Source organism: Ictidomys tridecemlineatus, chromosome 16 (assembly GCF_052094955.1).
Source record: "Ictidomys tridecemlineatus isolate mIctTri1 chromosome 16, mIctTri1.hap1, whole genome shotgun sequence".
Lineage (NCBI taxonomy): Eukaryota > Metazoa > Chordata > Mammalia > Rodentia > Sciuridae > Ictidomys > Ictidomys tridecemlineatus.
Genome location: NC_135492.1, coordinates 17501779 through 17573867, shown reverse-complemented (window position 1 = coordinate 17573867; position 72089 = coordinate 17501779). Strand labels below are relative to the sequence as shown.

At 37.2% G+C, this 72089-nt stretch overlaps 2 protein-coding genes across 2 annotated transcripts; both read right to left on the bottom strand.

Moving 5' to 3' along the window:
* Positions 1-13711: 13711 nt before the first annotated feature.
* LOC144371223 (uncharacterized) lies at positions 13712-46987 on the bottom strand. The gene is made up of 2 exons (XM_078033645.1): positions 46764-46987; positions 13712-14957 (listed from the first exon to the last, which is right to left on the bottom strand). Exons 1-2 carry the CDS (start codon positions 46985-46987, stop codon positions 13952-13954), a joined length of 1230 nt encoding a protein of 409 aa, XP_077889771.1. The 3' UTR covers positions 13712-13951.
* Positions 46988-63013: 16026 nt separating this feature from the next.
* On the bottom strand, positions 63014-69576 carry LOC144371481 (uncharacterized). Its single transcript, XM_078033785.1, has 3 exons — positions 69198-69576; positions 68957-69017; positions 63014-68385 (listed from the first exon to the last, which is right to left on the bottom strand). Exons 1-3 carry the CDS (start codon positions 69232-69234, stop codon positions 66492-66494), a joined length of 1992 nt encoding a protein of 663 aa, XP_077889911.1. The 5' UTR covers positions 69235-69576; the 3' UTR covers positions 63014-66491.
* Between the last annotated feature and the right edge of the window lie 2513 nt (positions 69577-72089).

Sequence of the window (72089 nt, the reverse complement as noted above, 5' to 3'; positions counted from 1 at the left end):
GGACTAATGTTTGTTTCATTCTCTTTCTTATTCGCACACCCCCTGCCTTCCCCTCCTTTCACTTTGCTCTACCTAATAGAAGTTAATGCTGTTTTTTTCTTTTGCATTACAATTCTTAATACACATATAAATCACAATTTTGTATCTTTTTTATGTAACATATGTTGACACCCAATTCAAGTCTTCATACATTTACTTTGGATGATGTTGTCCATTACATTCTACCATCCTTGCTAATCCCTGTCCCCTTCCCTTTTCCTCCCACCCCTCTGCCTTATCTAGAATTCATCTATTCCTCCTATGCTCCCCCTGCATACTCCACTATGAGTAAACCCCCTTATGTCAGGGAAATATTCAGCATTTGTTTTTAGAGGGGGGGCATTGGTAACTTCACTAATCATTATCTTCTCCAACTTCATTCATTTACATGCAAATGCCACATTTTATTCTTTTATTGCTGAGTAAAATTTCATTGTGTATATATATGCAACAATTTTTATCTATTCATCCACTGAAGGGATTCTGTGTTGGATCCATAGTTTAGCTATTCTGAGTTGTGGTGCCATAAACATTGATCTGGCTGTGTCCCTGTAGTATGTTGTTTTTAAACCTTTGTGCTTAGACTGAGGAGAGGGATAGGTGGGTCAAATTGAGGTTCCATTCCTATATCTCCAAGGATTCTCCATTCTACTTTTCAAATTGGCTGCACCAATTTGCAGTCCCACCAGTAATGTATGAGTGTACCTTTTCTCCACATCCTCACCAACACTTATTGTTGTTTCTTTTCATAATTGCTGCCATTCTGATGGAGTTAGATGAAATCTTAGAGTAGTTTTGATTTGCATTTCTCTAATTCCTAGAGATGATGAGCATTTTTCATATATTTATTGATTGTATATTCTCTCCTGAGAAGTATCTGTTCAGGTCCTTAGCCCCCACTTGTTGACCAGGTTATTTGTTTTTTCATCTACCAGGATCATTTAAGTCCTCTATCCACGACCACAGCTGCTTCATTTGCTTCCTTATATTGTGAAGCTTCCAGCTCCTTGGACTGACCTGTTACCAGTTTCCCAGTGTTGCCATCCTGTAGGCAAACATTTGGTGATTATTCCTCTCATGATTATGTGAGTAAATTTAATAAGCTTCCATCTGTATACACATGTACATTTTGTGTGTATTCTATTTTTCTGAAGAATCCTAAATATACAGGAATATTCTCAAGGTCTAGGTCATATTGCATCTCTAGTTATAATTTTTTTTAAAAAACCCCTTATAGTTTTTGAATGTCTATTCAAATTTATATTCCTGGCAAGGATTTCCAAATGTTTCCTTTTCTGCATATCCACTGCAGTATGTGTTACCTACCAACATTTTGAGGATTTAGTCCACAAGTGTGTGGTTATATCTAATTGTGATATAACCTAACCTGAAAGCATAAAAATTCCAGAAAAAAAAGAGAAAATTTTTTTTGCCATTGGCGTTGGCAATGGTTTAGATAGAATATGCTGAGACTGGGCAAGGAATAACAGCTGAGACTATATAAAGCTAAAAATGCTTCTATACAGCAATGGAATCAATCAATGAAATGTAAAAGTAGACTGGGTTAAAGAAAACCGATTCTAGCCCCATGTCTAAAAAAGTTCAACATCCAAAATATAAAAAACTTACACAACTCACCAAAATTTAATATAAACCCCTCATAACCTATTTAAATATGGTGAACTACTTAGATTCTGCCCTGAAAATTAAACAAGAGTGTAAAGACATATGAAAGTTACTCAAGATTACGTATTAGGCTACATAAAATGATAATTTAGCTTTTCTGCTTTCTTTGTCTCACAGGATTATGGGTGCACACTCTTCATCATTCACGGAGCATCTTGAGATCAATTAGCAAAATGCCAGGTTCTCATTTACCCACATTATGCTTCCTAATTATTCCATCTTAATTGACAAGAAAATCTCGAGCTGGAAAACAACAAAATATAGATAAATTGCTAGATAATCATCAACTTTGAAAATTACTTCAGAAATCAATACATTAGTAGATCCAGATGTGAAGAAATATAAAATAGACCTACAAATCAACATTTAACTTTACAACTGCTGAAAAAATACTTGAAGTTATGCTGATATGGGAGCACATGCCACTAGTCTTCACTACCTCAATGCCACGGCAGGAGAAAGATTTAGGCTAAGGAATTTGAGGCCAACCTGGCAAAAACTCAGCTCTAAAACCTGACCAACCAAAAAAACAAACAGTAATCACATTTTTAAAAAGGAGCCTTCACGGGTGATTTCTATGAAACATGTAATAAGGATCAGTAACAATAATTCATGATCACGTCTAAATGTAGAAGAAGAAAATTGACTAATTCTTTCTGTAAGGCCAGAAATATTCACTAACACAGCATAAGTATGGAAATTGCAGACCATGTATATGTATTCTATATATGTCAGTTAAGTTATTTATTGTGTTATTGAGCTCTATACTTTTTTTACTCAACTTTTGTTTGGAAGATCTCTCCAGTGGTGAGATTTGTGTTAAAGTCATCCCAGATCATGTTGTGGTCAATTTCACTCTTGAACTTGAGAAGAGTTTGTTTGAAAATAGGTGTGCCATTGTTTGGGGCATATATAATTATTATTGTTATGCCTTGTTGGCGTATGGTTCCCTTGAGCAGTATGAGATGTTCTTCTTTATCTATTTTGATTAACTTTGGCTTGAAGTCTACTTTATTTAATATAAGTATGGAGACCCCTGCTTGCTTTCAAAGTTTATGTCAGTGGTATCTTTTTTTCCAATCTTTCACCTTCAGTCTGTCTTTTCCTGAGTCTCCTGGAGGCAGAATATTGTTGGATTTTTTTAAATCCAGGCTACTAGCCTATGTCTTTTTCTGGTGTGTTAAGCCACTAACATTTAAGGTTACTATTGAGACATGGTTTGTATTACCAGCCTCCTTGTTTATTTTTGCTACTTGACTTGAAGTGTTAATTATTGTTTAATTTTTAATTGGTATCTACATATAAAATTCAACATTTTAATTGAATATATGTAGTGTTCAAATTAGTGCAATTTCTACCTTCTAAAATATCATTTTGATGTTTGAAATGTGTGAACTCTTTTTAGAATGTTCACAGTCTAATAATTACTTATACAGTTCAAACTAAGTGCTATAAAACCTAAGAGTTACTTTTCCCTCTAAACTGCTTTTTGGTACTCCTTGCCAACTGTTCTCTTATAACAGATATAAAAAACTGTTCTCTTTTGTGGTTTTTTGTGATCAACTTTCTCAGCTTCAACATATGAGTGCAAACATACAGGATTTGTGAAATATGAAAATCACTAGAAAAAGACAGTCTCCCATGGTAAATCCAGAAAAAAGAATATAAATTTAAAAATTGTAGACTATAATCCCAGTGCTTTGTAAGGCTAAGACAGGAGGATACTGAGTTCAAATCCAGCAACAGCAAGGCCCTGAGCAACTTAGTGAGATGCTTTCTCTAAATAAAATACAAAATAGGAGTGAGGATGTGGCTCAATGGTTGAGTGCCCATGAGTTTAATCCCTGGTACTCCCCAAATATTTTAGGGTTCACATTTAATCACTAGCCCTTAGTTATTTTTGGTGAGATCTATATATAAATGTCATATGCCAATTCTTATGAATTTATTTTTTATGTTAAATATTATATAAATATTTTTACAGTATAGGCTTAAATTGATCTATATTAGCATGTAAAAATAACTTAAAAATTGTTTTAGATGTAGCTGAATGCCTGCAATCCCATTGGCTCAGGAGTCAGAGGATTGCAAGGCCAAAGTTCAGTAACTTAGCAATATTTTTCCCCAATATACAAATGGCTGGTGATATAGTTTAATGACTAAGTGCCCTGGGTTCAATCTGTGGTACAAATAAGAGGAGGTAGGTTTTAAAATTGCCTTGTCTCAACAACAAATGTGAAATTTAAAACCAAAAACTGCATTCTATCACTTATCTGTGACAAACAGAATTTGCTTTAATTTAAACATTTGAATCCTACACCATCCAAGTTTTCTAACTCTCAATAAATGACATGTTTTAATTACGTGTGTCTCCAGGCCATTAGATGAATTTAAGGTCAGTGTAGCTGAGGAAAATGCAGTCATAAAAACTGGAGTGTGCAGGTGCCATGAATTTGCAGTAATAGTCAAGAACTCATGGATGGGTTGTTCATTGCCTTGAAACTGTTGGAAAATTGTTTTCTGATGGTAAATTTCTGTATCAGACCCTTTTCTGATAGTATGCTTCAAAGAAAGGGACACAATTTCATGCAATAATGAGAAGAACTAATCTTCAAACAGATAGTGGCCAGGAGAAATCACAGTCTGGTCATTCTGCTAGCTCCAGTCTTGAACCACAATCATCACTAAATGATGTTCATCAAGTATATATGGTTAAAATTGTGTAAATGTACCATGGTAGTGTTGTGAAGAAATATCTATAGTAATGTCCATCCTGAGCTATGTACCTTTTCAGCTGTGCACATTATGCCTGGCACAACATAGTCTAGGAGATCATGAGACATAACACAAGCTTTCTAACATCAGGGAGGTAATCTGAGAAACACCCCTCAAACTAGGGTCTACGGAGTGATGCTTTGAGCTTGGTCCAGGAATGCACTATTGTACTGTGCACTCGTGTCCTTTATGCACTCGAGAAATCAAGCTGCTCCCTAGAGTGGGCATTCTGTGTGGAAGGATATGTAAATCACAAGGAATTAAACATAGATTATTGAAATAGGTTACATTTGAGACATTCACATATGGTAAGAAGAAGAAAAGGCCAAGTGAGGAGATGAGGAAAAAACAGATCACACATGAGAAAGAAATTTTCAAAAAAAAAAATCAGAAGTTTTGTTGGTTAGAGCTGATAGTAAAGACTCCCTCTAGTATCTGGACCCAGGAAGGAGCCATGTTAGATATGGTGCTGTCACTAAAGTCAAGGGTGGCTGTATGATACATGCACCATCATCTGTGTTGCAAACATCTAGTGAGGACTGCTCAGGCAGTGGAAACAGGCTGGTGGTCCAGACAGAAGTAGAGAGAATTACAGGAGAAGAATACCCCACTGCAAGTTAGGGTTATCTGGACCCCCTGGGTGGGCACATTCCAGGGTGAAAGTGAGAGGAAGAAGCATCTCTTCTCCCATATGCAGTGTGAGCACCATCCTGCTCATAACGGGAGAGGAAATAGGATCTGTCACCCCTAACAACACATGTGCAGACTTACACCTTGGGGTTGTCCTCATCACAGAGCTCAGCTTCATCACTACGGCCAACCCTCCCATGTCCTCTTTGAATAAACTAAGAGACAAAAGGGAGATAGAGATTTGATACTGGTCTTGCTTCAAGCAAGTGGGCTTGTGACTGATGTCAGCCTAAGCAGAAACCTCTTACATGTGGCTCTTAGTGTGCTGGGAATCTATGAAAAGCACTAGAAAGAAATAACTGACACCTCAGAGAGGGCGACACCATCACCCAGCCCCTCTGCTGCAAAACACACCCTCCAGTAACATGATGAGCAAACTCTTGGCAAGACTTGACTGAATTAATGGCAGCTCTTTGTGAGAAGTAGATATGAGAACCATTTCTTGCTTTTGTAAATTGTCAGGGTTTTAAAATACAGCTCAGGGTTAACACTTACAGCTATGATATTTGTATTACTATCATTTTAAAATTTTCCTGAGAAAAGCCACTAGAAGAGAAATTGTTCTTTAAAGTCAAGAAAGAAGAAGCCCCAGAGGTGCTGCTCTGTGGGCACAAGTGCATGGAGTAGGCATACAGGACATAGGTTAATGGTGTCTGTGTGGCAGGCCACTCCCCATGCTAGGCGTGTGAGTTGCAAACTGCTTACCCCATTGGCACAGCTCTGGGCACGAGGCCATGTGTTGCACACCCACTCTTTGTTCACAACAAGGACAGTTAGCACACATTGCATTGGTGGCTGTCTATATTTTTCTTAGGCACTGCCTGAGTACATATACATTGTAACTGCACAATAAAATCGGGCCTGCTTCCTGATTGGTCTCTGGAGGACTTGATTAGAGACCCCACAGCCACACTCTCCTCTACTCTGTTCTGTGGACCAACTCAGGGATGAGAGAGCCCATGCACTTTTCTGCAGACCCCAAGCTCTGATTCTGGGAAACCTTCACGATCCTGCAGGAGAGTCATTTTCCCCTGACTGATGTTGCGATGGAAGAGTCAAGTTCAGCTTTCAGCTTTCCTGCTTTATCTTGCTTTGTGTGCCTTAGGGTCACATTTATCTGTGCATGCTAATGACATGAAAAATTGAATTTTGAAAAAAAATCTGAAAGTGACCAGGGCAGGATGGGTTTCAAGTGTCTTGAATGTTCCTCTAAGCAAAATTGAATTTACACATTTCCATTATTAGATATTTCAAAAGGTTTTTAGTGATTAAAACAGAATGGACTAATACATAAAAATATTTTTCCGAATTCTTGTGAATTATATTCACAAGCCTATAATTTGCCACCATGAATTGGAACTTACCAGCAAATTTATTTGATTTTCTAAAAGACTTAATGTACTTCCTTTTGATCACGGTCTCTTGTTTGACATTTACCAATTGAAAGTTCTTAACCATGTGAGATTCCATTTTATAAAATGAGGTTTTGAACATAGAACCTCATTTCCATCTAAAGATTTCAAAATGTACAATTACTGAAACAATAATTGTTCTATGAGTTATGAAGATGACCAAAGAAAGATGATCAATCAAAATATTATGACTTATTAATTCCCTTGTATAAGTATACAAATTAGTAGTGTTTAAAATCTCTACATGACATAACATATGTAAGTTATGTCCCATTAAGTTATTAAATTGAAAAATGGAGAAGTAAACCTGACATTCCCTATAAGAAAAATTGACTCATTTAAGCAGGATCTCAAAGAAGCAAACATTTTTAGAAGACAATATCCTCATTACTCCATACAGGACATGTTCCTCTGGGCTCCAACAGTCCTAATGAGCTCAGAGGACCATGTTCTGTATGGTGCAATGAGGATATTGTCTTCTAAAATGTTTGCTTCTTTGAGAAGCAAAGAAGCTACTGGGAAACCTCACTAGTAGATTGAATTACTTCCTTCAATACCCTTTTTAGAATCCACACTAACTCTGCTTCTGACAACACAGAGGTATTTTGTCACCTGAAAAAGCTGAGCAGAGCACAAACACTTATAAGTTTTATGAAAAGGATGTTTTTAAGTTCTGTCTCTGCAGATTTGTAATTTTAATGTCTGTAGAAAGGCAAGAAGTTCCCACTGGAGAACACAGAACTGTGGCTTCCCCAGTGGGACATGTCATCTCTCTTAATTTTATTGTCTTCTCTGATGAATAACAGCAATCCAAGAGATCTGGTCTTCAAACCCTTAAAGTTTCCTGGACACATCTGAAAAAGGATCTTGACTGAGATAATTTTCTTATGTTGATAAGAAAACTTAAATTACTCTAATTCTGGTCCTAAAATCAAATTAGTCCAAACCTGTCCCACAACTCATAATGCCTCTATTTTGATGTGAGGGACTCCTGGCACCCCCATAATTTTCCTGAAGCCCTGAAGTGTGTGATGGGCCTCTCTGTTCCTAGTTTGCACATGGAGCACACCTTCTTAGAGGTAGTGATGGTTTTGTAAGTCATCCTTTTGAAAGTGACAGTCCTGTGGCTCAAGCTCTAAGTGAAAAATTAAAATTAAGAAGAGGAAGAGCTGTAGGTCACATGTTGTAGAAATCACAGGCAGATGGAATCTAGTCAGAGCCGAGGCAGAGTCTGAGCTGGAGTCCACTCTAAAAAACCTACATGATCAACTCCACCTTCTCTGAGAGAAAACCATGTAAAACAGGCTCAGTCTCCTGGGTACTGTATATAAGTATGCATAAAAACATTAAAATGCTATATTAAAAAGGATCCCCATTATCTGGAGTCAAAAGAAAGGACAGATATTTCAAGCAGACCCACTTATATTCCAGTTGTAGAAATCAGAAGATAGTTCTTGAACACTGCCATTATCAACATGTGAAGGTTAAGTACAAGCATGATAATGAATTAAACATTTGTTTTTTTCTAGAGGTAATGAAAACTTTGACTAAATGGAAATATATAAAATGAAAACTAATATTCACAGAAATTTCACATGGATGGGATAGGGAGGTTGGAAAACTGAAGAAGAAAATCACAATAATTGCCAAACATGAGACCTCCAAAGCTACATGAGAGCGAAACATAAAACAGGAAAAGGCTGCAAGTCATTGAACAAGTATTTCAGCACACGCACAGTTAGGAAAGAGACTTCAAGGGCAGAGAAAAAGTATCCTCTCATGCAGCTCCCATCCTGGACCAGCCTCATGAAAGTTTTATGTCTTTGGTGAATTAAACTCCACCTTACTCCCTGGCATAGCCCATTAATTACCAAGATGCCACCTACAATAGTGTCCCTCATATACACTAATCTCCTGGGAGGCTTCTGAATGAGCCATGGCACAGGGTTGGCCAGTACTCCCTACTGTGTGGAGCCAAGAAGAGCTCTTTAGAGAGGTGGAGAATTGCAGACCACACCTTTGTTGTAATGTGGAAATGCTGTTAATTAGGTGTTGTTGACTCCAATCTCTTTGTAGCCATGATTTTTCATAGAGAGAAAAATAATTTCATTGCTATTTGTGATGATTAGGCCAAAAATACTGAACAAGTGGGTTCCAACCAGTTCAAGAAGGCTCTCTGGGGAGCTGGGCATGGTGGTATTTGCCTGTAATCTCAGCAGCTTGCAAGGCTGAGGAAGGAGGGTCATGAGCCAGCCTCAGTGAAAAAAATTTACTAAGCAGATCAGTGATATCTTGTCTCTATATAAAATAGGGATCGGGATGTGGTTCAGGGGTTGAGTGCCCCTGAGTTCAATCTTTGTCATCATACCCCCCCAAAAAAGAAGAATGTCTGGGGAGCGAGTCTCAGGCTTTGGATTTATAACAGCCTTTATGGAGGTTCTAGAGTGTAGAACTAGTATAGGGTAAGTGTTATGAACCAAGCTCTGGGGTGGATGTGCATGCATTTGAATCCAGGCTTTTATATATATATTTATATATATTATAAATTTGATGTTGATCTACTGATGGAATATTTCCTGCACAAGGCATGTATGTGCTTTATTTAAAGTCTGAAAGAGTAGATATATATTTTAAATAAGCTGAAGCTACATATTGAAAAATAATAGTCATCAGAAAATCATGTATGTGAAGCTAGATCATTTCATGAGTCTTTAGAACATGTAGTTCTAAAAGAAACAATAAAACTGAAACATTCATGAACTTGGGATACCATTTAAAAATCTGAGGTGAATGTTGGTCCACAATCTGACTTCCATAACAAGACCCCTACAGCACAAGTATTAAAAATCAAGAGTAAGTAAAGGGGATAGATTCAAACTAAAAGCTGCTTTTCAGGAAAAGAAACAATAATGTGAAAAAAGAAGCTACAGATTTTATACAAATCTTTACCACACGTAATTCAGAAATAGCACTAATGTTTAGGGTATATAAAGAACTCAAAATTAACACAAACAACAACAACAATAACCAATTAACAAATGGACTCAGTAACTGAACAGACAATTTCACAAAAGAAATATAAGCCATTAGCAAATATATGAAAAAACATTCCACCTATCTAGCAAGTAGGAAAATGTAAATCGAAATTACTTTAAGATTTTATCTCACATCAGTCAGAATGGCAATCATTAATAATACAGGCAACAATAAATGTTGGTGAGGTTGTGGGGAAAAAGGACCACTCACACATTGCTCATGAGATTGACTCCAAATTGGTGCAACCACCATGGAAAGCAGTATGGAGACGCCTTGAAAATCCAGAATGGAACCATCATTTGACCCAGCTATCCCTCTCTTTTGACTATACCCAAAGGACTTAAAAGCAGCATACTAGAGGGAAACAGCTGCACCAATGTTAACAGCAGCACAATTCACAATAGATAAACCATAGAACCAACCTATGTTTCCTTCAACAGATAAATGGATCAATAAAATGTGATATATATATATATATAATTTTCCGTACCAATGGAATATTACTTAGCTTTAAAGATGAATGAAACTATGCCATTTGGTGGTAAAAGGAGAGAGTTGAAGAATATCATGCTAAGTGAAATAAGCCCCAGCCCGACCTCCCCCCCCCTCCAGACACACAGAAACACAAAGGCCAAATGTTCTCTCCAATAAGTGTATACTAATTCACAATGGGGGTGGGGAAAAATAGTTATTTAGATTAAGTAGAGATGATTGCAGAGAGGGCAGGGATTATGGGGATAGAAATGATAGTAGAATGAAACAGACATTACATATAATACATAATATATAGAGATGCTAAAGCACTCAACTAGGGAGGGGGAGAGAATAGAAATTCAGTGGATTAGACAAAGTTGGATTGAAGAAAAGAAAAGGGAAATAGGAGTACAAATGACAGTAGAATGAATCAGACACAACTTTTCAATGTTTATATATTAATACACCACCAGGGAAGGTCCATACCATGTACACCTCAAGAATGAAATGCTAACTAAAATGAGTTTTACTCCATGTATAATATGTCAAAATTTGCTCTACTATCATATATACCTAAAAAGAGTAAGAAATTTAAAAAATGACAAGGGAAAATTTGTATACCGAGAAGATTTGTGAGTTAAAAACTTTTCAATGAATGGTAATGTCATTAAGGTTCAGTAAAAGTATAAAAGAGTAACTTGAGCCCCTACAAAACAACAATGTAAATAGAATTGCCCAAGTCAGTCTGCGCAACTATCATTTATCACAAAATTTTTGGTTTACAACTCTTTTCTATTTGTTTTACAAAGCAGCACAAAAACAATACCTACAAGTTGAGCAGAGAGAAAACATTACATAGCAGTGTTATGAATACTATGAATAGTGCTGTGGGCACTCAAAGAAAGCATTCTCAATTTCCTCCCCCATGCAATAAAAAATTATGCAGTTGAAAGATATGCTAGTTACTGATTAGATAACACATACATGTGTTTGTGACATTCAGTATGTGGGCAGCTGGTCAACTTGGCAGGTCAGATTCAATAGATTAGAAAGACACACTCATCACACAAGACAGTGTTTCCTTGAGTAATACTATGAAAGCAAGAGAGAAAGAAAAAGTGAAAGACAAAGGCAACTGTATTCCCAGACTAGGAAAACCCCAACACTGAACCTATGTACTGGGGAATCCCAAAGAGCTTTTCAGGGTCCTGACTGGGAAGTGCTGGGCAGAGCATCCTCTCCACAGGTCAGAGTCTGAAGTCTTGTTCTAACTTGTATTGAAAGTGAGGCCAAATAAATACAAGTTAGAACAAAGAAAACTTCATTCCATCATCTTGCATGACCTGGTGATCCCCTGAAGAACACTAAGTCCTCCCAAGAACAGGTCAGATCCTAGAGGATCGAGTGATAGCCTTGAGATGACTAAATAAATTAGGATTCCAATGAGTGAGCCACCTAGCCAGATGCATTGAGAAATCAGCATTCTTTATCTGTTTCATCAAGGACTTCAGACATTATTCAAATAAGAAAAGGGAAGATATTTAGTATTTTCCTTTGACCTCTAGGACTGAATCTTCCCTCCTGGCCTTATAAAGAGTTTAAACTCTTATATGTAAAATAAAGCCAGTTTTCTGCATAAAATAATGTGGAGATAAGCATGAAACCTAGAGATTTACCCTTTGGAATAAAGAATGTTGTGAATATTATTCTCCTAGAACTTATCATTATATTTCAATAGTTATTTTTCCAAATAAAGTTAAATGAAATGTTGGTGGGTGGTGTTTTTTTGACCCAAAAGGCTCACATATGAAGAGAATATTGTGTTTTTACTTTTTGAACAGGACTTGTAGATGAGAGTCTAAGGTTTATTTCAATCAAAATTGTGTTTCTCTCTCTGTGGTGTCATGGGCTCTTGGAGCTACAATATCTGAGGAGGGACATCGTTAGTTTATAGTATCTTATAATTACTGGGTTGCAGAGGGTTCTGGGAGACCATGACAAATGCTATCTATCATATAATTCAATAAGTATAACAAACATTATATTCTGAATTATTAAGTAGAACCAAAGGGTCTACAAAATCGAAATACATAATGAAATAAAGAATGTGCAGTCACAAATGCTCCTACAGTATGTCTTTCTTTTTACAGTCATTGTTTTACATGTTTCTAGTTTTGGATACCCAGTAGAAAATTTAACTAAAGAAGTGGTCCCAAATTGTGATATTTTTCCTACACTAGAGGTGAGCATAGTCACCTCAGTGATGAACGTCATAGAATTCATGAGGAACTGCATTGTTTCTTCAGTCCAAGAGTCAGGATGGGCCTATGGACCATGTGGATTCCCCTGGAAACAGTAAGACTATTTCCCCCTTCAGCAATCCTCCTTTATTGCCTGAATATGCACTACGCACATTGGCTCTTAGTCTCTTGGGTCTTTCTCCTCTCCCTGATTGGGAGCTTGTATAACTCTCTGGAGTTATAGATCCCTTAGGGTGTACTGCTACTCTATAAGGTGAAATGTTAAACTCATAATTCAAACTAGGGATATCTGGGCATTATTTTAGTATCCCTAGGTCTTTACTATAACTCTCTTAATTTTCCCATAATTACAAACAAGAGAGTATATAATTTACATGAATAATATTCTCCAAATAATACTTGATTAAACATATGAAATAATTAATGGAGACGTTATAGCATTATTTACCCAATAGAATGTTTTACTATTGCATCGATCCATTAGCAAAGTGAATCGTGGGAGATGTGTGACCTAATAACATCATTAAATGCATGACAAGGTTAACATTAAGAAATTCACAGTTTATTTAGCAACAAATTGCATCTGTAATGAAATATAAGTAAAAACGCTCTGTAAAACTGGCATGGTGGACCATGCTGCGACCCTAGGGATGTGAGAAGTTTGCAAGTTCAAAGTCAGGCTCCATAATTAGTGAGGACTTATGCAACTTAGCAAACCCTATCTCTAAATAAAAAAGAAAAAAATTAGAGGATGTGGTTTTCTGATTAAGTGCCCCTAAGTTTAAGGGGCTCTGAAAATTTTAAATTTTAAATTTCATATAAATCTTAAGAAACTTCTGAAATAATCAACTCTGAGAATTATTATTTCTCCAGTTGTGAAAAATGAGACTCTTTACTAATTGTTGATTTATACTAAAATTATATCCTTTTAGGGATGCACAATTCTATACTTGTATTTCCTTATTTCTACAATATCAGCTAAAGATGCTAGAAAATTTTCAGCAAATGTCAAAAGCAATTACCCATTTTCTACATTTAAATGATTCTTCTTTCCACCTAGGTCCCAAATACTTCAAGGGATGGGCTATAGATATGAAACTTACTACAATCTTTATATTTGTCAAGCTGTTTTTGTAAATATTTTGCTCTTATCTAAGGTACACACTTTGGAAAAATGCTACTCCACATTTGCTACAGATATGAGGACAAAAATTTAAAAATGTTGGAAATTTGAATACAGTCTTGGACACATTCTTTGGGTTTCCATATGCTATAAATCCTCCAGTGTTTTAAAAATGTTTGATCAATGGCCAAAAGCTTTGCAAAAATTTTTCCTCATGTTCTCTCACTCATATGAATGCTGAGTTGCTGAGTAGAATGTGAACAACTTTTGGAGACTCTGTCACCTATTTTACATTTATATCATTTCTGTGCTATCATGTCTCTGGTGTGAAATAGTGTTGAACTACTATGAAATAAGGGTTGACTCATCCTCAAAGACACTGATGCAATGTTTTCATTGTAAAACTTCTCTCCAGTATAAAATCTATAATGTTTAGTAAGATGTGATCTTCAATATTAAAAGCTTTGCCATTCTTCACATTTATAGGATTTCTCTCTAGTATGGGTTCTCTGGTGTCGAGTAAGTGATGATTGTTGATTAAAATCTTTGCCACATTCTCTACATTTGTAGGGCTTCTCTCCAGTGTGGATTCTCAGGTGCCGAGTAAGTACTATTTTTTTATTAAAACTTTTGCCACATTTTTTACATTTGTAGGGCTTCTCTCCAGTGTGGATTCGCTGGTGCTGAGTAAGTGATGATATGTGATTAAAATTCTTGCCACACTCTTTACACTTGTAGGGCTTCTCTCCAGTGTGGATTCGCTGGTGCTGAGTAAGTGATGATTTTTGACTGAAACTCTTGCCACACACTGTACATTTGTAGGGCTTCTCTCCAGTATGAATTGTGTTGTGGTAATGGAGATGTGATTTTGTACTAAAACTTTTTCCACACACTTTACATTTGTAGGGCTTCTCTCCAGTGTGGATTCGCTGGTGCTGAGTAAGTGATGATTTTTGACTGAAACTCTTGCCACACACTGTACATTTGTAGGGCTTCTCTCCAGTATGAATTGTGTTGTGGTAATGGAGATGTGATTTTGTACTAAAACTTTTTCCACACACTTTACATTTGTAGGGCTTCTCTCCAGTGTGGATTCGCTGGTGCTGAGTAAGTGATGATTTTTGACTGAAACTCTTGCCACACACTGTACATTTGTAGGGCTTCTCTCCAGTATGAATCCTGTTGTGGCAATAGAGATGTGAGTTTGTATTAAAAGTTTTGCCACACACTTTACATTTGTAGGGCTTCTCTCCAGTGTGAATTCGCTCGTGCTGAGTAAGTGATGATATGTGACTGAACCTCTTGCTACATATTTTACATTTGTAGGGCTTCTCTCCAGTATGAATCCTGTTGTGGCAATAGAGATGTGAGTTTCTATTAAAAGCTTTGCCACACTCTATACACTTGTAGGGCTTCTCTCCAGTGTGGATTCGCTGGTGATGTGTAAGTGATGATTTTTGACTGAAATTTTGCCACACAATTTACATTTGTAGGGCTTCTCTCCAGTATGAATCCTGTTGTGGCGATCAAGATGCGAGATTATATTAAAACTTTTGCCACACATTTTACATTTGAAGGGCTTCTCTCCAGTATGAATTCTCTGGTAATTTTTAAGGCTTTGTTTTTGGCTGAAACCTTTGCAAAATTGTTTACATATGTAGGGCATAACTCCAGGGTGTGTCCACTGGTGACAAATAAGATTGGAGCTTTTATTAGAAGTTTTGTCACATTCTTTGCATTTGCATGGCATATATCCTGTATAAACACTGTGATTTTGAGTAAGGTTTTTGCATGCGTTGCATTCTTCACATTGGTAGGTATTCTCTGCAGAATAAATATTTTGGTGTTGAGTAAGGGTTGAAAACCTTTTTAAGTCTTTCCCACACTTTTTACATTTACAGTATAAATCATCTGATACTTAACAAGTTGTAACTTTTCACTAAAAGTTTTTTCACATTCTTTAAATTTGTAGAATTTATCACTGTCATACTATCTGCTGTGTTTAAAAAATATATCAAAGCATTTGCCTGCTCAATATCTTCTATAATTATCGGGCTCTCTTTCTCTATAAATTCTCTTATATTAAGCAAGCTCTGCACTGTGGTTAAGAGCCCTTTCACATATCTTACACTTGCAGGTTTTGTCTTGGCTAAGAATATTTTAGTGAATACTAGTTTTTGATCGCTGAAGCAAAACTTTCCTACATTTTTTCATCATGTTAAATTTTCTTTAGAAAAGAACTAGGATTTCTCTATATTCATAATTTTTATCACCAATGTAAATATACTGGTAATTACTCAGGGTAGATACATGGCTTATTGTGTTACTTCTACCATTATCTATATAGGGCACTTTCCAGAAATCTGTATCAGAATTGTCATTAAGCAATAGTGGGGAATTAGAAATTTTTCTACAATTTTTAATATTTTGTCCATTTGGGCACAAAGAGAAATTCATTTTTTGTTTCAGAAAAATGAACATTTTATAAAGAAACTCCCAAAAGGTTCACATTTAGAAGTATCTTTTCTGTGCAAATGTTTGACTGGAATTTTAACTCAGTGCTACTTTTATAATTGGCCAAGTTAAAAACTGATGCATGGACTAGATTTCAAATTTTCCACATTGCCTTTCAGTTCAAAAATGGCTATGGATTTATTCTTAAAATACATATAAAACTCCTCAAAATAATTGGAATGCATTGAATTTTTGTTTCAGATATTAATTTTCTCTGGTGTCTTTTGACCATAAAATTTTTATCATAAATAGGGACTACTGATTGATTTTCTCTATTATAATACAATTTTTGAACTTTACTCTCACCTATATTTTCCCATTCTTTTCGTGGTTGTATATAGTCAAAGTCACACTTTCCATATCTTCCCTCTCTCTCTTTTATTCCCTGCTCTGGTAAAATTTGTCGAGGATGATGAGAAGTCATGGCTGTAATAAATAAAAATAATAAACATGTTTACTTAGTGTACTGGGCTGACTATATTTTTCAAACCTAAGAAATCACAGCTAAAAATAACATAAGCAAGGGAGTGTATTATTAAATTCAAGTCCATCATTACTGTAGAAATATATAAATCAAATAAAAATACACACAGAAAATTACTTTGAAGATTTTCCTAATCATCTTTGTGTTCACAGTATCCAAGATGAGTACATTATTATGGAGAGTAATATAGCAGAGAAAAATACATTGTGTTACACAAAGATTTTTTTTCCTTTAGAATATATTTTAAAAATCTACCAACTTACTTCTGTTTCATTAGAGATAAAAATATGAAACGTGAATATTTGGTGACTGTTCAAAAAGGGGTTCCTGCTTACCAACAGAAAAAAAATCATGGCTAAATTAACTGTAAGCAAAGTTATGAATCACTCAAAGGAAATAGTTAATTATTATTTAAAAGAAGTTTACTGAACTAAACCAACACACATACAAAAAAAAGAATAAAAATTAGTCAAGAATTGTTAATAGTAATAAGCAGAAAATGTATGTTGAAAGACTTTTTTTAGAAAAGGTCTGAAAGAGTCAGGGGTGGTTGTAAATAGCAACATAGGAGGTTGAGCTAGAGCATCAAAATTTGAAGGCCAAAGTAAAAAATGCAAAGTGCTAAATCGCCCTTTATTTCTCTTTCCAGTACTAATAAACACATCTCAGAAAATAGAAAATATGAAACATCCAAGCAGCTCAGTTTTCTCCAAGTTGTAAAGACTCAAAGTAGGTTTTAATCCAAGTTTAAAACTCAGAATACTGAGAGCATCCAATAGAAAAAGATGGGTCACCTAGAAATGTGTAACCATATAATTGTGAAATCCTTAGTTGAATCCTCACAACACAGGAAAAAATTCTAGTCTATCTATATGCAAGGGATAAAAGAATAAAATTATCAACAAGAAATTATATTTACAGCTACTACCTTTCCAAAGAGAAAGAAAATGAAGACTTTAAACATATAAAAATACACACACTATTAATCAACACTGGATCTGTTCTCCAAAATGTACTAAAGGTAATCCTTCATAATAAAATGTAAGTGCACAGCATCATAAGTCATATGAAATTTTAAAGATTTCTTGGCAAAAACAATTCTATTTTATTGTAATGACAGGTCTCCAAACATTTAATTTTGCAATAGAATTTGAAAGAAAAACGCATAATAACAATACTGTTAATAGGCATATATAACTGTGACAATAATAACATTTTAAAAAGACCCATAAATATATTCAGTTTTTTAATAAAGTGAAGTCAAGTTGATACTCAGACAAAGTATGAGTAGGAGATTCTTCATTTTTAGAGATTTTTATTGGCAAATGCAAGATTACAAAATTCTGATCAAAACAAAACTTGTATATCTGAATTAACTTTAAATATTGCAATTGTAGGTAGTCCACAGGATACTCTCAATCTCAGAACACACACATACTGAAAGCAAAAGGATATACTAATAACACATACAAAAGTGATCAAACAAAACCTGGGTCTTCTAAATTATATTACACAAAACATAATTTAAGACAGTTATAGGACATAGAAGACGGTTTAAATTAAAAAAAAAAAACTTTGAAAAGAGGCAAAAGAGAGAAAAGGACCCTTTCCCTAGGTTCTGAATTAAGAGTAAATACATTCTCTACATTCTTCATACTTCCCAAACACACAAAGAAAACACTGAGAGGGTTGAATGAAAACAAAGAATCACCGTCATACTAAGAGACATAAATCCCCACTTATGGAAAAGGAAAATACAGTGAAGTAAAATGGTAATTGCAAAGCATAAGACTTTGAAAATATTTTGAAACTACTATAGACTTATAGAATCCCTGTTCTTAATCACAAGTGGGATATTATGCTGGTTAGATCAATTTTATATATTAAAACAAAGGTTAATAAATATTTAAGTGATAGTTATTTTGTAACCAACATGGAATAAATATTTGAAGTCAAAAGTAGTAGGGATTTTCAAAAATCCCTAAATATGTGTCACTTGATGGAACACCCTTTTGCATGCTGTTGTTCAAAATTGAAAGATTAAATTTAAAGATGTTTATACTACTTAAAGTTAACTAGAGGCTCCATGTAGTATTCATCAACCTCCCATAGATAATTTTTTTTTGCAGAAAAATCAATCCTTTAAATTGTATGAATATCCCCCAAAATTCAAATAAGACTATTTCAGTGCTAAAAAAATATATTAAAATTACAGCATTCAATTGTAAAGGCAAACATAGAGTCAGGTAGACGGAGTTCTCAGTGAGTGTGGCAATAAGCCCTCATATCAATAGCAAATTAAAAACATTGCACACCAGTGTTGTTACATTGTTATTCAACAGAGCCATCATGGTGAACGCAAACCAAATATCCCTTGAAAAGAAGGATGAGCCATATTGGAATATAGAAACTACAGAACTTTGAAGTCAAAGAATTTATTCTAATTATATATTTTACAAAATGTTTGTACACTAGGTTAACTGAAATGTCACAGAAAGAATACTTCAGAATTTTATGAACATGACATCTCTAAACTAAAAAAGAAGCTTTCTGAACAAAAGAGAATAGTTATGTGATGAGGAGACAGAAATGAGTCCTTGCTTTCTAGGCATTCTTTTTTTTTTTTTGAGATGTAAACTTTGTAGAGATATATTGCATAACAATTTGAATTAATGTTACTGAACCCTATATTTACAATTTTGAGACAGTAAGTTTTACTTTGTGGTTTTGATTACACTGAAAATTAATAGATAAAGAGAATTGCAACATTTCTCAAAGCTACATTTAAAATAATGTGGTCTTTATCCTATAAATAAGAACAAGCTCATCAATATACAAATGATGAGCATGCATGTAATCTCAGCTACTAGGAAGTCTGAGGCAGGCGAATTGCAAATTAAAGACATCCTCAATAACTTAAAGAGAACCTCTCTCCAAATATGAGTGAAAAGGAGCTCGGGGTATAATCCGCATGAGAGTATCACAGCCATCAATCCCCAATAGAATTACACATAGAAAATTTCAATTTCTACGTACATGGGCAGAATGAAAAGCCAATCAAGATAAAATACAAAAGTCATGGACAAAAGAGGCTTAATATTTATACAAGCAAAAGCACATATAATATTTTTGGCAATACAAACAAGAATCAGAGATATCTTAGTTTGTGAAGCAATTAACTGATATGAGGAAAGCCAGTCTATAACATGGAACCTACTGTACACAATTTAAAAAAAGAGAAAAAAACAACTAAATTGTACATATCCACAGATGTATTATTTTACAAATCCTCTCACTCAAATTAAACTTACACCATCTCTCAAAACAGCAGTCTTTGTCCAACTTGACATTCATTCCATGGAAGATATTTCACAGAAAATCCATTACACATATCAGAAAGAACACTGATAAGGAAATTTTAATGAGAAAATGTATTAATAAGATAAGAGAAACTGACTTATGATAGTAATGTATTACAATGTGTGGACCTAGATGTCTCCAGAAATGTGCAAAACTTTTCTGAAAATAATGAAAGAAGGGCTGGAGTTTTAGTGTTAGAGAGTTTGCCTAGCATGTGTGAGGCCCTGGGTTCAATTCTCAGCACCATATATGGATAAATAGGAAATTCACTAACAACTAAAAATATTTTTTAAATTATGGAAGAGCTGTCAGATAATATTGACACAAGGCAAGGGGGTGTTTTGTTGTTAATTTGAATGTATGGAGGAAAAGCAGGATACTACATAATTTTAAAGCACAAAACACAGGACACTTTTTTTTATAATAACAAGAGAAAGAATTCAAAGCTTCTCAAAAATATTTTCTGCTGAATAATGTCTCAATGAACCTTTTCAAATTTAGGCTTCCTCTTTTACCTCAACTATGTCCTGTGCAATATGTGGGCCACAGTATTTGACATCAGTGCATTCCTCTAAGTCAACCATATGTCAAGTGAAAAATATATATCATGCCACCAAAGGAAATCATTAAGGGTGAAAATAAACATCATTAACATTATCTTGTCAGTACCAAGAACTACCCCATCTTCTTTATTGAAAGCATAAATCTGCCACACATTCTTGTGGAGAAGGTCCCAAAGATATACTTCAAGGGAAGAAAACTAAATAGTGATAATTAGGAATTTTGAAGGAAAGTTATGCTCACCCACGAAGACTAGGTTGCTGTAGTTCTCCAACATCACTTCTCTATATAAATTCTGCTGAGCAGGATCCAGGCATTCCCATTCCTCCTTAGAGAAATCAATAGACACATCCCCGAATGTCAATGGCTCCTGAAATAAAAATTGTTAGATCAATAGAACATGGACCAAACCATTATTCAGTTTTTAATATGAATTAAGAGTTAGTAGAACTGACTGTGATTTAGGAGAGTGAATTTAATTATGTAATAAGATACTTTCCATTATCTAATTCAGAGGAAAATACATAAGTCCAAAAAAAGTATATATATATATATATTTTATATCAGAGTGAAGTTAAGGATATATACCATAATGTAAGCAATGAATAAAAACCCAACTCCTAACTCTTCTGCCATCAGTGAATGTGAAATTTGGCAGAAATTCCAGATGCAGATTAGACTTGTAAGAGATATTCTCATAAGGTGATTGTGCACAAGGTAGACATTTCTAATGAGTTCAGAGGACCATGTTATGTATGGTGTAATGAGGATATTGTCTTCTAAAGATGTTTGTTTCTTTGAGAAGCAAAGAAGCTATTGGAAAAGCTCACTAGTAGATTGAATTCCCTCCTCCAATGCCCTTTTTAGAATCCACACTAACTCTGCATCTGAGGACACAGAGGTACTTTGTCACCTGAATAAGCTGAGCAGAGCACAAACACTTGTAAGTTTTTTGGAAAAGATATGTTTAAGTTCTGTCTCTGCAGATTTGTAATTTTAATGACTGTAGAAAGGCAAGAAGTTCTCACTGGAGAACACAGAACTGTGGCTTCCCCAGTAGGACATGTCATCTCGCTTAACTTTATTGTGTAGTCTGATGGATAACAGCAATCCAAGATCTGATAGAAGAAAAAGTTGGCTACGTCCTACATACTGTGGGGTCGGGCTCCAAATTCCTCAATAGAACACCCATAGCACAAGAGTTAACATCTAGAACCAACAAATGGGACTCAAACTAAAAAGTTTTTTTCTCAGCAAGAGAAACAATAAGAGAGGTAAATACGGAGCTTACATCATGGGAACAAATCTTTACTCCTCACACTTCAGATAGAGCCCTAATATGGAGAGTATATAAAGAACTCAAAAAATTAGACAATAAGATAACAAATAACCCAATCAACAAATGGGCCAAGGACCTGAACAGACACTTCTCAGAGGAGGACACACAATCAATCAACAAGTACATGGAAAAATGCTCACCATCGCTAGAAGTCAGAGAAATGCAAATCAAAACCACCCTAAGATACCATCTCACTCCAGTAAGATTGGCAGCCATTATGAAGACAAACAACAACAAGTGCTGGCCAGGATGTGGGGAAAAGGGTACACTTGTACATTGTTGGTGGGACTGCAAATTGGTGCAGCCAATTTAAAAAGCAGTATGGAGATTTCTTGGAAAGCTGAAAATGGAACCACCATTTGACCCAGCTATTCCCCTTCTCGGTCTATTCCCTAAAGACCTAAAAAGAGCATGCTACAGGGACACTGCTACATCAATGTTCATAGCAGCACAATTCACAATAGCAAGACTGTGGAACCAACCTTGATGCCCTTCAATAGACGAATGGATAAAAAAATGTGGCATTTATACACAATGGAGTATTACTCTGCATTAAAAATAGACAAAATCATAGAATTTGGAGGGAAATTGATGGCATTAGAGCAGATTATGCTAAGTGAAGCTAGCCAAGCCCTAAAAAACAAATGACAAATGTCTTCTTTGATATAAGGAGAGTAACTAAGAACAGACTAGGGAAGAAGAGCACGAGAAGAAGACCAACATTAAACAAGGATGAGAGGTGGGAGGGAAAGGGAGAGAGAAGGGAAATTTAATGGAAATGGAAGGATACCCTCAGGGTTATACAAAATTACATACAAGAGGAAGTGAGGGGAAAGGGAAAAATAATACAAGGGGGAGGAATTAATTATAGTAGAGGAAGTAGAGAGAGAAGAGGGGAGGGGAGGGGAGGGGAGGGAAGATAGTAGAGGATAGAAAAGGCAGCAGAATACAACAGACATTTATGTCAATATGTAAATCAATGGAAGTGTAACTGATATGATTCTGCAATCTGTACACCGGGTAAAAATAGGAGTTCATAACCCACTTGAATCAAAGTGTAAAATAGGATATATCAAGAACTATGTACTGTTTTGAATAACCAACAATAAAAAAAAAAAACCATTTCACCCAGCTATTCCTCTTCTCGCACTATTCACAAAGGACTTGAAAACAGCATACTGTAGGGTCATAGCCATGTCAATGTTTATAGCAGCACAATTCAGAATAGCAAACTGTGGAGCCAACCCAGATGCCCTTCAGTGGATGAATGGATAAAAATATGGGGCATATATATACAATGCAATTTTACTCAGCAGTAATAAAATCACAGCAATTGCAAGTAAATGGATGGTATTGGAGAAGTGAAGTTAGGCAAACCCAAAAAATAAATGTTCAATGGTTTCTCTGATATAAGGAGGCTGACTATAGTGGGGTAGGGAGGGGGAGCATAGGAGAAATAGATGAATTCTACATAGGGCAGTGAGGTTTGAGGGGAGGGGATGAGGCAGGGGATTAGCAGTGATTGTGGAATGTGATGACACCGTTATCCAAAGTACATGTATGAAGACCCAAATTGGTGCCAATATACCTTATATAGAACCAGAGATTTAAAAAATTGTGATATATATGGGTATTAAGATTGTATTGCAGAAAGAAATGAGTACATATATAATGGCATAAATTGGCATGAATATACTTTCTGTACAGAGATACGAAAAATTGAGCTCTATGTATGTAATAAGAATTTTAATGCATTCCACTGTTGTCATGTATTTAAAAAAATAAATTTTTAAAAAAGAAAGGTATTGAAACCCATTGGGGGAAACGATAAGCCTACATGGCTATATATCTTAAAAACACAGAGCTGGAAGGGAAGATGCATGAACAACATGAGAAACCAAAAAAGAATGTACCCCAAACAAAGATGCTACATTATTAGAATCCATGGTCAGAATAGCAGGATAAATGGGAGAAGGTACATAATTTTCTGTGAATTAAAAGATGATATGAGAGAAAATACAGGCAGCAAAGTATCATTTTGATAAAGAGCTACATAAGGAAATACAGAAAGAAAAAGATTTCTTCAATAAAGAGATAGAGATTTTGAAAAAAAAAAACACCACAAAAAAGAGATCCTTGAAATGAAAGAAACAGTAAACCAAATTAAGAACTCAATAGGAAGCATCTCCAACAGAATAGATCACATGGAAGATAAAACCTCTTACATTGAAGGCAAAATATATAATCTTGAAAAAATAAAGTTGACCTCAGTGAAGATGGTAAGAAACCATGAGCACAAGATTCAAGAATTGTGAGATAATATGAAAAGACCAAATTTAACAACTATTGGCATAGATGAAGGCATAGAGGTCTAAACTACAGAAATGGACAATCTATTCAATGAAATAATACCAGAAAAATTTTCAAACATGTAGAGTGAATTGGGAAATCAAATACAAGGATCATATAGGACACCAAATGAACAAGATCACTACAGGTCTACACCAACGCAAATGATAATGAAAACACCTAACATAGAGGAGAAGCAGAGCATTTCAAAAGCCACAAGAGAAAAAAAATCAATATACATATGGGGAAAACCAATTAGGATCTCTGATTTCTGAACTGAGACCATGAAATCTACAAGATCCTGCAACAATATAAACCAAGCTCTGAAAGAAATGGATGCCAACCAAGAATCATACCCAGCAAAATTAAATTTTGATTAGCAATTAGATTTTGATTCAGATGTTATTTTATGACAAAATAAAATCCTTCCATCATACACAAAATTAAAAGAATTTACAACCAGAAACCTGCACTACAGAACACCCTTGGCAAACATTCCATGAGGAAGAAATGAACAACAATAAAAAAATCAGAAAAGGGTAGTTTTACTTTAAAGGAAAAACCTATCAAAGAGAAACTGACTTAGTTAAATACCAAAAATAAACAAAAATAACTGGGAATTTAAATCTTGTCTCCATAATAACCCTGAAAGTTTAGTTCCAACTCAGCAATCAAAAGACAGGCAGATTGGATAAAAAAGACCAACAATATGCTGCCTCTAAGAGACTCATCTCATAGGAAAAGACACCCACAGACTGAAGGTGACAGGTTAAAAATAAAATATATCACTCAGGCTGGGGCTAGGACTGGGGCTCAGTGGTAGAGCACTCACCTAGCACATGTGAGGCCCTGTATTTAATCGTTAGCACCACATAAAACTAAATAATAAAGGTATTGTGTTCATATACAAAAAATAAATATTAAAACACATACTTCCACTCACATGGAATGTGGAGGCAAGAAGGGGTTTCCATTCTTATATCACATAATGTGGACTTCAACTGAAAGTTAATCAAAAGAAATAAAGAAGGACACTACATACTGCTTAAAAGAACCATACACTAACAAGACAGAACAATTATAAATATACAAACCCCCAAAACAATGGAGCATCTATGTCCAAACAGACTCTTCTCAAGTATAAGGGCCAAGTAGACCACAAGACAATAATTCTGGGTTACTTTCACACACCTGTTTTACCACTGAATACATATTCCAAACAATATCCAGACAGAAACTATAGAACTCAATAATACAATCAATAACTTAGATTTAACTGACATACATAGACTATTTCATCCTTCAACAGGCGAAGACACTTTCTTCTCAGCAGCAAATGGATCCTTCTCTAAAATAGACCATATGTCATGCCAAAAAGGAACTATAAGCAATACAGAAAAGTGGAGATACTACCCTGCATTCTATCAGATCATAATGGAATGAAATTAGAAATCAATGATAAAAATAGAAGCTACTCCTATACCTGGAGACTAAATAATATTCTAGTGAATGAACAATGGGTTTCAGAAAATATCAAAAAGGAGATTTAAAACTTCTTAGATGTGAATGAGGACACAGATACAACATATCCAAATATCTGGGACACTATAAAGGCATTACTAAGAGGAAAGTTCATTGTATGGAGTTCATTCCTTAAAAAAAAGAGAAAGTCAAATAAATGACCTAAAATTACATTTCAATGCCCTAGGAAAAACAATTAATTAACACCAAAAGCAGTAAAGGACAGAAAAGAATTAAAATCAGAGCTGAGATCAATGAAATTGGAACAAAAGAAGAAAATAAAAATTGACAAAGTGACTGGGAATGAAACCACCATTTGACCCAGCTATCCCACTCCCCAGTCTATACCTAAAGGACTTAAAAACAGCATGCTACAGGGACACAGTCACAATGTTTTAAGCAGCACAATTCACAAGAGTTAAACTGTGGAGCCAACATAGATGCCCTTCAGTGGATGAATGGATAAAGAAAACGTGGCATTTGTACACAATGGAATATTACTCAGCAATAAAAGAAAATAAAATCATGGCATTTGCAGGTAAATGGATGGCATTGGAGAAGATAATGCTAAATGAAGTTAGCCAAACCCAAAATAACAAATGCTGAATGTTTTCTCTGATATAAGGAGGTTGACTCATAGTGGGGTAGGGAGGGGGAGCATGGGAGGAATAGATGAATTCTATTTAGGACAGTTTGGTGGGAGGAATAGGGAGGGGAAAGGGATTAGCAACGATAGATAATGATGTCTATTATATGCCACCAAAGTACACGTATGCAAACACGAATTGATGTCAACATACTTTATATACAGAGATATGAAAAAGTGTGCTATATATGTGTAATAAGAATTGTAATATATTGTGCTGACATATATTTTTAATTTTTTTTTAAATTTTCAAAATGAAAACTTGGCTCTTTGAAAAACAAATACATTTGTTAAAACCTTATCCATGCTACTGTAAAGAAGGAGAGAAATACTCCAATTACCAAAATCCATGATAAAAAAGGAAATATCACCATGAATATTAGAGAAATACAGAAGATAATTAGAAATTATTTTGAAAATTTGTACTGCAATAAAACAGAAAATATTGAAGTCATCAACAAATGTCTAGAATCATGTGACTTACTCAAACTGAGTAAGTTAAACAGATTATTTTCAAGCAATGAAATAGAAGACACCATCAAAAGCCTACCAACCAAAAAATAAATAAATAAAGCCCAGGACTCAATGGATACAAGACCTTCAAAAAAGAACTAACACCAACACTCCTCAAATTATTCTATGAAATATAAAAAGAGGGAGCACTTCCAAACTCACTCTATAAGGCCAATATCTCCTTCATTCTAAAATCAGACAAACGCAGAAAAGAAAGTGTACTTCAGACCAATACCTCTAAAAAGCAGAAGCAAAAATTCTGAGTAAAATTCTGGCAAATCAAATACAAAAACATATCAAAAAGATGGTTCATCATGATGAAGTGCAATTCATCCCAGGGATGCAAGGTTGGTTCAACATACAGAAATGAATGAATGTAATTCATCACACCAGCAGATTTAAAGATAAGAACCTTATGATCATCTCAACAAATGCAGAAAAAGCATTTGACAAAATACAGCATCCCTTCATGTTCAAAACACTAGATAAACTACGGATAACAGGAACTTCCCTCAACATTTTAAAGGCTCTCTATGCCAAGTCTCAGGCCAACATCATTCTAAATGGAGAAAAACTGAAGGCGTTCCCTCTATAATTGGAAACAAGACAGGGATGCCCTCTCTCACACTTCTATTCAATATACTTCTTGAAACACTGGCCAGGGCAATTAGAAGAAATAAATTGATCAAATAAGTATAGGAAAAGAAGAACTTAAACTAGCACTATTTGCTGATGATATGATTCTGTACCTAGAAGACTCAAAAAGCTCCACTAGAAAACTTCTAGAACTAGAATTCAGCAAAGTAGCAGGATATAAAATCAACACCCGTAAATCAAAGGAATTTCTGTGTATCAGTGACAAATCCTCTGAGAGAGAAATGAGAAAAACTACCCATTCACAATATCCTCCATAAAAAAAAGATACTTGGGAATCAAAAGAGGTAAAGGATCTATACAATGAAAACTATGAAACACTAAAGAGAAATCAAAGACCTTAGAAGATGGAAAGATTTAACTTGAACTTGAATAGGCAGAATTAATATTATCAAAATGGCTCTACTACCAAAAGCACTCTACATATTTAATGCAATTCTGATCAAAATCCCAATGGCATTCCTCATAGAAATAGAAAAGCAATCATGAAATTTGTCTGGAAAAATAAGAGACTCAGAAGAGCTAAAGCAATATTTAGCAGGAAAAGGGAGGCAGGTAGCATTGCTATACCAGACCTTAAACTATAGTACAGCGCCACAGTAAAAAAAAAAAAAAAAAAAAAAAAAAAAAAACAGCATGGTTCTGGCATCAAAAAAGGCTGGTAGACCAATAGCCCAGAGTAGAGGACACACAGACCAACCCACAAAACCACAATTATCTTATATTAGACAAAGGTGCTAAAAATGTGCACTGGAAAAAAAGAGCATCTTCAACAAATGTTTCTGGGAAAACTGAAAATCAATGTGCAGCAAAATAAAATTGAATCTCTCTCTCTCACCATGCATGAAAGTTATCTCAACATGGATCAAGGATCTAGGAATTAAACCAGAGACTCTCCAAATAGAAGATAAAATAGGCCTTATCTCCATCATGTGGGATTAGGCTACAACTTCCTTAAGAGCACTCCTATAGCACAGGAATTAAAACCAAGAATCGACACATGGGATGGTTTGAAACTAAAGATTTTTATCAAAAGAAAAAACCAATAGAATAGAGAGCCTACTTTCTGGGAGTAATTTTTTATCCCTCATACTTCAGATAGAGCACTAATATCTAGGGTATATAAAGAACTCAAACGTCTTAACACCAAAAAATAATCCAATCAATAAATGGGCCAAGAACCTGAAAAAACAGTTCTGAGAAGAGGATATACAATCAATCAACAATTATATAAAAAAATGTTCATCATCTCTTGCAATCAGAGAAATTCAAATTAAAACCACTCTAAGATACCATCTCACTCCAGTCAGAAGGGCAGATATTATGAAGACAAACAACAATAAGTGTTGGCAAGGATGTGGGGGAAAGGTACACTCATACACTGCTGGTAGGACTGCAAATTGGTCCAGCAAATTTGGAAATCAGTATGGAGATTCCTTGGAAATATGGGAATGGAATCACCATTAGACACAACTATTTCTCTTCTCAGACTATACCAAGAAACAAAAAGAGCACACTACAGGGACACAGCCAGGTCAATGTTTATAGCAGGACAATTCACAATAGCTAAACTATGGAGTCAACCTAGATGCCCTTCAGTGGATGACTGGATAAAATAAAATGTGGCTTATATACACAATGGAATATTACTCATCATTAAAAAAGAACAAAATCATTGCACTTGCACGTAAATGGATGGAGTTGGAGAAGATAAATCTACGTGAAGTCAGCCAATCCCCCCCAATAAAAAATAAATGCCAAATGTTTTCTCTGATATAAGGAGGCTGACTCATAGTGGGTTAGGTAGGGGGAGCATGGGAGGAATAGATGAATTCTAAATAGGGCAGAGGGGAAAGGGAGGCCACAGGAGATTAGCAAGGATGATGGAATGTGATGAACATCTTTATACAAAGTCCATGTATGAAGACTTGAATTGGGTGTCAACACACCTCATATACAAAGAGAGATGAAAAATTGTGATATATATGTGTATTAAGAGTTGTAATGCAAAAAAAGTGCGTGTATAATGACATAAATTGATGTGAACATACATTATATACATAAATATGAAAAATTGTGCTCTATGTGAAATAAGGATTATAATGCATTCCATTGTTGTCGTGTATTTAAAAAAATAATAAAAACCATAAATAATCATGATCTAAAAAACATCTAGAAAAAAGAAACAAACAAACTAACTGAGATAGGATGCATTTGGTGCTACATACCTTATATATCCAGTGGTTTGGAGGCTGAGGCAGGGGGATCACAATTGTGAAGCTTACCCTAGCAACCGAGTGAAAAACTGCCTAAATTTAAAACTAAATAGGCAGTAATAATTTTTAAAAATTAAGAAAACATTAAATTTTTTAAATAAAAATTTTAAAGGACTGAGGATAGTGTTCAGTAATAGAACACCCTGGTTTAAATCCCCAATTTCACAAAAGGAAAAAAATAATGAAAAAAAGTCCTTTCCAAAGTTACAGAAAAAATATTCTTAAATTTATATATTGTATATATGAAATCAAACATTCTATTCCTCAAATGACTCCATTAAAGAAAACAAGGAGAAGTGACAGATGAAAGTAACAAATTACCTTACCTTTAACCCAACTCTTCTAAGAAAGGAGAACAGAGACTGTGAGAGAAACACAGGCAAAAGCCATGAACAGCCCCCTCAAATAGCAGGTATCTAAATGTCCCTTCATCACAAAGCAATCAACGTCTTTAGAAAGGAGGACTATACCATAAAGTCACAATGAACACAAATTGAGACAGTGTTGAAGAACATGTGGGGTTATTATGAAGGTCCACAGAAACAGATGTGGACACTACAGCACCTGTTCATATGGGGACACAGCACGCTCCTCCAGAGCCTTGTGACAGAGGATGTCCATTTGGTAATAGATAAATAATAAACCATAGAAAATAACCATTTATGGAAGTTAGCCACATTTTGTTTGCCACATTGCATACAGTTTGACCAATACTATGAAACACCATGTCAGTTTTATATAGGTGTCACATAAATGTCACATTTCACATATAAGCATACTTAAATAGAACATCTGCAGAATTTGAAAAAAAAATACAAATTCAGATAAGCAAAAGACTGAATTGAACATCCTGGGTATAGATGATAGGACTCCTCATTATAAAGAGGATGGCTTTCCTCAGGTTCATCTAGGATAACACCCCATCAAAATTTCACCATGGTTTCCTTTCCATTGAGAAGGGACCAAAGCAAACAGTTTGAAAATTCTCCTGGAAGGTTACATCCATATGAAATTAGCCAAGAATTCTGAACTCTAAGAGCAAAAAAGGAGATATCATTACCAGGCACTAATGCATGTTATAAAATTATCATATTGCAGTAATTTGAGGACCAAAAAAAATCACAATGCAGAAATTTCATAGATGACTCCATATGTATGTAAATGTAAATATTATGAAGTGCAATGAAAAGGCCTAGATAAATGCCACCATCTCCAGCAGAGGATTTGATGTGAATGAACAAGACAACCCAAAGTGAAGGGAGGTATGGGAACTGGAGGTGCAGAGCACTGGTAGGGCTTGGGTGCAGGATGTGCGTGGTACTGGATTACACTCCAGCATCCCAAAGAAGCACATATTGAGTAGGATTATGTTTCAAAATTATACCAGAATAGGAGGCTCCTGGATTCCCTTCACACATGGATACACAAAATAAACACCTACTTCTGTTTTGAGTCCCTTTTAAATAAAGTTATAATGGACTGAGAGACCTATGCATTGGACCACTCAGAAAATCTCTACCATCCAAAGGGAAGGCAAAGTTGAAGGACACGTGGGCATTAGTCCTGCCTTGAGCAATGTGCCACATAATTGGGACAGAATACCCCCATCCAGTGTCACCCAGTGTAGAAGAAAACTGATTGGCGTCACAAATGGAGCACATGGGACACGAAATGACTTGTGGCTGGAAACAGAATTTGTCTGGTGCTCATAGAAGAAAGAGGTGGATATACACAAGTATCAGGATGAGAAAAAGGGGGTGATTTTCAATGGCTGTGGAGGGTCACGAGCTTTATCCATGGGACCAGGGCAGAAGGGAAGCGAGATCAAGGGTCCCAATTTATCCCTAGAAGGGATTTGCAACATGATCTGCAAACTGTGGTTGCTAAAAGTTGAGCTCCTCTCTAGCCAGTCCCTAAGGGTAGACAGGACAAATGCAGTCCAACCAGCAGCCCTGCCTGAGCCCTCTCCCCCCTACCTCAGTAATAACTCCAGGTCTAGCCAGTTCTTTCTGGAAGAAAGATCTCCAGGCACTCAGGGTCCCCATATTTTTTCAATCTCATGGACTCCATCCTAACCCACCAAGCTTTGGGAGCAGTGGCAACTGTGCATGTGCATATCTCAGAAAGGAGGAGCTTCACATTAGTGTGCAAGCACTTCCCTGGACTATGATCCCCCCTCCCATGAGTGAAGCAAAAGCTGTCAAAAGCACAGCTCCCTGTTTCTTTCTGGAATAGGCTCACACCACCTTTCTTCAGTGAGCACAGGCAGCCTGGGTTCTAACCAACTGCATCAGGAATTCAGCCCCCAGCCAAGTAGGACAGCTTCTCAGCCTGAGTGCAGCTGTGGGAAAGGCTCCTATCAAACAGTCGAAGGAACCAGTCCTCCAATGACATGGATATGGAGAAAGAGACCTGCTCACATGGGGCTAGAATATAAGCTCAGTGCAGCCATTTTCAAAAACAGCATGGAGTTCTTTAAAAGCTAACAGAACAACCACCACTCCAGATGCATTCCCAGAAGAACTTGAACCAGTGTGTTCATAAATGGCTGCATGCCCATCACTGTTCCAGGATCCACAGAAGCCAGGACGAGGGAACATATGAAGTGGCTCTGGCTAAGGAGACTCCTCCCAGCTGCAGGGCCATCACCTACTCCCCTGAGAAACTACTTCCCCTAAATGCACCTGTTCATAGGTCAACAGGTGGCAGATATGCACCAGACGCTCTTGAGACCTCAGATGAGCCAGGTGTGAGATCCTCAAGTCAGGCAGAGCCAAAACAGGACTAGGAAAATATCACAGAGGACATGAGACCCCTGGGACATGCAGTCTACACGGGGGACACTCAGCCCAAAGACATTCTGACCAGGGGTCTAGCCTAGGAGAGGAAGGGAGAATACACATGCACACACACACACACACACACACACACACACACACACACACACAAACTCACACATTTTTTCAAATGTCAAGTGGTTTTGGGTGTACTTTTCTCTCATGTGAAATGCTCATAAACAGAAAACAAAACCTTTGCTTCTTATTTATTACACTGGGGACAGGGGACTGGAATTTGAGGAATTCATTGATACAAGTGTACAGGTTTCGTCTGGGAGACGGGGTTCTGGATCTGACATTTTTCTTCCCTTACATTTAGAACATTCAGGGGGCCCCAGGCAGGAGGCTGAGGTATAAGTTCAAGGTCAGACTCAGCATCTCAGCCTCTGTCAGGAGATAAATGATAGAAAGTACGAGGGATGTAGCTCTGTGGGAAAGGACCTCTGCATTCAATCCACTATGCTCCCCATACCCCCAAAACAGAATGAAAACCTCAGGGGTGAGAAAAACCTGAGACCCCTGCAGATCCCAGCCCCCTTGGGTAGGAAAAGAGCCCAAGAACTGGTGATTCTCACGGTCCCAACACTCTGAAATCCACCACAGAAGAAATTCAGGGAGAAGTCTTGAGCTGCCAATTCGTACAGGAGATACCCATGTGTTCAATAATGAGAATAAAAAAGAATTCAACATCTTTAAAAACCTAAGAAATGTAAAATAAAATCTTATCAGAGACAAAATTAAATAGTATCAATGATGATAGGATACAAAATAATTCTAATAAACTGAAAGAGTTTAAGGGCTTCTTAACTATTTGTAGAAACTGTTTTGCTAATAAAGACACATGATAGACCCCCACCGCAGGGACTTGCTGAAATCAGTTCACAGAACCAGGATAATACATTAATAGTCATGGTACATTCAGCTTAAAAATAGTATAAAATACCATGGGTCAGTTTTACACGGGTGCCATATTCATGAGGTATTACGTATAACTATGATGCACAAATAAACAATCCAGCATGCTTTACTCTTAATGGAAGCACCCAGTCCTAAAATTCATCCACAAAGTTAAATATATGTAAACTTCACAAAGAAACTTTTAAATTATAAGAGAAAAAGAGTTATTACCTAACATGTACATTGTGGAGCTGTACTGTTACAATTATCATCTAGGAATCCCGACGTCAATAAAGTCCACCCATGATCCCACGTGGATGTGAAAATCTTATACTTAATTGCAACGGAAAAGTCATTATCAATCAAACCCTAACAAGGCCAATCTCAGCAACTTAGCTAGACCTGCGATCAGAATAAAAACTAAAAACTACCAGGGACATGGCTGAGTGGTAAGGCACCCTTCTGTTAACTACAAAACCAAAAAACAAACTCCACGAAACTAGCTGAGGAATAAGCGAGATCCCTGTTAACCATAGCTCCCCTCCTGCAGAAAAACGGTGTTTGGAGATTGGAATTTTTGTTTTGTTTTGTTTTTCGTACTGGGCATTGAACTCAGAGGCCCTCAACCACTGAGCCCCATCCCCAGCCCTATTTTGAATTTTATTTAGAGGCAGCATCTCCCTGAGTCTCTAAGTGCCTCACCCACTTGCCTAGGCTGGCCTTGACCTCGCAATCCTTCTGCATCAGCCCCCTACCCGCAGCCACTGGGATGACAGGTGTGCGCCATCCTCTGGCTTGCAGTTGATTATTCTCTGGTTCCACCTGTCAATCACCACAGCCCAGGAAGACGCTGGACAGCCAAGCTCACTTGCCACTTAGGACTGGAGCAGGGGCTGAGGCTGCCCCAGGGGATGGGGAGGCTGGAGGGGTCTCCGCCACTGTCACACTCTCCACCCTGCTGGCCATGGGGACTGAGGGGCGCTGTCCCCAATGGACTCAGGCCTGTGGACGCGGAAAGCCCCCGGAGTCAGGGTCGGCCAACTCAGTTTTCTGCCACTGTGGGTCCCACATGATGGCCTCCCTGCCCCGCCTCCCTCCCAAGCCTCCCTGTCCAGGCACCAGGTGCCACTGCACACTCACCATTTCCTGGTGCCCAGCAGACAAGCCTGCCCTGGGGAGCTTCAGCTTCTGCATGGCAGGGCCATCCAGGATCCCGTGCACCCAGCGAAGCCTGGAGGCCAACTGCACAGACCCGGGAGAAATAAATCCCATCCCGAGCGCGGAGGCCCGCCCCCTGTTCGCTGGCTGCACTCAGGATTGGACAGCGCTCAGCACGGGGGCTTCTGATTGGACAGGGCGTCAGTCAGTCTCCGCTCTCCCCAGCCTGAGCCCAGCAAACCTTCTTTTAGAGTGACAGTGGCAAGAAGGAGGCCAAAAGGGCAGGGTTTGAGTGCAGCTTTTTTTCTTTTCCTTTTAAGGTTTGGGTATTGGGTCAGGGTTAGGGTGACCAGAATTCTAAGTTCTGTTGGGTTTTGATGTTAGGAAATTGAAGTCATTTCTTGACAGTTTCACCACCTGGGCCTCCTCCTATAATAAAACCACCCAGAGCTTAGTAGGGAGGCTGATTTGTCCTCTGTTCATCTGTGCAAAATTCTCCAAGCAGAACTGGCCTTTGGCCCAGTAGGAACTGTCCAGTGCATCACGGCCATCACGGGTGGAGGCTTACGGAGGGCGGGGGGAGAGGGGGGACGGGGGGGGGGGCCTGGCAGGCACCTTGCAGGAGGTTCCCACCGGATTGGCAGCCTGAGAGCTGATGTTCCTCCAGCTGAGTTGAATCTGTATCTGGAGCCCACATTGAGCTTGAGGCAGAATAAGGAGATCAGCACAGAAGAGACCCCCAGAGAGAAAACCTGGGTAAACCCCAGCTACACCCAAGATCCCTCTCCCTCTGGCCACTGGGGGTGGAATTCAGAGGCCTCGACCTCTGAGCCCCTTCCCCAGCCCTAGCTTGAAGTTTAGAGACAGGGTCTCACTGAGTTGCTTAGCACCTTGCTTTTGCTGAAGCTGGCTTTCAATTCGCCATTCTCCTGCCTCAGCCACCCTAGACACTGCAATGACAGGCGTGTGACACTTTTTTTTTCTTTCTTTTTTTTTTGAGAGAAATACCTGCGGTGGCCACAGGATAACAGCCTTGCACAGATCAAGGCCACCCTGGGTGCTCTCCCTGGTTCCCACCAGTCTCCTGGATCCCAGGCAATGGGATCCTGCCTCCTCCAAAAACCAGAGAACCCCCTGCCCAGGTGTGCATCCTTAGTATCAGCTGAATACTCTGCACTTGACAAGAAAAAAAGAACAAAAAAGACCGACCCTTCCTGCTTGTCTTGAGGCAAACAAAGTCTATGTGTTTCCAAAGAGAGCTCTGGTCTTGCCGCCCCCAATTCAGTGGTGAAAAAAGTCACATAATACAGAGAAGTCTTCTCCTTAAGAGGGGCTCAAGGGTCTCTCTCTTTAAGGAAAAACAATTTGCGTTTGATTGGGAGTCCAGGAAAGCCAATTCCAGGTTTTCCTAATTTGGTAAATAACTCCACAGACTCCAATGTACCCTGCTCTTCTCTGCCTTAGTTAGGCCTCGAGGTTACCTGCCCCCTGGGACCTCTGCACCTGCGGATGTATGGGGGGGAGTCCTTTCTACTCATGCAGCGCCCTGAACCTCCACCTTCCCACAGGCTCCAACACCTTTGGCAGCATCCAATGGGGGAGCATTTTAGAAAATTCTGGAATGTACCTAAAGACACTTCCTCATCCGGCTAGGATGCTATCAATTTGGACCCATGGTCCTTTTCAATACTTTTAAATCTTTCTATTTTACTGTTTGTCCTTAGTTATACATGGCCATAGAATCCATTGTGGTAAACTTATCCAAACATAAAATATACCTTATTCTCCTTAGGACCCCATTCTTGTGAGTGGGCATGATGGGTAGATTCACTTAGGTATTTTCATACAATTAAATAGAAACTTTATGGTCACTTCATGCTACTGTCTTTCCTGTTCTTATCTCCCCTCCCTTCCCATTACTCCCCTTTGTTTCATCTACAGAACTTCTCTTCTTGCCCCCCACCTTCCTTGTGATATAGATAATGCATGTCATGGAAAACATGTGACCTTTGGTTTTGGGGGATTGCCTTATTTTACTTTAGCATGATAATCTCCAGATCCATTCACTTACTGGCCAAAGTTATGAAGTCATCTTTTTTTTAAAGCTGAGTAATATTCCACCATGTATACACACCACAATTTCTTTATCTATTCATCTGTTGGTGGGCACTTAGGCTGGCTCCATAGCTTAGCTATTGTGAGTTGTTCTCTCATAAATATTGATGTGGTTGTGTCCTTGTAGTATGCTGATTTTATCCTCTTTATGCTGAAGAGTGGGATAACTGAGTCAGAAGGTGTTTCCAATCCTAGTTTCTTGAGGAATCTCCATCCTGCTTTCCAGAAGGGTTGCATCAATGTGCAGATTCTCCAACAAGGTGTGAGCATTCCCTGTCCCCCACATCCTCACCAATTTATTGTTACTGTATTCTTGATAATTGCCATTCTGACTGGAGTGAAAGAGAAGCTCAATGCAGTTTTAATTCGCATTTCTCAACATGCTAGATCCATTGCCTTTTCAGTATTTTTTAAAATATTTTTTCTAGTTGGAGTCAGACCCAATACCTTTATTCTATCCATTTATTTTTCTGTGGTGCTGAGGATGGAACCCAGGACCTCGCACATGCTAAGGGAGCGCTCTACAGCTGAGCCCCAGTCCCAGTTCCTATCTTCAGTATTTTTTTCTTTTGCTTCTCAGTAACAGCAGCCCAGGTATTTGGGGGACAAGTTTTGCTGCATTTGTGAAATGGGAACATTTCTCTAGAAGGAAGACTGGAAGGTAAAGCCACATGCCCAGGACTCCAGGGATGAGCAGTACACGGTTGTCTTGCCCATGATGAGGAGATTATGTGGGTGAGAAGAAGGAAAGAGCTGGGGACTCCTTGGGGCCAGAGCCCCTCCATCCCCCATGAGGGAAATTATTCTTGCTGTTGGTTTTCTTAAAGAAAATTATAAATTTTCCTAAACTACCAGTGCCAATAGATATAGGTCCCTGGATGGAGCTCAGATTTGTCTTGAGAGGCAAGGAAAAGTGAATAACCAACCCAGTAGTTTTTGTCTTGTTGTGACAAAAAGACAAAACTAACAAGCTAGACATTGGGCTTCTTGGGGATAAAACACTGGGTTTTACCCAATAATTAACAATCCAACAGCACCCGACACACAATTAATGGGGCACGGAGAATTGGATCAGTGGGTGTTGGGGTCTGTGGGTGGCCAGCTGCAGAAGCTTGCCTCTGGAGTGCATTCCTTGCATCTGAGAGGTTTTTCAACACCAATGAGATAAGCAGAGTGGCGAGAAAACTGGCAAAATCCTCTGCAATATTTTAACCAGGAAAATTTATAAGCACTTTAGAAGCATCTTAATGTTTACCCTCAGTCGAATGTGCCTCAATCAGAATGCCACCATTTGACAATAGCTGTCAACATAAAAAGTTTCTGCAATCTGCTGGTTTGTGGACAACATTTGAGGATAACGACAAAAAACATATGAGTCCATGGCTAAATACATAAGTAAAAATAGAAATCGAATAACGAGCATTCTCTTAAGACTTCCTTCCTGAAAACACTACCCTATTTGCTTTTAATAATTCCTCTAGCAACACTTGAGGTCATAAAGAACCGAGGAACATGTCTGGTTGGGGCAAAAATGCTGGATACCAAGAAGAAAGTTACACTGAACCTCAAAGGAGAAGGTTCATAAATCACCAGAATTCAGGAATGCCCACAAATTTTGAAATTAAAAACAAGGGACTGGGGTTCTGGCTCAGTGACAGAGCACCTGCCTAGCACCTGTGAGGCACTGGGTTCAATCCTCAGCACCACATTAATGAGAAATATATAAAATAAAGGTATACTGTCCAACTAAAAACTATTTTTAAAAATAAAGATCAGATTTAAAAATAAAAATTTTTAAAAAACCAGAGATGATTTCAGATAATACATAAAATATAATCAAAGTAGAGCAAAGTTTATTGGCCCAGAAATCACTAGCAGGAGGGAGGGAGAAAACAGTGAGGCTTCTCTGACATCTCTAGGCCTCACACCCAATTTGCTCCTCAAGGTTATGGGAGATGCTGTGGGTGATACCAGAGGCCTGCCCATGGACCAAGTCCGACTTCTTAACTGGCAGTATGATTGCATCATATTTGTAGGTTCCTACTCCACATGGTCTTGTCCAGAGACACCAAAGGAAACTGTGTGTGTGTGTGTGTGTGTGTGTGTGTGTGTGAATTTACTGTAATAAAACTTTATTATGGCAACTATTATGAAGACAAACACAATAAGTGTTGGTGAGGATGTGGGGAAAAGGTACACTCATACATTTCTGGTGGGACTGCAAATTGGTGCAGCCAATATGGAAAGCAGTATGGAGATTCCTTGAAAATCTGAGAATGAAATCACCATTTGACCCCAAAGGACTTAAAATCAGCACACTACAGGGACACAGCCACATCGATGTTTATAGCAGCACAATTCATAATTGCTAAACTGTGGAGCCAACCTAGATGCCTTTTAATAGATGCATGGATAAAAAAATATGCATTATATATACACAATGGAATTTTACTCAGCAACAAAAGAGAATAAAATCATGGCATTTGCAGGTAAATGGATGGCATTGGAGAAGATAATACTAAGTGAAGTTAGCCAATCTCAAAAAAACAAATTCCAAATGCTTTCTCTGATATAAGGAGGGTGACTATAGTGAGGTATGGAGGGGAACATGGGAGGAATAGATGAATTCTAGATAGAGCAGAGGGGTGGGAGGGAAAGGGAGGGGGCAGGGTATTAGCAAATATGGTGGAATGTGATGGACATCATTATTCAAAGTACACGTATGAAGACACAAATTGGTGTCAACATAATTTATATACAAACAGAGGTATGAATAATTGTTCTCTATATGTGTAATAGGAATTGTGATGCATTGTGCTGTCATTTAGTTTTTAAAAATCAGTAGAAAAAACTTATTATGAAAAGTTTAATATGATATTCTAAATATATAAATGCAACTCTCAAGTCATCTTGCTCTGCACTGACAAGTTGACCTTTTCTGGGACCAGTAGGAAAATAGGGCACAACATACTATCAGAGCGGACACTCCAGCTTGAGAGTATCCTTTCTTCCCTTCCCTATGTCTTTAAATAAACTAATACCAGATAAAGTGAGGGATGTGTCTGAAATAGTAGTTAGCAGGTGCACACTAGTGACAGGAACAGGAAGTTGACATGCCAAAGATCCAAGAAAACTCTAGGTCACTTTGGCCCATGCTTGTCTGAAATGGTTCTTACATATTTGGTGGTTAGGTGCAATCATCCTATCTTCTTATGTTCTGGAATCTAGTCTGTAAAAGTGTCCCAGAACTTGTCCCCACCAGCGTAATTTGCATTCTCACTGGTAGAGATACCTGTATTGCTCACATAAATCACAGGTTGTTGGCTGAGGAATAGAACCTAGCACATGGACGTGACCCAGGAAGGGCTCTAGGTAAATTACGTTTCTAAAAGAAAAGTGGGGGTCTGCACAGAGGGCAGGTTTATAAAATGACTCCCTGATCTGCATGATCCCATCAATCACATATGCATGCTACCTGTCTCTATCAGTATGCAGCTGAGTGGTAGAGCTACCACGAGCACTGAAAAGATAGATACATAGGTAGATAGATAGATAGATAGATAGATAGATAGATAGATAGATAGATAGATTAGATAGATAGATAGATAGATAGATCAATCGATCAAGGCAGGCATGAGCTGCATTAACGAGAACCAATTATGTATCACCCCATAGAGTTCCATAATAATTTTGCATTTTAATAATACAATAATGGGCATATAAATTTCGTATCCACTGGTAGGCCAGTTGTTAAATATTCATCAAAAATGGAAAAAAGTAGAGACCAATATTGTGTGACCAGAAACTCAAAAAAACTTTTATTCATGGGCCATAAATCATCTTTCAAAACCAGAGAACATTTTATCAGTTTTCTAAAAAAAACATAAAACAAAAACAAAACAAATAACCCCACTGTGCATTCTGCTCAGAAAGGGGAATGCAATCTTCTGGAATGGAGGAGGGGTTTGAAGGTCAAAACTTTCTGAGCTTCTAAATCTATTCTGTCCCCATTTTTTATTATATTAACGGTGACATCTTTTTTCTCTGTCTGCCTCCCCAAGCATTCAGTGTTTCCAGGTCTCAACATCTTCCCATGCCTATGTGTCCCCAGAGGTTCTGCCTGTCCTCTTTGCCACCTCGCCACCCATGGCTCCACCTGTCACCCCCTGCTTTCCCAGGTGTCATCTCTGCCCCTCTACTTGCCTCTCTCTCTGGTACAGATGTTATTGGAATTGTTACAACATATTTCTAAGCCTTTTTTAGACAATCTGCCCATCCATACCTGTGGCCATATGCATGGATTCTGCACCCAAGTTCTCAAACCCTGGTGGATGGGAAGGATTTGAAAATGAATTGCTTATGTACCAAGTAAATGTACAGATTTTCTCCCAAGTAACGACAATGGCATAATGGCTACTTACATAGTGGTTACTTTGTACCAGTTTTTTTAAAAAATATTTTAAGTTGTATATGGACAGAATAACTTTTTTCTATTTATTTATTTCCAGGTGTTGCTGAGGATCAAACCCAGTGCCTCACAAGTGCTAGGTGAGCACTCTGCCACTGATCCCCAGCCCCAGCCCTGTAGCAAATTGTACTAGTAACCCAGAGATCATTTAAATTATAGGAGGAGGTGAGCAGGCTGTCTGCAAACTGTATACATAAATTGATGCACTTGGCAATGCTTTGGGAATTGCTGGCCTGGAACCAGTCACCCACCTATGATTAATGAAAACTGCAAGACATTTCCACTGCTGAAATCAGTCTTCACTTTTCTCCTCCCACAAACTTTTTTTTAATCTGGGTTCTCACATTTTGTCACCAAGAACTTTGAAGTGGCTTTGACTCCTTGTCCTTGGTCAAGGACAAGGAGTCAAAGCTATCTATTCTATTACTTGCAATCATTCACATTGAAGTTTTTCTACAACTCTCTCTCATCCAGCACTGGCACGGACCCTTACTGGCTCTTGCTTAAACTGGTGGGAAAAAAAATCAAAAACAACTTCTCTCTCACTTCTTGACTTCAACCCTAATCATTGAAACAATCATTATTTTTATCATTAAAAAAATTAACTTAGCCAGGCATAACATTGCATGCCCAAAATCCCAGCAACTTGGGAAGCTGAGGCAGAAAGATAATGAGTTCAAAGTCAGCCTCAGAACTTAATCAGGACTAAGCAACCCAGTGAGACCCTGTCTCTAAATAAAGTATATATTTTTAAAGGGAGGGTGTTGAGGATTGGCCTCAGTGGTTAAGCAGCCCTGGGTTCAATCCCTGGTGCCAAAAATAATTAAATAAATAATGAGCAGAATTGACCATGATAGCCCAGGATCACAAAAAATATGTGCTTCTGCATACATTATATTTTATGAGAATGAGGCTTAAATTCTTCCATGAATGATGACTACAGCATTTTTCTTTTGAAGAGAACAAGGACCTCCACTGGCTCCTTGTTATGTCCAGGAACTGATACCTCATCCCTCAGATCATAGTGGCACTGGGGGGAGAGGTTACCTTGTGTTGTCAGATGAAATTAGGTTCAATCCTGATTGTTAAGCATACACCAGACTGCCTTGTTGACACATGAGCCATTCTTAAAGGACACTTTGCCTTTCAACCATATACTATGGAAAGGAGGTTCAACTTCCTTCCTGGTGGACATTTTAGCATTACAACGAAGTAGAATTGACTTCCTAGTCACTGGCACTTTTTCTTGGGGTTATTTGTGAAAGGTGTTCGTTCTAAACTTATTAAACACATCTCAACTTCTTGGGTCAGAGTCTCATGGGAAATCATGTTTTCCATTAGGAGAGGGTCAAGGTATGTCTGTTATTCTTAGGCTCCAAGTGCTAACATACAACATGGGCATAAACAGAATGTGGTGCATGAGTAATTGGAGAGATGTTCTCTTCTACACAAGTGAAGAACTATCATGACAGTCAGTCTCTCAACAAAGATGGCAACTAGAAACTAACAGGAAGGTATCCAAAAACAGTATATCACCTGGGAAACTGCTGGAGAAGGCAGAGGCTCCTGCCCCTGGAGGGCTGGGGTGGGGTGGGGTGAGATTGCATCATGCTCCTCAGAACACTTTGCAATTTAAAACTCATGAGTTGCTCATTCTGGAATTGTCTATAGCTTACAGAAAGGGAAACCATAGATAAGTGGAACTATGATAGTCCAATTTCTGTAAAACAAATACCAAGAGGCAATCTCGTGAGTGGTCAGAGAGAAACAGTTGTTCAGGTACAAGACAGCATTAGTGGGTTTCCCTAGAGAATCTAAGAAGCTGGAAGACAGCGGGAGGACATGATGGAACTTGTTTTTATAAAAAATCAATAATTTTATATCTTGCAAAACTGTGCTTTGAAAGATAAAGGGGAGATTTGTACAAGGAAAGGTTTGCAGTGAGTAAACAACTCTTCCAGAAATGCCAATAGAGCCATCAAGGATAAAGAAAATGAAAAAAGACAGAACCTTGAGCCAACATAAAATAATGAGAAATAGTGGTAGATATAGCTCAGTAGCTCAATATGGTAGCTAAATATAGCCAGTGTCATGGAATATTTAGTTTCTAACTCTTTTCTATGTGTTTTAAAAATATAAGTGTAAAAAATTGTACTCTATATGTGTAATAAGAATTGAACTGTAGTGTATTTTAAAAAATAAAATTAAAAACAATTAAGAATAAATGAGTGCAAAAGTAACACTTAGAACACAAAAATAACACTTATAACATAAAAATAACACTTAGAACCAAACAAACATTGATGTTTAATGATTACAAGACTCCATTTTTCATTGCTATCAGGAACTACTTAAGGATGTGTAGTTTGTGAATAAAAAGTCATTTAGGACAGAATTTTAGAGTCCAAGATAAAGGCATGCCATCCACTTGGCTTCTGGGGAGTACCCACTTTGCTCTATTCCAGCATGGTGGCTGTCATCAGAGTGGGGCCAAGTGGAAGAGGAAAAATACTATGGACCAATACAAGCCAAAGAGCAGAGAGGGGCAGTCTTGAGTTTTCATAACAACTCGTTTTCTCAAAAACTCATTCCAAGAGACTAGTGTCCATTCCTCCTGAGGGTGGTGTCCCCAATGACTGAATTAACACCCAGTAGACAGCACATTTGTAAGGTTCCCCTGCCTCAGTGCTACCATAAAGAGGACCAAGTATCCAAAACCTAAGCTTGTTTGTTGACAAATGATTTCCAAGCCATAGAAGACACACGATGCATGAAGTTATAGTCTATGACAAAGATAGAAACCAATTCTGAGGGACAAATCTGTAAGATCAGCAAAAATTTTCTATACTATTGAAACTAATTTGTCATGCATAAAAACTGATTGTCATAAATTTAAGATGTTAGAGTTCCCAGCACAATCACTAAGAAAAAACTAAACCATGTGCCAAAAGAAGAAAATAAAATAAAAATGATACAGAAGAAAAATGAATCATTAATAGGCAATAATGTAAAAATTGATGAACCAAAAACATACAGGTAGAAAACAAGTGGCGACATAGAAGAAGCATTTGGTTCATTACTATTACTTTTTTCATGACTATTACTGCATATAAATCCAATTTGTTCCAATTTTAGAAAACATATTGATCAAGTTAGGCATGCAGCACACATCTGGGACTCTAGAAACTCAGGAGGCTGAGGTAAGAGGATTGCAAGTTTGACGGCAAATTTAATGACTAATGGAGAGCCTGTGTAATTCATCATCATGTGGGCACAGTGGTGCAATGCTGTCGCTAACCTACTTGTGAGACTGAGGCTAGGGTATCACAAATTAGATGCTGGCTTCAGCAACTTAGTGTAACAGTGTCTGAAAATAAAATATAATAATATTAAAAAGTGGCTGGGGATGTAGCCACACCCTTGGGCATAAGACCTGGAACCAAATAAAATTATTCTGCTGTCTACGTCAGATTCACTTTAGATTCTAAGACAAAGACAGGATGAGAATAAAAATTATATATTAAAAAATATATAAAAATAGCAATCAAGAGCCCACCACAGTAGTTCAGTGACTCGGGAAGCTGAGGCAAAAGGATCATGAATTTAAAACTGCAGGTGGTATAAATAGAGTTCCTCTTGGTGGAATGGTCTGGCTGCAAAATAAAAGCTAAGAAAGGTAAAGCAGGGGGAATAACCCACAAAATACAGAAAGTAATTTTAAAAGCGGGGATGGGGTGGGCTAGCTGATCTTAGCGATGAAGCTTCCACACTCAAAAGAGCAAAATGGAGCCTCTGTTTGCTTTATTTATATCAGGGAATATCAAAGGTTTTCCATAGAATGTTCTTTGCCAAGTAAGGTAGAAGGTGGGCTTTGCAGTTCCCAATGTGTTATGCCCAACTCTGGAGCTACAAGAGGGTCATGTGCTTTGGGCAATCTAGTGCACTCTGGGGGGATGTGGATAGTTTCCAAGGTAAGACCTAATTCTTCATGGCTCCATACCCAGAGAAGACCCTCAAGTAATTAATGGGTGGCACTCTGCATATTCCCCCTTTTTACTTTGCAAAAGAAAATGATGAGCTGTTATTTCAAGTTCCTGGATTTTTGATCTGATAGTGTGGCAACCTATTATCACAATACAAAAAAGAACTAGGAGCAAACACCTCATTCCAATAATATACCATGCAGAGTGTTTCAGCGTGTTTCCAGGGTTAAGGCCATTCCATTCTTGAAGTATTTCCAGTTTGAGAGGTAGGATCCATAAGCTCAATTTTGCTTTTTTGAATATCCTGGATGTTGTGTTGTAACTCTATAAGATCCAGGCTACTATTATTTGCTATGCCAAATACCCATTAGATGATTTAAACTTTTCCTAATCCCATTAGGAAAGCTTATATTTGGCTGCAGCAACACAGATCTTCATAGTCAGATGGAATTTAAGCCTTTCCTTAATGTTGAGAGCAGAAAGCTCATTACCAATATTTATGACAGTAGTTTCTAAGGCATTCAATTTAGTTTCTATATTTTCATCATATTTATGATTATTGAGGGCTTTTTGAACCAAAGACATATAGGTAGTATTTTGGAAGTATTTTGAGCCAAATTATTAAGAAAATTTGCATGTTGAATGTTCTGAGATCTAGCTACTGAGGCTGTAACCATAGAAATGATGAATTAAATTAAATTAAATTATAAAAAATATAACCAAGAAATATAAGTCCAAGAGCTCGCTTAAGACATGTCACCTGAGCATGCGTCTATTGTAAAACCTCAACACCAGGGTCAGCATGTAATGGCTCTAAAATGTTGACCGGTAGTAAGACGAAGGAAGATTGGTGAAGAATTAATGTTCCTTTCCCCTTTGTTATATCTAGTGATGCAATTAGGTAAATTGCACTTTTTACAGGCTACAAGATATTTATCATCCTTTCTTTTAACTCTCACATTTCCAGTAATTAAAATATAAGGAGATTGAACAGAGCTGGCAGGCCATACCAGGAAGCCTCTTTACACCCCCTGCCTACAAACTCAGGCATAGGGCTGTCAGTGTAATATAGAAAATCTGAGGCTGCAATTAAGCACCAAACATCTTTTTGGATACCGCCTTCAGTGAAGGTTAGGATATTACGAACAAAACCTCCAGGGATCATGCATCCTTATGTGCTTGATTTTGTCAATTCTTGGAGACCAGCCTAAAATATATCCACTATTTCTAGAACCTTTTTGTTGCACTGGCAAGACATCTGCACAGTCTATCCATTTAGGAAAGGTGCCAAATTCTATTGCAGAATGATTAGGACAGTAAGGTATTGGCAGACATTCTGTGACAATGATTAGCTTTTTATGAGAAAGTCACATTTTAATAACTGTTTGGACATATTGCTTACAGTACCAGGGTCCAGTACGATTGGCTTTCCTAGACCCCAGATATGCTGTATTTTTTCAGAAGATACCCTGAGATAGCCAGCATGCTTATCATGGGATTAATATATACGTAGTTGTCCACTGTAACCAGTATAACTAAATCCAGTCACAGTGTTGGGTGTAATCCGAGTTATCTGTAAAACCACACAGTACATGAGTATCATTCGTAAATTCTGGGATGGATTCTCTGGTCCACACCACGGGGTGTACCAAAGGTGGGTCTGGAAATATGTCCAATTGGTTTCTCCCTGGACCCCATTTACTGGACAGCTCAACAGAGCTAACATGGCCACAAACATTGTTGCTGCAGAGTTCGTTCCTCCTTGTGTCAAAGTATCTGTTGAGGCTATAGCGCTAGATTCTACAGTTGCCTCCATGATGGTAGTTTCAACATTCAGTCTCTCAGGGCCTTCTTCATCCTCTTCTTCCTTTGTAGCTCTAACTTCCTGCTGGAGATCACGGCTGACATCTCTGGATCAATCTTCAGTATCTGAACCTCGGTTCTAGGTCCTCCATGTTCGATAGCACAATCAGGTACCACAATAGGATGAGAGGCACCTTCTGGGAAAACACAAGCATGACCTCTACCCCCCATTATCACTGGATCTGATCCTTTCTGTTATTATGTTTGTAAATCTTTCCACAAACCTTGGCTCAAGGGACCAGCTGCAGTAGAAGAAATGAGTCCTTTGGCTGCAGTGTTACTTTCAGAGTCACAATTAAAAAAAATTAGAACAAAGCATGATTAAGATTATTTTGTGAGACCTTGTAATTGTAGCTTAATAGATAAATGAGCTCATTCTACAATGGCTTGACCCTGAGGCTTATGGGGAATACCATTTTTATGATCAATACAAAATTGATGGCAAAACTGCTGAAAAGAAAAATTAGTATAAGCTAGTGTATTATCAATTTCAATCTGTAAAAGGACATCCTAATGCTGCAAAAGTAGCTAGACAGTGAGCAATAACATGCTGAGTATTTTCTCTTACACAGGCAGTGGCAAATATAAATCTAGAGTAAGTATCAACAATAACATGAACTTAACACTGTTTGCCAAATTGAACGATGTGAGTTACATCCATTTGCTATAACTGATTTGGTCATAAACCATGGGATTAAACCTAGTTGGTGAAGATAAAATGTGTATAAAATATTGTGAGATTTGATGTAGAATTTGACAAGTTTTTCCCCAGGAATATTAATTTTTTATGTAAACTAGAAGCATTCTGATGATGTAAAGAATGTGAGGCTTTTGCAAAATCATATAAAGACATTTATTCACAAATGGCAATAAGTTTATCAATCTTATTATTATCTGATTCTAAAGGACCTGGAATATTAGAATGTGCCCTTATATGGCGAATGAAACATGGATGGTGACACATTTGAATTGTCTTTTATAAGGTCTGAAACACTCTTGCAATGGTGTGTTCCCAGTAGTTAATGTTTTAATATTTTTTGTGACTCCAACTGCAATATAAACTATCAGAATAAATATGGATTGACTAATTTGCAAAACGAATTAAAGCCCAAATGAGAGCTTAAATTTCTGCTCATTCTGCAGAAGTATATGCTGTCTGTATTATCTCTGTATAAACATGGCTATAGAAACCTGCTTTTCCTGAACTCAATCCATCAGCAAATACTGTTAGTTCTCCAACTATTGGTTAAGCACATACAATTTTGGGGAAAATAAATGTAAAGAGTAAACTGAATAATTTTCTCATGAAGGTAATGGCTTTCCATTTGGCCAGGGAAATTTGCACAAGCTATCTGCTAAGTATTAGAAGATTGCCAAAGCCAATCATGCTCTTGAGTAGAAAAAGGGCCAACATTAATATTAGGCTATGACCCAACTCTGCAAAACTCGTCTTCTTCCTTTAGTAACTAACTGAGCAATAAAGTCACGGTATGGAGTTGATGACTTTTGAGGAGAATAAGGTAGGCAAGGCCACTCAATAATTCCCAATTATTGCCATATTGCTCCTGTAGGAGTATGAACAGTGGGAAATGTTAATCAATATATAGGCTCTTGTGGATTAATTCTAGTAAGCTGTGTAGTAATCCTTGCAGATTCAACTTTTGTTATGGCAATCCTTTCTTCTGCCAAAGTTGATGACAAGGTAGAGAAGAATCTCCCTTTGCAATCTGAAACAAAGGACACAAATCTGCAGTGGCTAGTTTTAAACTAGGTCACATCCAATGAATATCACCTAGTAACTTTTAGAGGTCATGTGCCTTGGGCAATTTAATGCACCTTGGAGAGCTGCAATACTTCCCAAGTTTAAACCTAAATCTCCAGGACTACATAGAATATTCTGCCCGAAAGAGTAGAGTACACATTTTACTCCAGTGTGTAGGAAACATTGTGCAGGACTTCCCATTTTAAATCCATAAAAATATCAATAAATTTAAAAGCACTGAAATTAGGACAAGTATCTTTTGTAACTACAATGAACTAAAGTTAATAAAACAAAACATTTAAAAATTTACAAACATGTAGCAATTAGACAGTGAACTCTTTAGGAAGAAGAAAAAGAAAAAAATAAAAACTAGTTTAAATAGATAAAAATAAAAATCAAACATGAAAATGAAAGCAACCATGCCAAAACTGATGAGATGCAGCTAAAGTATCCCTCAGAAGAAAATTCATAACCACAAAGTCCTACATTATAAAAGAAAAACTGCCCAAACAAAAACCTAAATTTACACAGTACTAGACAAAGAGAAGCAAGCTGTAATCAAATTGCAGAAAATAAATTTTAATAAAGAATAGAGCAAGCATAAAACAAATAGACAAAAGAATTAAGAAAACAAACTTGATTGTTCAAAACATTTACAAAATTGATTGTTCAATTAACCAAGCAAAGAGAGAGAGAGAGAGAGAGTACTCAAGTTAATAAATATCAAAAAAAGTGAGACAATAAAAACAGACTCCACAAAACAATGAGAAAAATTTAAGGGCAAAATATGAAAACTAAATATGAACAAATTTTTAAATAACATCCATCAAAACTGACTTAGACATAGAAAATCTCAAAAGACTTAATAAGAGTATGAATCAGTAAAAAAACACAATAGTAACATCCATATCAGAGCTGAGCATGGTTGGTTTACACCTGTATCCCAGTGACTTGGGAGGCTGAGGCAGGAAGATCAAAGCCAGCCTCAGCAAAAGCAAGGTGCTGAGCAACTCAGTGAGACCCTGTCTCTAAATAAAATACAAAATAGGGCTGGGGATGTGGCTCGGGAGTCAAGGGCTCTGGAGTTCAATCCCTGGTACCCAACAACAACAAAATTTTATATTAGAAATGTGAAGTGAAACTATCAAATTATATCTAACTCTAAAAACAGATAGATAGCTTTGTGTAAATTAAATCCTAAGGTCTCTATGAAAGAATGATTTAAATAAAAAAGTTCAGCATTTGTGCAGGATATAGCACCAATCAATATAATTTTTGTAGCTGAACAATAAATATTAAAAGCAAAATTACTTTAAAACATTCCATTTATGGTAGTATCAAATATTAAATACATAGCAAAAAATTAACAAATATGTCTTGTAAGCAGAAAATACTATAGAAAATGTTTAAAAGAATAAATAGGCATTGACTATTTATTGATAAGATTAATGTTGCTGAAATGGTAAAATGCAAATTGATTTACATATCAATGTAAACCTTACCAAAATTCCCACATGTCATTTTTGAAAAAGATGTAATAATAAGCCTAAAGTGAATATGGAAGTTCAGTCAACCTCAAATACCAAATACAGTTTGTTTGTTTGTTTGTCTGTTTTCAATAAAAATATAAAGAACAAAATTGGGAGACTCACACATCCCAAATTTAAAGCTCATTATAAACTTTCAGTACTCAAAGAAACTGGATCCCTATTCCTCACCCTGTTCAAAATAAATTCAAAAGTGGTAAAAGACCTGACTGTGAAACTACAAAATAAACAGGGCAAAGAAATTTAAGACTCTTGTAAGGATAACAAATGTTTTGGACAGAATTTTGAAATCACAAAAAAGTAAAGATTAAAAATTCCATTAAACTAAAAAGTTGATGAACAGCAAAGAAAAAAGGGGGGAGGAAATCCTTATAAAATGGGAGAAAATCTTTGCCCAGTATGTGTTTGATACAATCTTCATATTTAGAATATGTAAAGAACAAAAATAATCATAACACCAAACAAACAATCAAAAACTAAGTAATGCCATTCAAGTGGGCAAACGAAGTAGACAGTTTTTCAAAAGAAACAAAAAGTTCCAGCAAACATGAAGAAAAATATTCAATAAAAGTAGCCTTCAGGAAAATGCAAATAAAAAATACAATGAGGAAGACTGGGGAAATAACTCAGTAGGTAGAGTGCTTGCCTTGCATGTGCATCACATCCCAGTAAGAATGGATAAATTAGAAAAGTGACAAACACGATGTGGATGTAAAAAAAAATCAACACTTAGGCACGGGTGTGTGCAAGTAAATTGGGTAGCTGATATGAAAAACTGTGCGTATTTCTCAAAAAACTAACAATAGCTTGGATCATGGCACACAACTAATCCCATACATTTAAGAAGCTAAAGGAGAGGATTACAAGTTTAAGGCCAACTTGTGCAAATTCAAGGTCAAAGAGGGCAAAATCCTGATTCCAATAAAAAAGAAATATGCTGGAAGCCAGAAATGGTGATAAATGCCTGTAAAGTAGGCAACTTGGGAGACTACAGTAGGAGGATCCTGAATCTGCTGTGAGGTTAAAGAAACTTAATGTAACACTCTCTCAAAATAAATTAATAATAATAATAATAATAATAATAATAATAATAAATAAGGCACTGTGATATAGTCTAATGGTCAAATGTTTGCCAAGCACATGAGGCTTTGGTTAAGTCTTTTGTATCTCAACTAAATAATACTAAAATTGAATTACCTATTGATTCAGGTATCTCACATGGGAGTATGTAATGAACAAGAATGAAACCTTCATCTGATACCTGGATGCCCATGTTTATTGAGGCATATCCCAAATGAAAAGATGTAGAATCACCTAGAAATTCTGGGTCAGATGGATAAAGAAAATATGGCACATATGTAGACATACATCTATAAAAATCAAATCCTGCCACCTGCAACCAATTGGGTGAAATTGAAGGGTAGAGTGGAAAAATGAAACAAAACCAGACACAAAATACAAACACTGCATGCTGTCCCTCATGTGGGGGAGGCTAAACCTGAATTTAGGTTGGTGATTTTTAAAGGTTAAAGAGTGAAGGCGGGGAATGAGAAAGGGATTTCATCAGTGGATGTGGCGTATGTGTTAAAATACCATGCAGAGACCCTTTATTATGTATATATAGTACATTTTCATCAAAGCTATTTTGAAAATGTTATTGAAATGAGTACTGAGACACACTTACAAAATGATTAAATGGAATAATATTGCCAGGCATGGTTGTGGATGCCTATAGTACCTGCAACTCAGGTGACTGAGTAAGGAGAATTGACAATTTGAGGTCACCCTTGGGAACATAGCAAGATATTGTCTTAAAACCAAAGAAATAATGAACTGGGGATAAATCTCAGTGGTAGAGTGTTTCTAGATTCAAATTCATTACTGCAAAAAGAAATAAGTAAATGGAATATAATTTAGAAATAGATCCTTATATTTATGGTCGATTATTTTTCAAGGAGAATTCCAAGACATTATAAGAAAAATGCTTTCAAATCATTGGAACAACTACCCATATAAAACTTGGAACATGATCTCAAACACTATCTCACACTTTACACAATTAATTTTAAATGGAAGTGTAAATATGAGAATTGGGACTACAAGATTCTTGGCAGAAAACATGTAAAAATCTCATGATCCTGCATTGAACAATGGATTCTTAGAAAAGACAAATTTTCTTTGTTTCTTTTTGGTAACAGGGATTGAACCCAGGGGAGCTTAACTACTGAGCAACATTCCCTGCATTTTTAAAAATTTTACTTAGAGTCCAATTGCTAAGTCTGGCTTTGAACATGTGATCCTCCTGCCTCAGCCTCCCAAACTGCTGGGATTAGAGGCAGGTGCCAAAAGATACTGCTTATAATGCCACATATTTAGAAAGTATCTACAGGATTTTAGATATGAGGTTTATGATGTGGCATAATAAATTTTGTGAAAGGTAAAGAAAAATGTATTTATAATTTAGCCAATATGTTTTTTTTTTTAACTATAGACTTCATCTAGCCTTCCGTATATACTATTTGAAATTTCACTGTCCCCAGTGGGGACTTCTTTCTGAAAAACTCCAACCACATTTACCTTGTAGAAGTCAAACCTGGACATCCATTTTTTTTAATCAATACACTTAAATAAATTTGAAATTTCTCAAGAGTACAGATTATTCCTCTAGAGCCAAATGATCCATAGCATTGTGTGGAATCATATTAGCTGAAGGGCTGTAAAAGAAATAATATTAACTAATTACCTTCTGACCCCAAATAACATCTGTATACTTGTCGCTTCTTCATGTAGTCATGAATGTATTGTTGAGTCAACAAAAAGAGAAATCTTATAATTTTGTGGGCATATTTTTTAACAAATTATGAATTATCATGGAAAAGGTTCTCATTTTCACCGAACTCACAGAAGTGTCAAAAGAGTCAAGATTAAGCCTATTACATTGAGAAATGTCTTTGTTCCTTTATTAATTATTTGTTGGTACTGGAAATTGAACTCTGGGGTGCTTTACCCCTGAGCTACATTTTTAAATTTTATTTTTTATTTTTGAATTTCAGTTACACATAATATTAATGTTTATTTTGACATGAAATCATACCACTTTTAAACGGGGATTATTCTATCTGAGTGGCGTGATTAAAATAAATACAAATATTATTTAGCCATAACCACATCCAAAGTAATGAAAATTTCCTCAACTGTTTTTATGACTTTTATGCTTCTAGCTATTACACAAAGAACTTTGATGCTTTTTTAATTTTACTTTTGTACATGATGTGAGGTACGTATCCAAATACATTTTTCCTTCTTGTGGATATCTAGTCATCTCAGGGGCATTTTTGCTTCAGCTTTTACTCTTGAAAAATATAAGCAGTGTGTCTGCGTGTGTGTGTGTGTGTGTGTGTGTGTGTGTGTGTGTGTGTGTGTGTGTAATTCCTCTGAACACCAGTAACAAATTGCTGCCCATGCAGGTCAGGCAAATTGCTGCCCACGCAGTTACAAATTGCCACTCCCAACCTGCAAAGTCAGCTGAAGTTAAGGGCACTCATGTGAATTTCCAGGGACACCAAATAAAACACAAACACACTTTACCTTCACACAAGCTTCAGGACGGCTTCTCCACTCTTGACCTCAGGATCCCCAAAAAAGAGGGCAAGAGAAAGTCACGAGAGGCTGGTGAGAAAGTGACCACATTCAGAAGAGAGCTTTCATTGAAAGACTCTTGTTCTTAGAAAGTTCTATTCAAAAAAGGCCAGAGAATCAGGGTTACAAGGACCATGAGGGTAAGTCAATCCTCATAAATAATGCCTACATCTGAAGACCCCCCTCTATATCTGAGCTGGGACAATGCCCAAGTCACCACAAATGTAGTGACTGGTCAGAGCCTCCTGCTTCAGGACTGGAAGGCATGGGTCACTCAGAAGAGCTTACCACATATCTGTTCTTCTTTTTTTGAAAAAGCAGTTGATGGGTCATTATATTGAGTCCTTGAATTCTTCTTCTTGGGGCACAACATCCTACAATTACAACACAAGAGAGAATAAGTAGCAATGAGAATAATACAAGGATATACCATGGAGAGTGTTTAAGAATGTTTCCGGGGTTAAAGCTGTTTTACTCTAAGTATTTGATCAGCTAAAAAAGTAAAATATTAAAAATCAATCTTACATTTTTGTATCTTGAATCTAATGATGCAGCTCCAAAAGATCCAAGCATTCTTCTGCCAAATATGCAACAAATGGTTTTGAAGCTTCTTCCAATACCACTAATAAGCATTGCATTTGGCACCAGTAATACACACATACTTATAGCCAGCATGACATTTAAGTCTTTCCTTGAATTTCAAAGTGGAAAGTGCATTATCTATATTCATGACAGCAGTCTCTAAGGCATTTAGCTTGGTCTCAATCCTTTCATCAACATTTATTTGATTGTGAAGAGCCTTGGAAGTATTCTGAGCCAAATAATTAAGAAAATGTGCATGTTGAATATTTGAGATATGGCCACCAAAGCTGTCATCATGGAAGCAATAAAAGAAACCAAGGGAACAACTCTCACTATTATGAGTCCAATAGCACACTTAGGTCTTGCTAGCTGGGCGTGTATTTGTTGTAAGACTTGAAAAGCAGCATCAGCCTACCATGGCTCTGAAATATTTCCTGGTAATAAAGGAGGGCTTATGGAGCATCATCATTCCTTTTTCTATATTATTTCTGGTGATACAATTAGTTAAATTACATTTACTATATGTTACAAGATACCTATCATCTCCCCTTTTAACTTTTACATTTCCTGTAATTAAAACATAAGGAGATTGAACACAGGCCCATAAGCTGTAGCAAGAACCTTCCTGTTACAGTTCTTGCCTACAAAGTCTGGTAAAGCTTTGTCAGTAAAATGTGAGAATTCTGAGGCAGCAATTAAGCGCCAAACATTTTTCTGAATGCCACCTTCCCTGAAGGTCAGGATGCTACTAAAAAATCTTCCAGGATTCATGGCATTACCCCTTGCATAACTGCCTTTTGTCAATTTTAGGAGACCAGTCCAAAATATACCCACCACTTCTACACACCTTATGCTGTACTTGAAAAGTACAAATAAAATTTAAAGTTTCTAGTATTAACAATAAAAATGAAAAAGAGATGGAGGGTGCCAGATCTCTAGACTCTGGAGTATAAGCAATTAAAAACAGACTTATTTGCAATTTTACCTTGAGCATAGTGGTAGGATTATGATGTCCCCCCCCCGCATTGGTATAGGGTACTATGAGAATATAAGCACAAATCACAGATTTTATATATATTTCAATACAGCCCATCAACAAAGTAAACATTACATTTAAAAGAAAAACAATTAAATCTCTATTGTTGGGGTCAAGCCCTAGCTACCAGAGATCCAGAGATCCTGAAGGATGAGTGGCTTAGGTGGAAGAAGAGGAAACAGGACTATAGTTGCAAGTTATGAGCAGCCTTGAGAAGTACCGGCTGTCCCTAGAGGGGCCTTTATTTTTATACATTTTTTACAAGTGTTTTTTCATGTAGTTAATGGATAGCTTCAAAGCTCAAAATTTCTTTGATTTACACAATTTTTAAGAGTTACAATATTTTCAGAATATATTAATTACCTAAGATATTGAGTACATTGTTTAAAATATTTTCCTGTAACCTTTGCCAATCACGAATAAGCTTTTACATTTTCACCTCAATCAATAAGTGCTAGACTACACAACTCGACTACATGCATCTTGACCTATTATTAACTTTTAACTTTAAGGACATGTATAATTATATCACTAACCTTTAAAGCATACCTATGATTATTGGTAAGCTTTCTTACTTCTAAAGTACCAATAAAACACTTAAAGTAGTTAAAGCCTATTACTTTAAAGCACTTTTCTGAAGTGCTTCTAAAATGTATGTATATTAATTTTATATTATTCTATTTTTAATTCCAAAGGTAATTTTCTTTTTCATATGACCTATTTAACGGCTTTAAGAGTTTCTTTGATACTTTTCCAAAATACAACTATTCTTATGTTTTTGTAATCTTTAACAAAAAGCAGGCTCTTCAACACAGCCCATTTACCATTAATATTAACAATGTGTTTCCCATTTTTTTCATGAATTCCTGTATAAGGCAAAGGAGGGCCTGTTAGTGAGGGGAAATGTATGTTGCACAGATTGTAGATTTAAAATGTGGGGCTTAGTGCCAATTGTCAAGTTTTTCCTCAAGAACCTTGAGATTTGTAAGATTTTCTTCATAAAGTTTTGAGGAATAACACTATTGTTTCAATCCTGAGAGATTTTAAAACACATCTCCAGGCATGTCTTAAGTGTATCTTTAGTCTCATTTTGGGAATTTACCTGCCATTTCCATCAACATGTACTTTTATTATTGATTGATGTATACGCTATTATCCATACCATGAGTATCATAAACAATACATTTAACCTTCCCCATGGTTTCAGTTTCCAAATGGTGTAGCTCTGCCACAGCATCTCCCATGCTGTGACCCTGTCAGACAGAGGGTGCAGGAACAACTTAACCACATTATCTATAAGACACCAGCTATTTTCCATATGATTTCTGTGGAACTTGTGATTGAATCTTGAGTTCCAGCCTATGGTGGGTCAATTAATTGTCCCTGGATAACAAGTCATTCTAGAACTTATTGGCTCACTCGACCCCTGAGCCAAATCGCCAGCAGTATTTTGTATTTTGTTTAAAGAAGTGCTTAGCACTTCTCCCTTGCTGAAGCTGGCATGAAACTCATGATCCTTCTGCTTTAGCCTTCCAGGACCCTGGGATTACAGGAGTGCACCATTGCACTCAGCTCTGTTCACAATTATAATGCCAGCATTCCATCTTTGCCTTATCAACTATTTTATGCTATATTTAAAATGGATGCAGTATTTCTAATTTTTCTTCCAAGAACTGGATGGCAGTTTATAAATTTTGCTTTTTCTTTGTGAGCATTTCACATGAGAAAAAACCAGACACAATAAGATTATTAGAAGTGATGTGAAGGAAGAAAAAGGTGACACTTTAAAGAGAGAGAATGTGTCCTCTCTGTAAAGAAAAGAGCATGGCTCTCTTTCTCTCCATTTTTATTAGAGATCTAAAAAAGATTCTAAAGAATCCTGCCCAGGTACACTTTTTGACTTTGGACTGACAGCAGGATAATATCAAACTCTCAAGTATCCAGTGCCATGAAAACTTTAGGTTAATTAGTCTCATGTTCATGATTTATAATTGAATTCTTAATCATAAACTCTTGCAGATTTTATGGATAGTAGGAATTATCTTTATTTTCCTGAGTTCCAGAATCTGGTCTTTAACAAGATCATGAAAGTCTCCCCTTTAGTGTAACTTGTGTTCCTCTTACAAACATTATTTTGAAACTGCATTTCCCCTGCAGGTAATAGTTTGTTAAAGAATTTAACACATCCTGTCCAGTTAATCCAGAAAGGGTGCAAGTAAATTGCTTCTTGGAACTTAAAGCATAGGGTCAATGTGTTGAGCCTATTTATTTATTGTTTTGTGTGTTGAAACCAGAGCTAGTCGACCACTGAGCTACATTACCAGCTCCTTTTTTATATTTTATTTACAGACAAGATCTCATTGATTTGCTTAGTGCCTGGCTGATACATTGCTGAAACTGGCTCTAAATTCCTAATTCTCCTGTCTCACCCTCCCAAGCTGCTGGGAATACAGGCATGTGGCACTATGCCCAACCTACCATTTACCTTAAAAGTACTTCAGTTCTTTTACCAGGTTCTGTGAAAATTACCACAATGAAAATATAAATGTAGTCTTTTCTATGATCTAATGACTCCAATTTTTTTAGATACATACCCAGAATTACTACTACTGAATTATATGACATTTTTATTTTAACTTATTGAAGAACCTTAATACCATTTTCAAAAATAGCTTTATTCAATTTATATTCTCACCAGCATTTTTACAAGTGAATCTTTATATTCATGCTCACATGCTCTGGAGTACCTACTTTCAAATTTTTATTTTTTACTTCTAAATATTTTACTTATTTATCTACTAGTCATAGATAGACAAATCACTTTTGTTTTATTTGTTTTTTATGTGGTTCTGATGCTTGAACACAGTGCCTCCCATGTGCTAGTGAAGCACTCTATAAGTGAGCCAGAACCCCAGCCCCTATCTTTCAGATTTTTATCATAGGCATTCTGACAAGACTGCATAGGGTGAAGGAAAGTTTTCATTTGACTGATGCATTAAATTTCTGAGGCAAGTGTGTTATATTCCAGGCTGTCAAGTAGCTAGAAGAAGAGTGTACTGTATTTTCTGTGGTGAAACAGGAATCTGTGGTTTCTAGCACATTTTTAACACTACTGCTGCAAATTTTAGTTTTTGGAAGTAGTTACAAACAATGCAAATCCAACTATTTGTAATGTATGAATATTTGCACATGCTCTGTCTCTGTTGCTTATAGAAATTGCACGTTTAGGATATACCCCCTGGAACAGAAGTCACTAATTTTAGATGCTCAGTACATGGAGACACTACATCTGAAAACAACTGAAAGGCCTGGAATTATTACTGGGGTGAACAAGGGTAGGTAAGGGCTCAGAAAGTGCTCAAATATTATTGAGTCTATAGGTAGCTTGTTTAATTTTCCCCTTTGATACCTATAATTGAGTTGAGAGAGAAGCAATTCTTCCAGCAACAGAAGTTAGCAAAACCACTGGAACTTAAGCCTAGTGTAGGAAAGGGGCACCCTTTCTCTAGAAACTTCCAAATGACTGGGAGCAAAAAGTAACAATTAGCATTTTGAAGATCATTCTCAGAAAACACCATAAAGAGTAGGAGAAATATCTGAGGGGTTCAAAATTCAGAATTCATTTTATATTTTGTTGATCATTTTATTATGGAGTCACTAGAGTTCCTTTTATACTCTGAATACTATGAAATAATAAAATAAGTAATGTAAAATATTCTCTCCTGCTCAGCAACTTGTTTTAAAAAATATTTTCACATGTATGACTCCTCAGCAGCCACATGAATGTTTATAGCAGCTCAACTTGCAATAGCTAGAGTATGGACCAACCTAGGTGGTTCTCGAAAGATGAATGGATAAAGAAAATGTGGTATATATAATCAATGGAATATTAGTCAGTTTGAAAGTAGGCTAAAATTGTGGCACTTTCTAGTACATGGTTGGAGTTGGAGAATATCATGTTTAATGAAATAAGACAGCCTCGCAAAACCAAAGATGTTTTCTCTATTATGCTGATTCTAATTAAGGAGGGAGGGGGCACTGGCCCAGAATAGCTTTACCTTACATTAACTTGAGGGAAGTGATGGGAGGGAAAGAAGAGGGATGTGGAATAGGATAGATAGAAGTAGATTGAAACGGACATCATTACTGTATGTGTATAATTGACTACATGACTAAAATGATTCTGCAACATGTACACTCAGAAAAATGAGAAATGATACCCCATGCAAGTATGATATACCAAAATGTGTGTATATATGTATATATGCATTCTACTGTCATGGGGATGAAAGAGAGTCTGGGGATGTGGCTTAGTGGTTAAGAACCCCTTGTATATAATGAGTGAGGGAGAAAACAGGGAAGACATATTAGAAGGCAGGATGGATCCACACAATTCCAACGAACTCCCCATAATCCCTGCCCTAAAAAACAAGTACTTAGGGTCTGTGTGATATTGGTACATCTGTGAAAATTTGAAAAAAAAAATATTTCTTCTTATGATCTGGAAACATAAAAATGGACTTGCAAATTTTTACCAGGCCTGGTAGAATGGGTTGGAAACAGTACCTGGTAGAATGGGTTGGAAACAGTAGTCACATTCTATAGAATTCCAACGTCATTACTTTAATTTAACCACTTCAGCTGAGTTCCCAGCAAATGTGACTGCCATTGGGGTAAAGGTTCAGAGACCACATTGCTCTAGTTTTAGATGAGTGTGAGGTCAGGCTGGGCAACAGAGTCCACCACGATCTCAAGAAAGAAAAAAAGAGGGGGAGCCTTGTTTAGGGTGTAGCTCAGTGGTAAAGCAGCCTTGGGTTCAATCCCCTGTGGAGACCAGGACAGTGATTGGGAGACAAGTGTCTGACATGGAGGTCTCTAATTACGTAATGGCAGTGACATGCTTGGTGAATGGAAAAGTTTCTATGCAAAACTATAGGATGCCTGGTTGCTATGGCAATTTTCTCCATGGGGGAGACTCTGTTGTGGGAGACTTTTCAGCTTTGACCTTATTCTCAGGCACAAAGTTCCTTGCTAAGTCAACCACAATGTTTCACCAGTTTCGCTGCTTTAAAAGATGCTTTAAAGTAACTTTAAAGAATTGAATTTCTTGACAGTTGCACAGAGCTCTTAACATTTCACAATCCAACTATAGAATGTAACGGAGGAAATAGCTGCATACTGTTGCTAACTGTTTAACTTTCATAAATACAAAGAATAATGCTTGCATAGTCTTTAATATAATCAACGAAAGATATACAATAAAGATTGCTAGTGTAATTCTTTTTTTCTTTTTTTTAAAGAGATAATTTTTAATATTTGTTCATTTATATTTTTAGTTTTTGGTGGACACAACATCTTGTATTTTATTTATATGTGGTGCTGAGGATAAAACCTAGTGCCCCACACATGCCAGGTGAACGGGCTACCACTTGAGCCACATCTCCAGCCCCCCTGGCATAATTCTTGAAACCTGCTGCTCCATCATAAAGCAGTGCTCTACCCGATCCCAGATGTTGTATCTTCTTTATTTCTTCCAATGTCCCATCAAACCTGGCCAGACCTGCTAGTTTGGCCAAACTTGCCGCAGCATCACAAGTAACAAAAACAAATAAATAAACACCATCAATCTCTAATTAAATCACTTCATATATTTTTGGTATGCTAAAACAAGGTATATGGAAACTAAAAATTCGTATAAAATCTGATGTGCTTCTCAGAATATTTAATAGTCTAACATTTTCTAATTCATTAAATATGGAAAAATTAGAGTTCTAACTGGGCATCCTGAAATGTTTAAACACAGTCACTGATAATCACAGAGGAAAAAATAAAATACCAACTACAGAAACACAGATATTCTCTATCTCAACATTTGCCTTGGGTAGATTACTGCTACTTTGATGATCTGGTCCCGTCTGTAAGTATCCATACCCAGTACCAAATATAATGAAAATTACTGATCCTATTTAATCACAACTGGTATGTATTTTGGCCTCAGAAATGGCTAATATTTTCTGTTTTCTCTATTTCAATAGCATTCTAATGCAGATTGTCATTATCACTAACAGGACCAAATAAATTTTCAGACTACTCATTAGCTTTTAACAAATGACCTGAGCAGAGACGTTTTTGCAGGACACATCGTAAATTGCTGACATCCTCCTCCAAGGTTGCTTGACACACTCCTTGAAGAAGAGAAAATCTGACACCTTTTAGGCTGCCCTGGACCATGTGGCAATGTGTTCTTCAATTATCAGTTTTACTTGAGCTCCCCAATGACATCATCTATAAATCAGAGACCTCCATGTGGAATTCCTCCACCAAAAGGCTCTGAAAAGACAGGCACGTTTAGCACATTCAGAAACTCCTGCACAATAGAATCTTTCACAAACTCTTTATGATAAGGAAATTATGGCCTCTTGTGATGACTACCAATTACTGAGGTTCCCAGAGCAGGAAGCTGCCCTCATGGACCTTGATATATTATTTTTTTTTACAACCATACACTTGCTTTATATTGAATTGGTGAATTTTACAGAGTTCCTGACTTAGTAAACCATGCCTAAGAATCCAAAAAAGAAAACAATATAATGAACAAGCCCATCCACCCATCATACGGTTTATTAAAACTTGGTTCCTAATGCATTTTTCTTCGGGGTACTGTGAATCAAACTCAGTGGAACTCAACCACTCAGCCACCTCCCAGCCTTCTTTTTTATTTATTATTTGAGTTACTTCTTAGAGACAGGGTCTCACTGAGTTCTTTACTCTTTGTTATCCAGGGAGGCCACCTTACAAATCAGAACCCTTGGGCTAAGGTTGTGGCTCAGTGGTTGACAATGTGCCTACCATGTGGGAGGCACTGGGTTTGATTCTTAGGGAAAAAAAAAAGGTTTATATATATAAATTTTTAAGAAAAATGAAAACATGGGCTGGGGATGTGGCACAAATGTTAGCGTGCTCACCTGGCATGCATGGGGTGCTGGGTTCAATCCTCAGCACCACATAAAAATAAAATAAAGATGTTGTATACACTGAAAACTAAAAAATGAATATTAAGAAATTCATTCTCTCTTTAAAAAAAAGTGAAAAAAAAATCACAATCCTCCTGCCTCAGAATCTTGAGCCACTGGTATTTCAGGTGTATTCCACAGCACCTGGGAATTCTCAATAATTTTGAGAATTTCAGAGTCTTTCATAAAATTTCAACAATAGTGGAATCTAAGCCTGCTGCAAGTCTTTAAAACTTCTAGTACACTGTACCATTAAATAAACTTCTCCATGTTTATCGCAGTTTGTTCAACATAAGCATCACACTACAAAAGTTTGTAAGAAAATGCATACATGAAGGAAATTATGTGATTGAAGGTCCACGAGGTTACTTGTTGTTATGTTTGGCCCCCAAATTATGTCTTTGGTATGACAAAAAATATTTTAATTCTCATTTAATCATTCTACATTCTCACTATTTACTCAGCTACAACCCCAAATCCATCAGAAGGTAGCCATCCACCTGCCAGCTCACATGACAACACTACTGTCTAAAAGGGACAGGGAGGTCCTGTCAGGAGATTTTGTAGCCCTCCTAGGAGTCTGATTCCTACACTGATGTACTCACCAAGACTGAACTCCTACAAACAATGCCCACACCCCAGGGCAGTTGCATTCACTCCAGTCCCTCACACTGCCCAGGAACAAGCCTGCAACTACTGCCTTTGGCAAATGGATTTATTACAAAGAAGTCCAGACTGCGTCAAGTGCTCACACACCTCTATGCATTATTTCTTCTAATTCAAAAATGTAAAACTAAGAAATTGCCACACTGACTCATTAGCTGCAAAAAAAGTTTTTGGAAATCCTGGGAAGCCTTCAAAACTATCTTTTAAAGAAGAAGTTTTACAGGATGGCTTAGGCTATATTTATCAAAAACAGAAGGGCCACAGCACACTCTTCTGGCCTTCCTTTCCAAATGAGCACTGAGACACAGCAAAAGGCTGGAACAGAGATAGCAGTGACAATCAACCCATCTTTGGTATGTTGGCAAACTTCAATATTTGGACACAATTATGTAAGGAACTCTTACCAATGATCACACAAGATCCATGACACCTGAATAGGTTGTGGGTGAGGTTTTGCTCAGGAGGTTTTGAATCCTTAGGTCAAGTAACTGAATCCTTTAGCATGAGAAGAAACAGCCCTCTCCACAGCAAGTACTGCAATATCACCTGATTGGAGGCTGTAGCTTTATTAGTGATGTAGGGCACATGAAGCTAGACACCTAAGGAATGTTCCAGGAGCACATCGATTAGCTGCAGGATTCTGAGGGGTATCACAAAATTGTTTGGATCACTGCTTGGAATTTCATTGATCTTTATTTACATCCAGTGGGACAGAGATGGAGGTTTATATTTTTTGTAGGGGTATACATAAAGGTGTTTTTTTTTGTTGTTGTTGTTGTTGTTCTTGTTGTTTTGATTAGTTCACAGAAAGTGCTTTGTGTACCAATTGTAAGATTGGTCAGAGGTCTTCCAAGCTTTGCCACAAAAGCAGAAGTCTGTGTTATAACCCACAGTGAGATCTTTGCAAAATCTTTTCCTGACATTCTGTTGAAATAAAATTATGGTGAAGATCTCTTAAGAAGCTTTTTAAAGATTATTTGGTGAAGAAGGGAGAGCCGCTGTATTAGGACATCAGACTGGGATGCTCCTTACCAAGCCTTTGGTCATGCAGTGTGTATTAAGAAAACCATCACACAATTTTCCCAGGACTACTAAGGTACTCTAAACACAGAGAGAAATCAAGCCTGGGTTTTCTGGCATATTCCACCTAAGTAATATTCATAGGGAGAAAACCTAAGTTGGATGTAGTTTTTTAAAAAAAATCACTGGTATAAAAGGTCTCTAAGAAGAAAGAGATCAGCTGCAATTGTGGAGCACACACCTGCAGAGCTGCATCTGCTGATGTGGTTATCAGTGGGGTCCACACTCACAGCTGCAGCAAACTCACTACCTGAGATATGGAGCGATCCATGCTAGAATGCCTGCCTAGCATGCACAAGGCAGGTTTCATTCCCCAGAACTAGGAAAAGAAAAGAGAAAGCAACTCAAGTATATGGCAAAATATATTTTGAGAAAGTGCCTCTCCAAACAATATAAACAAATGATATTATCTTATAATGCTCTTTAATGTGCCTACATACAGCACAATACATGAGCCTTAGGACAAGCAAAAGTGACAACTGTAATGGCCCCAGGGTCATCAATAGATCAATAAGTAATCAAGGAAAAGGAAGAGGCCATCTGCAGGGTACATAGACACACCCCTACGGTCCCAGCTGCCAGCCTCACCTCATCTCAAAAAATAACAATTAAAAGGATTGTGGAGAAACTCAGTGCTAGAGCACTCCTGGGTGAAATCTGAACAAAGAGAGGAAAGAAGTTCAGAAGAGCCATTTCACCAATCTGTACCAAAGGCTGGAGTAGAGAGGCCTAAACTAACATACACAATATGTAATGAAACATTAGACTCAAAAGACTTAAAATACAGGAAAATGGAATCTAACAATAAGAGAGATTTAACCCAGAAAAACATGTTGCTTTCAAATCTTAATGCTGATGCAATGCTCCTCTTCAACCCAGGATGCAGTTTTGGTTAGCTCTAAATAGATAAAAAAAAAAAAAAAGAAAGAAAGAAAAAAGAAAAGAAAGTAAGAAAGAAAGAAAAAAGAAAAAAAAGAAAAAAGAAAAAAGAAATGAAGGCACACACCATTTCACACACCTACAGTGGTTATCTCAAAATAAATAAATAAAATGAAATAAAATTAAATTTTCCTCAAGTCTAAACAAGTTCAAATGGATCTGAAACAAGCAAAGTTCTCACCACATTTCTACATACAGGGCTTTTCTCCAGTGTGATTTCTTAAATGCTGTTCAAAGGAACCTGGAAAGTTGAAAGTGTTACTGCAATTTTTAAAGATAGAAAAAGGATTTTCACAGATGTGAATTCTCTTATGCCTTTGGAGAAAACTCTGAAAGCTGAATACTGCCCCACATGGCTTATCCTCAGAATTTTCTACAGTATGAGTCCTTTCATACAACTGAAGAAAACTAGAACAGCGGAACCCTTTATATTTCTTACTTGCATAGGATTTATTCTTTTTATTCCAAAACAATATTCCCAGTTCTTAAGAAAAAAATGAGAAAACTAGAAGACTTCCCACATTTCTCAAATTCACAGGGCTTCTGTGCATGAGTGTTTTTATATATAAGAAAGGAAATGAAGCTTACAGAATGTAGCAAATCCACCAAATTAAGAGGGTTTGTTTTTCAATGTGAGTGAAATGGCTTTGAAGGCCACAGGGAAAATGGAATGATTTGTGATATTTTTCACATTTAAAGAATTATTCAGTTGGATGTGGTTGTGTATACCTTTAATTCCTGAGACTTGAGAGGCTGATTCTGAAGAATCAATGTTGGAGGCTAGCCTCAGCACCTTACGAAGACCCTAAGAAACTCAGCAAGTCCCTGTCTCAAAATAAAAAGTAAAAAAGAACTGGAATGTAGCTCAGTGGTAGAGCACCACCAGGCTAAATCCCCAGTGGATCGATTGATTGATCGATCTCTCTCTATCTCACACATACACACACACAGACACACATTTTCAGCAGTGTGAGCATCTCTTGTCTTTGAGGATGACATGAAATATTGATTTACCATATTTCACATTCAAAGGATTTTTCTCCAGTAAACTTCCTACATGTATGAGTGAAACAGTAATAACAGAAGAGTTGACCAATTGTTTTCATTCATACTATTTCTATGCAGTATGTGTTCTTTCACATGTATGAAGCCAACAAGATGTGGCAAAGGCTTCTCCACGTTGTTGACATTCATTAAGCTTCTCTCCAGTATACATTCTTCCATGTCTGTGAATCTAGCAAAGGCTCTGCCACACTGCTTACATTCTTAGGGCTTCTCTCCAGTATGAGTTTGTTCATGTGAGTGAAGGTAAGAGGACTGAGTGAAGGCTTTGCCACATTTTTTGCATACATAGGGCTTCTCTCTAGTATGAGTTCTTTCATGTCTGCGAAGGTCACAAGATCTAGCAAGGCTTTGCCACACTCCTTACATACATAGGGCTTCTCTCCACTATGAGTTCTTTCATGTCTGTGAAGGACACCAGATGTAGCAAAGGCTTTGCCACACTGCTTACATTCATAGGGCTTCTCTCCAGTATGCACTCTTCCATGTATTTGAAGTTCACTGGATCTAGCAAAGGCTTTGCCACACTGCTTACATTTATAGGGCTTCTCTCCAGTATGCACTATTCCATGTATTTGAAGTTTACTAAATGTAGCAAAGGCTTTGCCACACTGCTTACAATCATAGGGCTTCTCTCCAGTATGAGTTTGTTTATGTGAGTGAAGGTGAGAGGACCAAGTGAAGGCTTTCCCACACCGCTTACATTCATAGGGCCTCTCTCCAGTATGAGTTTGTTTATGTATCTGAAGGTAATAGGGAGCATTAAAGGTTTTTCCACATTGTTCACATTCATAGGGCTTTTCTCCGGTATGCATTCTTTCATGTCTGTGAAGATTACAGGATGAAGCAAATGTTTTTCCACATTGTTGACATCCAAAGGGTTTCTTTCTAGTATGTGTTCTTCCATGAATCTGAAGGCAACTAGACCTAGCAAAGACTTTTCCACACTGCTTACATACATAGGGCTTCTCTCCAGTATGAGTTCTTTCATGTGTGCGAAGCTCACAAGATCTAGCAAAGGCTTTTCCACACTGCTTACATACATAGGGCTTTTCTCCCGTATGAGTTCTTCCATGTGTGTGAAGGTCACCAGATCTAGCAAAGGCTTTTCTACATTGTTGACATTTATAAGGCTTCTCTCCAGTGTGTGTTATTTCATGTCTCTTAAGCTCAGAGGATGTAGCAAAGGCTTTTCCACATTGTTTGCATTCATAGGGCTTCTCTCCAGTATGTGTTCTTCCATGTGCATGAAGCTGATGGGAAGTAGCAAAGGCTTTGCCACACTGCTTACATTCATAGGGCTTCTCTCCAGTATGCACTCTTCCATGTATTTGAAGTTCACTGGATCTAGCAAAGGCTTTGCCACACTGCTTACATTCATAGGGCTTCTCTCCAGTGTGAGTTCTTTCATGTATGTGAAGGTCACCAGATCTAGCAAAGGCATTGCCACACTGCTTACATTCATAGGACTTCTCTCCAGTATGTGTTTTCTGATGTATTCTAAGTATTCTGGGATAAGCAAAGTCTTTCCCATATATCTTACATTTGAAATGTACATTCCCTGTGTGTGTGATCCTGTGCTTTTGAAGACTTGTCTGTGAAATAAAGGTTTGACCATCTTGTTGACATTCATAGATTTTCTCTCCAGAATGAGTTCTTTCGTGTCTTCTAAATAAAAAGGAGAAATGAAAGGCTTTCCCACATACCTCACATTGAAAACGTTTACCTCCACTGTGTGTTATCACGTGTCTTTGAACACCTGGGAGAGAAGAGGCTTCACCACATTGTTGACATTCATAGGGTTGCCACCCAGTATGAGTTTCTTCATGTCTTTGAATGTCATTGGAACAACTGATGACTTTCCCACATACTGTACTTTCATGTGGTCTATCTCCAGTTTGTAACATTTGTGTGTGAACACTTTTGAGAGAAACCAGATATTTCCTATATTGTTTAAATTCACATGGTTTCTCTTCACATTCTTCATGCTTATAGTATTTGTGTCCAGAGTGAGATGTGATATGCCTATGAAAGAATGAAAGACATATGAAATCTTTTGCACACACAATGAAGTCACATGGATTTACTCTATTAAAACTTTTCTTTGTTTGATTAAGAATTGAAATCGATTTGAAGGTTTCCCCACACTATTCTGTGGGGAAAGTTTGAAATTTACCATAGGACTTCTTTGAAGAAGAAGTGACCAGCACATAATTGATACCTAACTCATTCACAGTTTTCTATTTATTTATAGGTCTTTACATTTCTACCAACATCACGTAAAGGCTAGATTTTCTGACTTGTTAAAGCTGCCTGAAAATAAAGAGATTGAAAGGAAACAATCCTTTGCAACACAGCTTCTCTATGGCTATTATTCACATAGTCATATTCACATATGCGATTTCATAGTCCTTTTTGCATGTCAAATACTTTGAAAAGACTGAATACCTGTTACAGATAAGTATATATTTCTGGTAAAAAATATTATAAGAATAAATACATTTCAAATTATGCATACTTCTTCGGTTGGTTTTCTTTAAAAATTATATGACAGTTCTCAGATTCCCTCACGAATTCCTCTTGTGAGTACAGTTACCTTAGGTTGCTTCCACAGTTTTCAATCTGATCTTCAGTGGTCTTGTCTACCCACTTGTTACCTAAAATGAGAGAATATAACACTCTTTATGAATATTTAGGAGCTAGAAATGCTTTGCCAAACTGTAGGTGCCATTTATACTTCAATAATTCATCAACTGATTTTCTTTTCACCTTCTACATAAATGACCAAAATAAACATGAGTTCTCCGATTTGATTAGTTTAAAACCATCATTATTACCTATAGAAGCCAGGTCTCTGAGGACTTCCAGCATCATATCTCTGTAAAGGTTCTCCTGGGAAGCATCCAGAAAAGCCCACTCCTCTTTGGTGAAGTTCACAGCCACATCCTCAAAGGTCACTGAGATCTGAAATATCCCACAAATGTATAGTGGAGGCCAGGAAAGATTGACAGCATGAGAAATCTGCACTCAACATGCATGATGTTCACATGATTCCCTGGCCTCCTGATTAATTACATGATTTGGTCCATCAAATCTTTACTGCACTCAATTTCTTACACCCATTCCAACACTAGAAATTGGCTACTCAGAAGGCAAACATCATAGTGATTTATACCCTTCCTTTGATGAGTTCACAGGAAGTAAGACAGGCTCCTAGATCACTCCTAACTTTTTTAATGGTTGCACCTCTATTACATGTCTTACAAATGTCCTGTGTGGTACAGAGTTAACATAAACACTTCTGATAGTATTTATCTTTAGAAAAGAAAGGTGATGAGTAGAAAAATGCAAGAATCATGAAACTAAGCATTTGAGAGAGATCCTGTCAACGACAGTGGCTCCCTTTACCTACAAGGTTAATATAGGTAACATGGTATTTACTGATGTCTTGTTTCCTCTGAAGGTCTATTGTTCTATACTTAAAGAAATGCCTAGAACCAGCCCCCACTCCCACCCTCTGGGCATGGGGTCACTAAGGAGATTCCTTCATAGACAACATTTAGACAACATTTCACACAGGTGGTCACAATGTGTTAACTGGAGATTGAGCTCATTCTGTGTGATTACACTAAGAACAACTAGAAGTTTGCAGGTGCTTTACTCCAGAACAAATGTAGTCAACTAGCTTACTATTAAATGACCAAAACAAACATGAGTTCTCTATTTGATTAATTTAATTTATGTATTAATAAACACGACAATTTGATAGTTTCTTGTGGTTACTGTCAAAGTAGAATGGGGTAAGTGGAATGATAGCATGTGTCTTAGAAATAACTCAATGAGGACTTGGAAGATGGCGGCGGATGGAGTGCATCACCCCCGTGTACTGCATCACTATGCAGGTGAATGACGAGTTAGAACGGCCAAATGCTATCTTGTTAGGAATTTCCAGCAAAATTTGGGTGCACCAAAACCTAGAGGAAGGATTTCCATCGCCCGAGGATCGGTTACTGGGGGCTCAATAGAGAGCGATTTGTCCACACAGAGATTCAAGCTGCTTATTCAGCGACTTGCCCCGCTGCTAGAGACTGCGGAGCTCGACGGGAAATGGCGAGCTAGCAATGCAGAGATAAGGCACTGCTGATTCTGCGGGCGCCTTCCGGCTGTGCCCTCACTGTGCTCAGTGCTGAATTCTGGGTTTGAGACAGGGGAAGGAAGCAGTCCAGTCCTCTCCTCCAAACCTGTCAGGCCACCGAGGAAGCCAGCGGCCACCATCTTGGAGAGCTGACGTCACCATCGCCAATTTTCGACTGATCGCATCTCATTCAGTGATAGAACAGGTCTGTGACATTAAAACCATTTTCTATACAGAGGGGAAATCACATAAAATCTCTCCCTGGCTTTCCGGGGGCATGATTAACAGAGAATCTGAGTAGTGGTGTGGGGGAAAAGTAAAGGCACCTGACCCCCAACTACTCCCTCCCACCAGCAGCGAAAACAAAACCTGTTTGCCAGCTCTAAGAGGAGGGGCTATCGGAGGAAATCAAAACAATAAGGTGCCGGTTCCCAAAAGCCGCACTCAACGTCCAGGAAACTGCAGGCACAGAGTGTAGTTTGAACTGCCGAGAGGTACCACACGGGGATAGACCTGGCTGAAAGGAGAAGCCAGGGGAGTAGAAACCAGGAATTAACCTAAGCTAACAGGTTTTGAGAGACACCAGTGGGGGGAGGAGGGAGAGGCCTCACACAGACTGTTTCCTATAGCCGGAGGACAAAATCTTGGCCTGGAAAGCACAGCACCACCTATTAGAAGTGAAGAAAATAGAAGCCTAACAGTGTCACTTTTTCTTTTAATTTTTTAAAAATTCTTCTTTAATTTTATTTTTTTTCTTTTCTACAATTATACAATTATTTTTTTAAATGTAATTTCTATTTTACTGCATCTTATTATTTTTTTATTATCATTTCCTTTTCTTTTCTATTCTTTTCTCTTTCTTTCCTCTCTCCCTCTATCTTTCTTGGTTTACTTCTTTATTTTTCCCCATCTTTCCTCTTAAGCATGACCACCCAAATTACGTACAACTTACTAGATGAAAATAGATGAATACTATGAAACAGTCCATAGTCTGACTAAGCCCTTAAATACCCCCAAGTACTCCTGTCTATTCTCTTATTAATATCCGCCTGCATTTGAGCAACCCCCCAAAGAAGCTAACATATATTAACCTCAATATCATCAAAGTGCCCGACCTCATCATAAAATCCTAAGTTCAAACCTCAGTTTTATACATGCCATCAAATTCTGTAGACCTCTAATGAAACTAATAAATTTACCTTAAGCACCCAACATCTCTAAACATTGTCTCCCAACATAAAGGAGATATATTGGAACTATGAAAACCAAAACAATTTTAAAGAAGAAAACAGAAACAAAGCAGTCAAACAGAGTTGGAAAGCAACGTGAGCACCATGAAAAAACAAGGGAAAAAAGGATTACAAACAATGCAGGAAAGCTTAAATTCACAGGAGAACCTAGAGGCTTCAGAAAAATGGACAGAGAAAGAACTCAAGGCATACCTAACTCAGATGGAACAGAATCTTAGAGAAGACTTTTGACAGCAAGTCCAAACAATGAAAGTATACTTTGAAAATGATTTAAATAGGCAAATTCAAATGGCAAAGAATGACCTATACCAGGAGATAGAGATGTTAAAAAAAAATCAAACAGT

Coding starts and splice junctions, on each gene's coding strand:
- LOC144371223 (XM_078033645.1), bottom strand. CDS start 46,987: ATGGAGGCAACTGTAGAATCTAGCGCTATAGCCTCAACAGATACTTTG. Junction 14,958..46,763: donor AATTTACGAATGATACTCAT/GTACTGTGTGGT, acceptor GCAAAATTTCAG/TCAAAAATCATCACTTACAC.
- LOC144371481 (XM_078033785.1), bottom strand. CDS start 69,234: ATGATGCTGGAAGTCCTCAGAGACCTGGCTTCTATAG. Junction 69,018..69,197: donor CAGAGACCTGGCTTCTATAG/GTAATAATGATG, acceptor CTCTCATTTTAG/GTAACAAGTGGGTAGACAAG. Junction 68,386..68,956: donor AACTGTGGAAGCAACCTAAG/GTAACTGTACTC, acceptor ATTCTTTCATAG/GCATATCACATCTCACTCTG.